Raw genomic sequence first — 72,089 nt, forward strand, 5'->3', positions numbered from 1 at the left:
GAGCTTGGGAGGGTTAGGAAGGAGGGTCCTGTGTATGGCTTGTCTGGAGCCTTGCTAGCACAGGACAACTTGGGTTCACCACTCTCCCCGGCCAATTTGGTCTGAAGACAAAAACTAGGGAAAGATATTTTGAACTCTTTTTGAAAAGATTTTTTCTGCTGCTAGACTGCTCCTTTTTTTCTGTTTTAACAATGAGTTTTAATGAAAAACACATTGCAATCAATTAGATGTGGACTGTAAGCTCTCCCAGACAAGGGCTGTTCTTTTTGTGTATACATACAGGGTGAGATATGCTGCTGTTAATTTCAACTATCTAGGAGTTGTGTCTTGTCCAAAGCAGTTGTCCAGGCTTCCGCTGAAATCCTCACAGAAAGCCCTTCAAATAAATCTACCCCATCTATCTTTGGTGATGTATATCTTAGGGCTATGGAAAAGTTTTGTACTGACTCATATTTATACATGGCCTCATACAAGCAAAAGAGCTGTTTTAACCCTGTCTCCTTGTCTTGCCATCCACCCACCCTCTGTTCCTGGTCACTAATCACCTCAGCAGGCAGAAGGAAGATCTCTTCTGTCAGGATGGCATTTATACATTACTGCTACCACCCTGCTTGGTTAAAATCAGTCCACCTGGGGGAACAGAGCCACTGGGATGCCCAAGAAAGAGGCTGAGCTGGTGAGGTAGAGCGTTGATCTCCAGGGGCCAACCCCAAGCAGAAGCACAAGTCATCCAAAGCAAGGGAGTTGCAGATGGTAGCAGTCAAACGAGCAGCTCAAAAAGGGAGGCTGGACCTGGAAAGAAAGGTGACATCCCTAGAGCTTCATCTTCAGGCAGGTCAGATTTTCATTTCTGTCAAATCCTTCTGCCAGCATGTCTACAGCCATTCCCAGCCCCCAATTAATGAGTGCTCTTTCTACTCTGTCACACACAAATCACTAATGAAAATACCAAGTACCACCCAAAACAGAAGAGAGCCCTTTGATACCAATTTCCAGCTCAGCAGTTACTCACTGAAAATAATCCTGTTTCCAACCAACTGCATACCTAAAGGGTTAGATCTTCTCCTGTCTTCCTTTTCAAGGTGTGTCAAAATAGTCTACAACAAACATTTTGTTGAAATGTAGGACAAAATCAGATCATGCAGAAAGCCCACAGAAAAAATCATGGCTAAAAGAAAGGCATTTGGTAGTTAAAGTTTCACAAATGGGATCATCACTCAGATTTCTGCATATGCATTTATGCCTTTTTTGTGCCCATTCTGTGATAGAAGTGGGCAGCAGCTATTTTAACCACCACGACAGTGCTTCATTCCCAGAAGTCTCCACTGAAAAAAAAATGTCAATTGAGTTCCAAAGGCACGAATGTGTGAAAGATGCTGAGAAAACAATATTAAATACCAACAGCTTTTTTCACTCAATATCCTGAATTTGGTTAAAACATACAAGTTCTCTGGACTGTTACTTTTTTTCCTAAAGGGATAATCATAAATCTAAGATATGTTTCTTTCTATTTTTTATAGGATGCTGTGTAATTTTTAGCTCACTGTAAAATATTCCTTCAGGGACAAACTCACAGTAGATAGGCTTGATACTTGCCTCTGATTTTCTGTAAAAAGAGCAAGCAACTCCTTCAGGTAATGGGGTGATAGAACCATTTTCTAAACAAGTATCTAGTTAATCTGCTAAATTAGAAAACAAAGAACAAAAACGTAAAACTGGAAGTTAGTCACATGGTAGGCATGTTGTTTTTATGAGAACATACGTGTATATTTGCAATAAATGAAGGACAAGGGTTTTCTCTCAAAGATATTTACTTTCCAGTAAAAGGAAGAGAGGGAAGAAGTAATCTAAGGGATTATCTGAACCAGATAAAAGCGCTTGGATGAACTCCCATGCCTATTAACAGCTCATCTCCAAGAAAACATAGTGGAGCCCATGGACAGGGCAAAAATGGATATTTACCTCATATAAAATGTTCTCCCAGGCTCTTCCAATATGAGGAGTAGGAGTAGATGGGGAAATCTGTGGGAAAGAGGTCTGCAGGGCAGTCCATCTCCCACTCTAAACCACCATGCTTCCTCCCCCGAGCTCTGCAAGCCCACATGGTGTTCTCCCCATTTGTGCTTTGCTTTATGTAAAAGAGGGGGGGAAAACATGAGCTCATGATGGCTTTACAGAATCATAAAATGGCTGGTATCGGAAGGGACATTAATGATCACCTAATTCCAACCCCCTGCCATGGGCAGGGACACCTCCCACCAGACCAGGTTGCCCAAAGCCCCATCCAGCCTGGCGTTGAGCACCTCCAGGGATGGGGCAGCCACAGCTTCTCTGGGCAACCTGCGCCAGTGCCTCACCACCCTCCAAGTGAAGAATTTCCTCCTAACTTCTAATCTAAAATTCCCCTCTTTTAGTTTAAAGCCATTTCACCACTATCACTACACTCCCTGACAAGCAGTCCCTCTCCCTGTCCATGGCAGGGGGTTGGAACTAGGTGATCCTTATGGGGCCGTTCCAAGCCAAACCATTCCATGATTGCTAATTGCACTGCAAAACTCTGAGAAGATGCCACTTTATCACAGCCTGAGCTCATGGCTGACTCCACACATGCTGACCACTTTTGTGTATGGAGTTTGTGAGGCTCCACCTCCCAAATATTCCCCTCAGCACCAGTAAAGAAAGGTGAGGGAGAGGAATTGCAGCATATGTAAATTTGATGCAAGATGAGCAGGATTGCAACAGATCATTGGCAATTTGTGAGGCAAAAGAAAATGAGTCCTAACAGACTCTCAAGAGAGAATTTCTCCGTGAGTCCTCACAAGTGCATTCCCCTCTTCCAAGTATGTTAATGAAAAGTAGGACAGTAAGAAGCCACATGCATAAAACTTAGCCACAAGGCACTTTCCTCACTGCACCTATTACTGTGCTGGGTGGGCATCTGTGGAGTCAAGAAGCATAGGAAAAAATGCTTATAGCTAAACACACTTAGAAGGACAGAAACTCAGCTGGGATAAATCAGCATGGCTTCAACAAAATATGTGGGTCTGGTTGTAGCAGTTTACTTGCTAACACCACAGCTCAGGCTTTGGGACAGAGATGCACTACCCCACTGCCCTGTCCCACACTGCGTCCGGGCAAGCTGCAGTAATCAAGCATTTGGTTATTTCACACTTGAGTATATACCTAGACATGACAGAAATTTCTTATTTTGTTTTAGGGTTGATTCACGTTACTTTTATAGCAGGTTTACAGAACAAGCTTTCTTTTATTTTTTTCTCTGTTCCCCAGCTGCCTCGAATCAAAAGCCCTCACTTCAAATGAAAGGGGAGGATTTGTCTCCTGTTTATGTAGAATCAGTTTACATGGGAGCCCTCAATATTGACTCTAGGACTAAGCTGAAATAATTCCTATGAGTAGAAGGAAATAATGCCTATGCATGCAAGTACCAGTCCTTGATCTGTTTGGACTGGTCTCTCTTCCAAATCAGGGTCTATTCCTCCTGAAATTTTGTTCAATGTGATCAAGTAAATATCAGTTCTGTCAAAGCTATCAAAGCTTTCATGTAGATCTATCAAGAGTCCTGTTTTTGTTCAAAGACTTAAGGATTCTGCACAGGTACAAGAGAAAAATAAAAGCACTTCCAGGACAAGTATAAATTATGATATAGAAACACATGTAACTCTTAAACAATAGATTATATAGAATTAATTACACTGTTCTTTGATGAAAATGGAAAAGTTTGAGGAGTTTGCTGAGGCAATTCATGTTTTCTGTGTTCATCTCCAGTGAATACAGTCTTAATTAATACAGAAAACCATGCAATTTATTGGCCAGACATGTAAGTCATATTGACAGCAGACAATAAAACTAGATACATTCAAATCAGAGTAGATAAATCCAAAATCCAAATCACAGTACCGCTTTGTCTGATGAGGCTTCAGGCTGAAGCTCATCTCCCCCATTGCTTTCATGGTCTGCTCTCAGACTTTATTGTAACCTCAACATTTCCAGAGAGCAAAAGGGAAAAATATTACATTTCTAGCCAGTTACTCGATTGCCAGTATAGTAGGACTTTATATTGATTTTCTGTCCTCAGCTGCTAATGTGGTGCACTTCTCTCTAGTTTTCTCCTCACAGGTCACTAAGATTTATGGCTGACCTGGAGGAGTTGAAACCAGAAATCATGCTGCTGAATTGCTCTGCTGGAAGCCACCTGCTGCTGACCAACAACAGGTCGCATGCATCTCCTGAATGCCTGAGGCCATCCAAGACTCTACTGGACACTTTGCTCCTCGTGGAGGACAACTTGACTTATTCATGCCATATTTATTTGCTGGCTAGTTCTATTAATTCTGACTCTAACCAATTTTCATCTTAGTTGTTAGATTAAATGTGATGTAACCAAACAAAAAATCTGCTTTAGAAAAGTTAGGGTCTCCACCAAGACACAGATTAGCGAGGCCCCACTTGTTTAGCAAGGTGTCTCCAAACTGGGTACCACTGATTGCTTTTTTGTTTTTTCATTATACTTTCCTGGGGGAAAAAAAAAAGAAAAAAAAAAAAAAAAAATAGAAGGCACCAGTATATTTCAATGGGATTTCATGAAATCTCACTAAATAAACCAACTTTAGGTTAGGTGAATGTGAAGGGAATTATAAAATCCACATCCATGGTCTGGGGAAAAGGGGAGGGAGTGTAAGGGATGCACAAAAGAAAGGAAGAGCCGAGGTTAATGAAGTCCCTGGCCTATGGGACAATTTAGGGTTAGGGTTCCTAGTGAGAAAGCCATCAGCAACAGTATTGGAGCATCTGCAGATGAATCTCCAAAATAAAATGAAGGGCTCACACTGGCATTCTCCTCTGACTTAGTGGAGTACGGTCCTAGCTTGTGAAACAACCCAGAATTAGGGTTGGAGCTCACAGAAAGTCCAGGTCTGCAGGACCTGAGCTGGAAGGTGCTACCAGAGGAAGCCAAGGGTAGCCAAAGCAACTGCCCCTTGAGGACCCCGCAGAGAGGGAGAGACTGGGCTGTCCAAAATGAAACCAAACTTTTGGGTGAGCGTTTGAAAGACTAAAAGAGAAGGCCCATGAGCACTACTCCAGGAAGACTTGGAAGGATTCTCCAAAGAGAACTAAATACTGCAAGTTGCCACAGGGTATGATGAACCTGTGGCTGGGGTGGAGACACTAGCCAAGGAGTTAGTTTATGGCTAAGGTTAACGTCAAGGGTAAGAGAGAGAAATCCCAGAGCTACAGTTTGAGTTGGGCTGGAAGGGGGCTACCAAAGGAAAATGAAGGCTGCAAAATGATTTGTCCTCTGAGAGCAATGTTCCACACAATTTTACTACAAGGATCCAGTATACGATTTCCAATAAGATTATAGAAAATCCTTAGCAACAGGACTCAATATTCTAATGCCTTGTTTTTCCCTGTCTGGCCTCAGTCCTTCTTATAGAGAATGGCAACCAAGGTAGATTTATCACCTTGAACTATGGAAAGAACCTCTCCTGGAAATTATTATGAAGCTATAATAGCTTCATCCTCACATATACCGAAAAAAATAATATCACCACTGATTACTATATGCACAGAAATATGAGCCAACTTTAAAAAAAATAAATAAATAAATAAAAAGCAAGTCGTAATAGTTGGAATCTGGATAGAATTTCGAAGAAGTGTCAGTCTTTCCATACTAAAAATCATGTCCAGATGAGAGGATGGAAATGGGTCCCCTGGTTACCAGACCAGCCCCCACACCCACTTGTCTCCCTGTGCTGTGGATGGCCCAGGGCAGTAAGAAACGGAGGTCAGCCAGAAAGTCCCCATGACTTGTTGGGGCCACAGACTGCAAGGGAGAAGGCAAGGGGGTGTAAAATGGTATGGAGAAAAACACAGCTGAACCTCAGTGAAGTTTTTAAGGAACTGGAAGATGGCCTGTCACCATTGCCCTTGAATTACAGACACAGGTGGGTCTCCCTCTTGGCACATGAATCAGGGAGCTACATTACTGCGCCACGAGGACACCTCTGGGTGTAACACACCTGCATTTATTTGTTCACACCTGCGCACAGGACTGGGGTAGGATGCACCTGCAGCTCTTTTCCCCTTGTATGTATGCCCCATGCTTGACCTGCGTTCAGAGAGGAGGCAAAGGAGGTGCTACACCCAACTTCCTCTTCTGGTTTGTCTTGGGGTCAGGGTACTCAAGCCATTTTTCTGGCCAGGAGCTTCCCAAACACACAAACCTCAGACTGCTGCATCTGTCTCAGTCTTACCACTCTCAGATCCTCCTACCACATCCCCAGCACCACAACAACAAAATGAATGGAGAAGTCTCTGAGCTCCTGCATGGCAGTGCTGTCCCAAATCCTCTGCTGGCAGCCTGGCTTTCCTATGCTCTAGCAACCAAGGGAAAGAAACAGGGAGACTGCAAGTAAAGAACCTTTAAGGCTTTACTGCTGGGGAAGTATTGCCAATGAACCCATGCAATTTGGTTCTGTTCAGATGTTTTGAACCCATTATAGCTGAACGGGTCGTAAATGTCCCCAAACACATTCCCATTATCCCTAATTTAATTAGTTTATTGAGATCATCAATGAAAAACATTATACAATTAAAACATTTGCACTCAATCAATTTTAATTGTATTCACTACAATTGCCTGTGCCAAACCAGATGCCTTCTAGTCCTGAGATAAGTGAAGGGAAAGCAATTTTCAAAACTCTCATTTAGTCGAGTTTGATCCCATCGCGTAACACGAGAGCTGTTTTCCCTGGGAAAACCTGGCAGATGCCCCCTTCCCCTTCCCCTGCACCCTCACCCCAACACCGGCCCAGATGGGCCCCCAGATTTGCTCGGAGAGGTCCCCGGGCAGCGGCGGGACCTCCGCCTGTGTGTTAGCACCACCTAGTGCTGTTGGCAGCAAAATGTCAGCAACCGGCAGGGAAATGCCACCATCCTGCTGCTACAGAGAGATGCCTTAGGCTCCTTGGTGAGTTGGAGCCGTTCCCAGCACACTCCTGCAGTTTGGCTTGCCCCTCCTTAGAGGCTCCCACCCGCAGCTCCGGAGCGCCTGGAGCATCAGGCGTTGTACTGGCCCTGTGCTGGCTGCTGATGGGGAAGTTGCAAGTGGTTTTAAGAGCACAGGGGATATCAAAGCAGGGATGTTACACCATGACGGTCTATGAAAAGACATAGCAGAAGCCAGGTGCCAAAACAGCACATCTGAAATGCACCTTCACCCTCCCGGAGCATCTATCCTGGCTCTTTCCCAGATTATCTCACACCACTTGAGCTGAGGTCATGGATCAAAGGTGGTTGCAGAGCCCATCTCAAGCGACAGGTCAGACATCCATTACCTTTAACCTCCATCAGTGAGACTTAAGCCAGACTGCTTGTCCTACACTTCCCTTGGGCTTAGCACTTCAGCACGGCTCAAGACATACTGTAACTCACTCTTCTGCCTGAAATCCCCAGGGGAAGGGCAGCTTGGCTTCCCCCACCCCAACTCTGAGAAACAGTGGATGCCTTTTTCCCTCTGCCCACTTGCAGCCCATGTCATGGCCTTCTCTCAGAGCACAACCATCAGGGAGGTGGCAGCAAGGTGTCTGGTTTTCATCCAGCACTTGTTTAACGAAAGGAGTCCTCAGCAGTCAGCACAGGGCAGGATTAAGTCTCTGACCACTAGGTCATGGCCCTGCTTTCCCTCCAGTTCAGTGGGGGTGCTCTTCTGCACTCCAAAAGCAGGGGACAACAGACCCTAGAAACCTTACGAGCTGCAGGTTATAACCTTCTCCTTACGCATGGATCTGAATTGAGCAGAAAAAGCTGGTGAGGGTCCTGCTGCCTGGGGTGTGGGGGAGGAGGAACATGCCAGCAGGCTGGAGCCTTATCACCAGACAGACCAGCCAGCAAAGCTGAAAAAAAGCTTTTTCACACCTATCACACAGGCACTGACTCTCAGGGAACACTGCCAGGCTGGGAAGCCAGAGTGGAAAGCAGCCCTGAGTTAAAAATCTCTGACCTCCTGCTACTCAGCTGAATGCTTCACTGCTAGCTTCAATAAGACCAGGTTCTTTTGAAAGACAATAAACTATAAGTAGCCTTCCCTGATTAGGTGTATGCATGGGGGAAAAAAATAATTTTCATGTTCTGTTAAGGCTGGGGTTGTTCCTAGCTACCAGACTGATGTGCACTTGCACATGTCCAGAAGCAATTTTCAAATATCTGCAAACTTCTGCATTAAAACCTGTGGCTCTTACAGATTTTCAGTACCTTCAAATTAGAGCAGAAGCAGTCAGGAGTCTGCATGTGGAAGTACTGGAGTCCTCTTTCATACCTAAGTGTCTAAGCAGAGCCTGCCTAAGTCAAACCTGGGGTAGGACACAAATGCTAGCTCCCCTGCTCATACTATAGAGTTGCAAGGTCAGCTCTAAATCTGAGATCTTTGGGCTCGTTTTATATTAACATCCAATCTCTTTCTAAATATGAATGCTAATTTACCCACAAGCTACGTTCTCCCATTTGTGGTTGAAGATCTCTAATCTCCTTTGCTCCTGTCTCCAAAACCTTTCCATTGAACTGATGGCTACAAATAGCAGTAATTGATAGCAGGTGTTTGAGACGTGTTTACTGCTCTGTGGCACCGCTTGCCTCATATCTTGCCATATCACTCTCTATTCCAACATCATGAACTTATATTCACTGATCCTTAACAGCTGTACAAGAAGATTGATTTAGAGATGGATTAGTTTGCAAGTATTCACTGCTTCTCTTAATAATCGAAGGACTCAATGGATGTGAGCATTGAGGAAGCCAATACTAATATAATTTTTCTGCTAGAGTTCAGAGCAAGGTTTTTCTTTCCTTTCAATAAATTCTAAGGATTATGGTGTTTCAATTTCTAATTCTCTTCCCATGCTCTGAACAAAACCATACATATTGCAAAATAAAACAATAGCCCAAATGTACTAAAATCAGTTGTAGATTGTCCAAATTATTCCATAATATATAAGCTGTCTTGCTGTTCAGCAGGCTCTGTGCTGCACCCCTCTATGCTTAGGGAAAAATAAAGCATACAACAAGAAAAGACTGAGAACCTCCAGGAAATGCATCAAGTCAGAAACTGGAGGAATTTGAGTTGGATGGACATGAAGCAGGAGGAGTCTGGGGAGAGGAATTAGGTCTCCCTCCAGAAGCCCTGTGCAGCAAGTTCAAGATGGTGTAAGACGTAATTCCTATTCATTTTGACCTTCTGCTAGTTAACAATCCAAGCACCTACAGGGGGATGCTTTCAAATTTGCCCAAAAGCATTTACAGCATTCTGGTAGGACACATGGTGGGCAAGGTTCCTTCCTGTATACCACACGTTCCTCTAAAAATATTGCAGACAACACCATCCAGGTCACAAGCATGCCCTACTTCAGAGTGAAATTGTTCCATATTCATAAAATCTAATCTGGGTTACACAGCTCTATACCTGTTCTTCACTGAGCATGCAAACACCATCTTTCTTTTGTCCCCTGAACTGTGTTCAAGCTCATGTGCAACTCCAAATCCTGTATGTGTTGGTCTTTCCCTGCTCAGCATCTCTCTTATTTGCAGTGACAAACACAGGAATACTTTCCCCATGAAGAGAAATACAATTTATCTTAACAGGAAGGGAAAAATACAAAGAGATTTTGTGAAAATTGCCAAATAATTATGCTAACTGACAATGTCCTCCTTTAGAAAGCCACAACCCAAGTCATCAGAGAACCATAACATGGAATATTTCCATGTAAGTCACAGACTGCTGCAAGGCTGGTCCCCAGTCTCTTTCCGGTGAATATACCACAAGCCTCTACATACCAGGCTGTTTTAAAGGGTTGCTCTCTTCACGGTTATCATCCAGAGACACAACAGACTAACACACAGGGGAACCAGGTTTCTCTCAGGATGAATCCCATGGCAGTAGAAACATTTCCACCAGTTGGTAGCATTTTAGACTAAAAGTCATCTGAGTTGATCTTTGGATCTTATTTTAAAGTAAACATGACTCTGGTAAAAAAAAAAATACTGCAGAGGAACAGATCTGGATATTATTGTTACATCTGGGACAGCATAAGACTGATCAAAGCAATTTTAGTCTTTTGAGAAAAAGATTTGATGCTTCAGGGTTTTTGATGTTTGCCTTTATAGACTGAGAAGAGAAAAAAAAAAAAAAAACATTCGCTGATATGAAATTTGTTTTCCAGTTTGCTCCATTTCTTTGTTATTCCCCTTTTCCTGAAATACATGAGTCAGGTGCCAAAGATGAGATCCTCATAGCAGTAAGCAACCCCACTACCCTTTTAATTTGTTTTCAGATTAATTCAGATAATTTCAGGTGAGGCAGTGGGGGGGAGGGAAAAACACTTCCCAGGGAGGCTGGCAGGATGTAGAGGGTGCAGTGTGCCTCTCCCATGTAACATGGCTCATGATCTCCTCCAAAGGCCATGAAAGTCTATATTTCCTATACTAATTGCATTGGGTACGCAATGCTCTTAGCCTCTGCTACCTGTTCATGAAGATGTTGGGTTTTATAGCAACCACTGAAGAAGCTTGTTGCAAGGTGTTTTTTGTCAGGTTGGGCAGAGTGGAGATTCCTCAGACTTGACCTCTACTCCACAATTGTTAATGTAACAGAGACATGGATGGAGGAAAAAACCTTTCCCTCTGCAGACCTGACAGAACCTGTTTAAAATCTGTTTGGAAAACAGGTTTGTTTCCAAACCCTGTCCAGTCCAGAATCTTATGGGTCAGGATTAAAGAGAGGAGAGGGACAGGTAACATTACAGCTAGGGTCTGCTACAGGCTATCTGATCAGGAAGACCCAGTATATGAGGCCCTCTTTAGATGGAAAGAAGCAATCTCATTTTCACAAGCCCTGGTCCTCATGGGGGACTTTAACCACCCTGATATCTGTTGTAGGGACAGCACAGCAGGGCAGAGGCAATCCAGGAGGTTCCTGGAAAGTGTTGATGATAAAGTCCTTCTCCAATTGATAGAGAAAACAACAAGGAGATGTGCTATGCTGGAACTCATTCTCACCAACAAGGAAGGGCTGGTGGGGAAAGTGAAGTTCAAGAGCAGCTTTAGCTGTAGTGACCACAAAGTTATGGCATTCAAGACCCTTAGGGCAACAAGGAGGGCACCCAGCAAATTCACCATCCTGGACTTTAGAAGAGAAAACTTTGGCCTCTTCAGGGATCTGCTTGGTAGTGTACAATGGGATAAAGCCCTGGAGGGAAGTGGGACCCAAGAAAGATGGTTAATATTCAAGGATCACCTCCTCCAAACACAGGAGTGATACATCCCAACAAAGAAGTCAGGAAAAAACACCAAGAGGCCTGAATGGATGAACAAGGAGCTCCTAGAAAATTTTAAGCAGAAAAAGGAAGCTTACTGAAGGTGGAAGCAAAGACAAATAGCCTGGGAAGAATACAGAGAAATTGTCTGAGCAGCCAGGGATAAAGTTAGGAAGGCTAAAGCCCTGATAGAATTAAACCTGTCCAGAGATACCAAGGGCAACAACAAAAGGTTCTACATAAGGGATAAAAGGAAGACTAAGGAAATTGTAAGCCTTCTGTAGAAGGAAACAAGAAATCTGGGCACAAAGATATGGAGAAAGTTGAGGTACTCAACAGCTTTTTTTCTTCAGCCTTTACTAGAAAATATTCTAAACACACCACACAAGTTGCAGAAGGCAAAAGAAGGGACTGTGAGAATGATGAACCAGCCACTGTAGGAAAAGATTAGGTTCTAGACCATCTAAGGAACCTGAAAGTGCACAAGTCCATGGGACCTGATGAGATGCACCCACGGGTCCTGAGGGAACTGGAAGATGAAGTTAGCAAGTCACTATTAATCATATTTGAGAAGTTGTAACAGTCCAGTGAAGTTTCCACTAACTGGAAAAATGGAAATATAACCTACAGAAACGTAATTTCTAAAAAGGAAAGACCTGGGGAACTACAGGCCAGTCAGTCTCAGCTCTGTGCCCAGAAAGATCATAGAGCAGATCCTTCTGGAAGCTATGCTATAGCACGTGGAAAATAAGGCGATTGGTGACAGACAACATGGTTTTACTAAGGGCAAATTGTGTCTGACAAATTGGATGGCCTCCTAAAACAGGGTTACAGCACTTGTGGATAGGGAAAGAGCAACTGACTGACATCATCTACCTGGATTTGTGCAAAGCATTTGTCACTGTCCCCCATGACATCCTTTTTTCTAAATTGGAGAGATGTGGATGTGACAGAAGGACCACTCAGTGGGTGAGGAGCTGTCTGGATGATTGCACTAAAAGAGTTGTTGTCAACAGCTCAATGTCCAGGTGGAGATCAGTGACGAGTGGTGTTCCTTAGGGGAAGTTATCAACAACACCAAGCTGTGTGGTGCCGTCAACACACTGGAGGGAAGGAATGCCATCCAGAGGGACCTGAATAGGCCTGTGTGAACCTCATGAAGTTCAACAAGAGTAAGTACAAGGTCCTGCACCTGGGTCAAGGCAATGCCAAGCCAAATACAAGCTAGGTAAAATACGGATTGAGAGCAGCCTGAGGAGAGGGACCCGGAGGCATTGGTTGATGAGAAGCTCAGTAAGAGTCAGCAAGGTGTGCTTGCAGCCCATAAAGCCAACCGCATCCTGCACTGCATCAAACAAAGCGTGACCAACAGGTCAAGGGAGGCAATTCTCTCCCTTTACTCCACTCTTGTGAGACCCCACCTGGAGTGCTGTGTTCACTACTGAGGTTCCCCTGCACAAGAAGGACATGGACCTGTTGAAACTTGTCCAGAGGAGGGTCACAAAGATAATAAAAGGGCTGGAGCACTTGTCCTGTGAAGACAGGCTTAGAGAGTTGGGGTTCTTCAACCTAAAGAAGAGAAGGGTCTGGGGAGACCTTATAGTGGTCTTCCAGTACCTAAAGAGAGCCTACAGAAAAGCTAGAATGGGCCTCTTTATCATGGAGGGTAGTGATAGGACAAGGACTAATGGCTTTAAGGTAAAAAAGAGTAGATTTAGATTAGACATTAGGAAGAAATTCTTTACTATGAAGGTAGTGAGGCACTGGCATAGGCTGCCGGAGAAGCTGTGGATGTCCCATCCCTGGAAGCGTTCAAGGCCAGGTTGGATGGAGCTTTGGACAACCTGGTCTGGTGGGAGCAGCATAGTCCCTGTCCATGGCAGGATGGGTTGGAATGCCATGAGATTTAAGGTCTCTTCTAACTCAAACCATTCTATGATTCTGCAATTTTGCAGAGACTTTTCTCTTAAAAAGTCTCTGAAAAAAGGGACTTTTCTCTGCTTCTGATTTTCATCAGAAATAACTGACATGCCCTGGGCATAATAAATACATCAGACCACCACTACAGTCGTTAATTACTACCAGCATCAGGCATATGATTTAGAACTGTTGTTCTCACACCAAGCTGTGTCAGTAACAAGCCCTGTGAAAGCAGACCACTGAAATATTTGCTGTTTTCCTTGTGGGTCATCTAGGATGGCAAGGACAACAAATTCAGAAATTCAAACTCAGTTATCTTCTAGCCAAGCCCTGTGTGACCCCCCATTTAGGTCATCCATATTCTTCAAGTTACTTGGAAAACAAACCCAGATAAACTCACAGGAGCTATACCTTCTTATGTTTCATGTCATCTACTGACTCATATACACTATAACAAGAGACACCTTCTCCATTCCCCTGCCCCAGAATTACCCCTGTGGTGATATGACCACAGATGTTACAGCAAAGTTACACCAGTCACTTATAGTGCAATCATAGGTCTGGGGAAATTACTAGATTTCTCGAGATCTGCCATAAGCGACGTACTATTTAGGCAGTGGTGACTGAGGTTGAGGCAGTATGGGTTGGCTCATGTCCTTTTCTACCACTGTGTGACAACTGGAAATTTACTTTTAAGCACGCTATTAAATAACCTTGAAATAACAGAGCTGAGACACCACTACTGAAATCCATCTGTGCCTGAGAACTGAAATATTTTTGAGAAACCCTTGCAGTATTTCTTTCTTTCTTCCTCAGAGCACGATAGGAAAAAATCCTCAATTCCTCCCTCCAGTATTGCCAGTTCTCCATTCCCTTCTTCAGAACAGGAAAACTACACATTGACTTAAGCACCAATAAAGTACATAGGGGTGCCTGTATTTAAAACCAAGCTACAAACTGTTTGTGGCTGGCATCAGGTATTGGGTAACACTATAACCTAGTAAAAAATACCTTGGTGTCCAGCCTGAAATAAGGAAAGCCCTGGTTCAGCTGGAGCTCAATTCATTTCCAAAGTATCTGCTCTGTAGCAGATTTCCAGCTATCATCTCCACAGAATTACAGATTCTGAAGAATTTTGATTAGGAAATATCAAAACAAAGTGTTGCAATATTTTTCAATTAATAAAATAAACATTTGACTTTCAAATGTTGATTTTTCCGCTGTTTCAAAATGACAATCAAAACTGTCATACTTGAAGTCTTCCCTTTCAAAAGAAAACCTGAATAAATAGTCAAAGCTAACATTTGCTGATGAAGAAAAAATATTCCAGCTAGCCTAAGAGATGGGACCTTGTATAGCCAAAATATTTCAACAACTCTTTCCTCTACAGCCGGAAACTGGAACCACCTTCCCTCAGTCCTACTGAGCCTGAAAGCACCAGGCAAAAACACATTAATTCACCCTTTTGCCAGTGGGGGAAGGAAAATGGGAAAAAGCAACACACTTGTTAAGGAGTAGGAGGTCTGTCAACAGAGCTAAGCAATGCTCCCTGTGTTCACTCCTAACAGAGATCTGCCTGAATGTGGGCACAGGTGCCTTTGCTGCAAGGTGCCTGGCCATGAATGCCAGTGATGCCTGGCAGCTGGTCCTGTCCCTTAGCAACCTTGTTCCCCTCCATAGCAAACCCCACCCACCAGAGAAGAGCTGTAACAGAGGGAGCAAAATGCTCCAGAGGCTACCTGCCATTACAAATCTTTTTTGTAATTACTGCTTTAAAATATCAATCTGGCAAATCTGCCTGTTTGAGCAACCTGGTTACACAGAACATCCTGACTACATACCCAATAGCTTTACTTTAACCTCCCCTTCTAAAAGGGAAAGAAAAAAGAAAAAAAAGTCCAAGAAAAATGTTTTCTTTATGAAGCCATCCAAACTTTTCATTATCTTTCTTTTCAAGGGAAAACTAATAACGGGAAACCACAGAAAGATACACTACATGGTCTCGTCCTCCCCGATGTTACTGAGAGCAGAGGAACATGAAACTAAATAAAGATGTTTACTGACAGACTAATAAACAAATGGGCCCATTTTGATGTAACCTTGATGAATGGAGCATCCAGGTGTTTTCAATAATGGCAATAAGCACTACAACTGAAAGTATTTCTGATTCAAGTATAATGCATTATTAGGCCATTAGAGGCTGAGTATAGAGGGCCATTTGTGCTCAGCCCTATCAATAATGCTCCTTCCCAGCCTACATTTAGGCCAGGGGAATTAGTCATACAGATATTCTATTTAATAAAAACCTAAAGAAGACGCATCAAGAATCGCATTACATTTTAACAGGGTTACAGTAGTCCAGGAGGACCACAAGTTTAATTTTCATAAGAGCATTCATTCCTCAATTATGTCAAACATGAAAATGTAAATGGCAAATTTAATGCTAACAATATCCCTCAAAGCACATTGGCAGGTAGCAACCATTATGTTGAGTGAATGCCGGCTGCATAACAAGCAACCCCAAACTAGATGGCAGGGGATTAAAATTGCCAAGCTGAGTTCTGTTGATTACAGCTGCACATGGCTGAAAATATCTTTTGTAATATGCATGTGGACTAAGGGCGGCTTCTATCCTCCCAAAGAATTCGCTGACCACGCAGGAGTTGCTATTAGCATTGGCCGAAAGCAGTAGTTGCAAGATGCAATAGGAGCTACCCTTTGGGTCCTTGGAAGCAAGTGCAATGAGCCAAATTCATCCCCGGATGCAGTTCCACCAAAGAGGAGGGAGGTGAGCACACAGTGCTGCCGCACTGGCTGCTTCTTGCACAAATAGGAGTGCCTGCATGGGGAAGAGAAAGAGATGGTGGAGGCTGGGCACTGGAATCGTGCTTCAGTCTCCTAAATGGCACAAGGTGAAAAAGCAATTTGGATGGTCACACTAATTCTTGAAGGTACCTCCCCAATATCAGCCATCCAAACCACAGAGTGAAACACAAACAAAAGGGATAAAATTGCAGATTATGCCCTATACCTCCCGAGTACAGACCAAACCTCTTCCTCTGCAAGTGTTTGACTTCCCTGTCATGCCAGGAGCAATCTGGGACTCCAGCGCTGTTCCACGTAAAATAATGGAAACAGGAGTCAGACGTGCAGCGCACAAAGCACCAAGCCCCTGCCAGAGCCCTACAAGGAAGATGCATTACTTAATGTACACCGTGCTATTAGGCAGAACCACTGAACAAATGGAGCCAGGGTATCTTGGTGACATTCACAGTTCAAACCAGCGAGCTGCATTAGTTCCTGCTGGTTTCCATCTCTGCTGGCAGAGCAGAAAGTATCGCTGCTGCTGCAGTTCCCAAAGAGTTCACTCAGCACACCCAGCTTCATCCCTCTTACTGAAGTCATGGGAAGTACGTTTCTGCATTAAAGCCACTTCTACATATGCTTCTGTGTACCCCCTTTTAGATGTATTAATAAGATGACATAAATGCATAAATGTGTGCACATTAGCAGATTTAATGAAAATATTAACAGACATTTTCCATTACAGACCCATTAGTACAGGCTTGTTGTGTAGCAAGGAAATTTGTTTTTTCAAGATTTGCAAAACAAAACATTAATTCTGGATGGATATCCATTCTGTTTTCTGATGTAGGAAATGCCACACAGGCACATCATCTTCCTGACATCTCCAAAGCTATTCACAAAGCCAAGTTCTTCTGAAACTAAACAAGAATGGGATGCTTAACAATATTGTGTTTTTCAGTAGCTTTTTAAGAACAAGCATGAATTAATAAGTAGTGTTTTATTTCGGTAATATTTTTGGGTTTTTTCTTTGTGGAAATATCTAAAACACATACATAAAGAGATCTGAAGATCACAGTTGTATTTTCTCAGAGATATGCCACAAAAACCTCCAAATGCAGCAATACTTTAGCCTAAGTGGGAAATTATCTCACTGCCATTCATGCTGCCTAGTTTATACCTAGATTTGTACAACCAGAAATTGCATCAGGTGTCACTGCTTTGAACCATGCAGCTGCTGCTACATCTGTAACAAGAACCAAAGAACACTTATACAACCTACAGCTGAGAGCTAAGGAAAATTGTTGCATTGTTTTATTAATTTATAGTCAGAAGTAAATTCTGATCACGTGTTTCAGTTCAGTCTCCAGGTGAAGATAAGGAAGTTGGGTGAAGAAACTCAAAGCAACTGTCCCACGGCTGTTTCTACCACAAAAATGATGGATTTTATGCAACTAGAAACCACAAGACAAGGTGTCAGAATATATTACAATAGGTCAGCACTTCAGATTAGCTGACCCTGTGACTTCCACTGTAGCTCTGTGTGGGACAGGATGGTAAAGGAGAGGAGCCCATCCACCTCGCTGGGACATGCACTTGTCTTGAGCTGCAGTGGACATAGATCTCTTGCACTGGTGTCCACAGACCGCCAGGAAAAGAAGCAGTTTGTGCACAAGCCTGGTCCTTCAGATGATCTGAATGAGTAAGGCAGTGCTGAACAGCTTCCCCAGCAAAGGAAGGATAAGCGATTGGCAAATAGCTTGAGGGAGAACAAGCAGGAGTTAGCATTAAGGTTCTTTATTCTGGTAAAGAGGATCTGGGGTACTCTGATTTACACCAGTACTATGGCCCCTATCTCCAAGCTAATCTCCTTGTCTTGAGGCACCATCCACCACACGGCTTCCCACCATCAGACAGCACCAAGGACAGCCTGGTGATGTTGGCCAAGTGGCCTGTCTCAGCCCACATCAGACAATTATTCAGGAACAAGTCCTGTGCTGCACCACCTGGCGTATCCCAGGGACTACCAGGTACCCCCAGCACCACCCATGGCAGAACAGGGTCCAAAAGCACTGAGAAAGCCTGGATTCTGCATACCCTGAAGATCTTTAGATACTGCTTTCTGCTTGTCTTTATCTGTCCCCATGCTCTCATTTTCTTCCTTTTGCTCAGACAACACTAATTAAATCTCTGTCCCTTCCATAGGCCTTTCTTTCACCTCCTTTTTGTCATCCCCCAGTCCCTCCAAGTCAGCTGGTTGACCGCAGACTCCTGCCATTGGCAGAGCCTCCGCTGCCCTCTGTCACCTGGTCAGAGTCACTCTTCACCTGCCCTTCCTCCTGCCACCGCTCACTCTTCCACCTCGCCCCTGTTTGGCACTGCACCTCTACCGTACCAAGCCAATTCTTACCCAAACCAAAATCTTGGCATCATCAAATTCATATTTTTGGAATATCAAAAGATCAAAAGCCATTTAAATCCCACAACTGATACTGCAACTCAAACCTGTCTTTTTTTGTTTCTTGTTCATTTGTTTTTCCAACTATCCCAAACCTAGCAATTCATTCCTTAACAGATAAAGCATACATGTGTTACCAACTGGCTTGGTACACCCAGGAACCAGCCCTGACTCCCATTATACAAAATAAAGATTCTGATGCCAAATTGTCCTATGTGCTAATTACTTCTAATGTTTATGCTGCACAAGAGAGAAATTTGCAATAAGCAAGCTACAAGTGGGATTTTACCATCTGTCAATTTATCCTTTCGACAAGTTGGCAATGACAAAGAATGAGGCATAATAGCATAAGCAAGATTTTGGAGATGCTAAAAATGCACAAAGATTTAACTTTCTTATCTCTTGAATGCCTTCCTGGTAACAGGAGAAATGATTCTGCATCTTGGCCAGTAGCAGTGACAACATTTTGCTTTGGAATTGACCAGCTCAGAAGGCAATTTCCAACATGACCTGCCACTGGCTAACCTAACAAGCAATCATTCAGAAAATGCTGAAGATAAAAGACCACAGAATGGCTGATGTTGGAAGAGACCTCTGGAAGCCCTCTAGTCCAACCCCTCTGCTCAAGCAGGGTAACCTAGATCTGGTAGCACAGGACCATGTCCAGTTGGCTTTTGAATTTCTCCAAGGAGAAAGAGATCAATCAGAGATTAGAAGCAAAGAGGACAAAAAAAAAAAAAAAAAAATAGTTATGAAAAGTTAGTGAATGGAAAACATGTAGAAACAATTTTTTTGTGAAAATCCAGTCATACGCAGCTAAGTTGTTTTGCATGAGCATTTTGGTAGGAGTGAATCACGTTTTTGGAGACTGCTCCTCAAATTTCTGAAGACACAGAGAAATACACCACGACCTTATTTTTTTCTTGGTGTAACTGAAAACTTCAAGGGAGCTTGGTTTTCCAGCATTGTAGAAGGGTTTGAGCTTTCTTTAAGAGCTTGTAATAGCAGTCACACACTCCAAACCCAGCAGATGTGCTTTTGTGATGATGGGTTCTTGTTATTTCAGTCTCTGTGGCCCAGCTTTCCTCCAAGAACCACTGTGGGGACTAGCCCAGAATAAGTGCTGCATGAGAGCTGCAGCATGAGAGCCGCTCTGGCCAGATGCAACCGTGTCATCACCTGCTTTCACTAGCCCCAGGTGAGGGTTGGTTCTCACACCGGTTCTGGATTTCAGCAAAAAAATGGGTTGTTTTATGGTGGCTTCACAGAACCCTGAAGTCACCTGTTCCAAAGTAGCATATGGACATGTCCGCAAGCCCAGATGCTGAACCAGCACCACCAAAAGTAGGGTTTCCTGGTGGGTTAACACCTTGACCTTGACTCCTAACCCAGCCAAGGAGGGGACCCAAGCTCTGACCTCCAAGCTCAGCTGCCACTTACCAGGAACCCTTCATGTGGAGGTGGCTGTGTTTTCTTTTCTGAGGTGGGTTATTTTAAGCCCATGTCAGATGCTGTCAGTCACCAGGCTGACAGAACTGCTTGGACCCCGGGCTTTTCTTTCTGTGTCCCACGGGGAGCTTCACAAGCAGCCCACAGCCATATTGGCATATGGCTATCACCACTCCGCTCCCCAGACGTCTTAGACTCATAAACCAGTAATTGAAAGGCAAGTTCAGTGCTGCTGTTTGCAGAGAGCCATGACCGGTGAATGATTACCCCAGCAGGCAGTGCTACAGAGGTGGTGAAAGAGTCTATTAGACTGCTTAGTCTAAGGCAGCACGGAGTGTTAATGCAAGCTCTCTGCAAACAAATACTCCATGCAGACAACCCAAGAGCAGCAGCTGGGGGGCTCCTTTCTCCACTGTCACCTCTGGGGGTGTCATCACAAGTGCAGCACTCACCCAAGGCATGCACAGAGCTAAGTGACAAGGACTGGGAGCACAGGCAGGGAAGGAGCAGTCCTCACACCCTGGTTTTAGCTCTTGTGAATGGGGAAAAGCAGAGGAAGGGGAAGATTGCTGTTGCTTGCTAGCCAAGAGCTGCCCCCATCCTGTAAGACGGCGTGCCTCCAGGACTCATTCCCACTAACCAACAGATACCCATGAACACAGGCAACGCTCAGGAAGAGGTGAACATCACCCCATTCAGGGATCAGGGAAATGAGCAGGACCAGGTCCAGCCTAAGTCCCCCACCAGCACCCCTATGGGATGCCTGCTCAGACCCTTTCTCACCAGCCACAAAGTTCGTGGAAAGTGTTCTCCAGCTGAGCAAGGCGGGGGGGAGCTGAAAACCCCAGCACCTATCCTCACCCCATGGCGCAGTGCTCATACCTGCTGGGGTCCCACAGACAGCCCTGGAAGCCGCACAATGCAGGAAGAAAAGGAGAAAGGCATGGGATGTATTTCACGCCCACCTTCTCAGTAATCAACATTCAAAAAAAGCTGTTTGCCATCAATGGATGCATTACTTTATATCTCCAACAACTTGTGAATAATCGTGACACAGAAAGACTCCAGGCTCCTTTGAACGGCCAGCAGAGCAGACTTGCTGCAGTGCAAATGTCCTGCCATGGAAAAATCCTTATAGATAACTTTCATCCTTCTACAAATATTTAGTCGTCTAGCAATATTCTGTATAATACATGAGAAGAATTTTAAATATTTTTATATTATTGTATGAGATGCTTTACCATATCCAGGTCGGTGCCTTCAAGTGGACTCTTCTCTCACCTCATCCTTTTTCTCATCAAGAGGCTGATCTGACGACATTTGCAAGTTTGGAATTAACCTTGTTTCTATTTTATCAGCTCTGCTGTTACCATGGCTCTGGAAAAGAGTTCAGGTCACCTCGTTCCCGGTTGTTTTGACACAAAAGCAACAAGACACCAAATGCTGTTTTGGGAAGAAAAAGAAAAAAAAAAAAAGGGGGGGGGGGGGGGGAAAGAACCTTGGAAGTAAAATCTTACAAAATAGAAAATAGTGCAAAAGTAATCCTTGGGATCTGAAGGAAGAGATTTCACCAAAATTATACCTCAGGTTAAGATTTTAGTTGGACAAATCAGTTACTCAAAGGAAAAGTCTTGTTTAGGGAAAGCTGGAGTTGAAGTCAGACTGTTTCATCCAGTGTCCCTCAGTGCAGAGAAACCTGTGTAACCCAGTCCAAGTCAGATCTGACAAATTCATGGACTATCCCTCATTATTTCTCCTGCTCCAACACTATCCATGCAAACTAACAGAGATGCCAGCTGGCACCATAGGAAAACCTGGCCCTAAAGGCACAATTGAGAGGCAACAAAAGCGGGTGCTACCCTTTAGGCCTTTAGGAGCTGTAGGCTGGCCATGCAAGTGGAGGGGCTGAGCAGCTGGTGGGACACCTGGAGGTGGTGGTCCCTACCCAGGGCTGGAGCTGCCCATGAGGAACCAGCATCATCTCTGCATTTCTGCAGAGAACAAACCGCCACAAGGGAGCCAGGTTGCTCAGACTCCACTCCTGAGCATGGGACCCATCTCAGTCTCCCCCAAGACTGGAGGCCCTAATTGCCGCAGAAACCCCCAGCAGCATGATGGTGTGGCTCAGGAGCTGTTTCTCCAAGGTGAGACCCCCTGCTGTTGTCAGCCCACGTTACGGTCCGACAGATCCTGCCTTGTGATTCTGCCCAGCGAGGATGCCCTGTGGCATAAGCTCATCATATGACTGCACGCTGTGCACATCGGGGTAACCATGTGGAAGAGCTAATTACAAGACAGGAAAATAGAGCACGAGCTCAGAGGAAGCAAACTTTCAGCACACAGCAAAACCAATCATGCACTCTTTAGCAACTGTGCCTTTAGCAAGAAAATTAGCTGTTGCAGCAGCACCTGGATTAAAAATCTCTCTCTTCTCCTCTCAACTTCTGCTACTGCTGCAGCACAGCTCAGTGGAAGTCCAAGCAACTCTAAGTAGAAGCCTCCCTCATTAACAGTTCAGGACACTCAAGCACATGCTTCAATTCAGGCATACAGGTAACCTTACTGTCTTCATCAGGATGGCTTGCATGTTTTTTATTAGGCGTATAAGTGTGAACCTTGCTGTGTCAGATCCAAAAATTCATACTTTCTTCAAGATCAAAGGTAGCATGCTAGCTCCTACCACCAAATACACACGGCTGCAGTTTATTTGCTTTACACTGACTACATTTGAGTGGGTTGAAGTCTAGTCTGCTAGCCAAACTAAGCTCCCTCCCTCCTGTGATTTTTTTTTTTTGAGTATGCCAGCAGAACAAATTGCCTTTTGACAGTGCAGATTTGCAGATGAAATGCTGGAATAGTTTGCAAATTGCTGTCATTTCAGTATTTTAGTACTACAATCTGAAATAGGGCTAAGTGAGATGTTAAGTGAGTTAGAATAATGTTTTCATTGGCACCAAGACACCTTATGATCCCCCGCCCTGAGGTTTAGCAAGATGGAAGAACGAACTGCCAGACGGTGATTCTTTTTGACTTGGGAGTCTACTTTTAGTACTACTGTTTGCTTTGAAATCTCTACACCGGGAAAACTGAAGAACAAAACACCTCTGAAATATCTTCCCCTTCTGACCTGCCCCCCATCCAAATTATCACTGAAGCTGCAAGCGTCACCCTTCCTAGCTAATAGAGAAGCTTGAACAACAGCGTCACAGTCACATGAAAATGGGCTTAGGCATAGATGTCTGCAAATAATAAAAGCTTGCTTTTGGCCTGCTAGCTTTGCAAACACAGCTCCAGGTCAAGGGTGAAAACATGTAGAGCTGTCAGATCATGTTGGGATCTCAGTGGATCAGCTGCGACTTGGGGAGAGGATCAAAGCACCCACAGCCTGCTACCTACTGCTGGGCTGAGCAGCAAATATGCATAGAACAACTCAACGGGATAAACCTCTAGGAAAGGCAGAGAAGCAGCTACAGGCAGCTCACAGGCAAGACCTGATCTCCCAGAAGCTGTACAAGGGACCTGAAAGCTGAGATGTCACACGTATGGCAGCAGCACTTGGGAAATGATCCTCTGGTATCCACCATCAGTGGGGTGGCTGTACTCAGACTGAGGACTGGGGATCAGATGAGGACAGTACAATATCTAGCAATGCAGATCTGCTTTGTGAAGTGCGCTGGCAGCACTCATGCAAATAGAAATGCACGCCTATATGCACACATACCTGTCTATTCTTATATTAAATTCTAGTGCTTTTTGGTGCAGGTTGAAAAATAGGCAGCAGTCAGGTACAAGTGACATTCCAGAAGATTTATGAGACATAAATGATGGTCTTGCTCAGAAATGTGATTAAGGAAGAAGAAATTCCTTGAGGGATTCTTGCCATCTCAGCAATTCCCAGTTGAAATTGCCTTACTTAACATGCACCAGCCTTTGCATCCAGATTTCTTACGATGCATACTGCAAAGTGAAGCTTGAATGCAGAAGCCAAACTCGTGTTTCCAATGAACATGTCATCCATTGGCAACCAAAAAGCCTCAAATGCTTCAAAGCAGACCCAAGATCACTGTCAGCTGAAGACAACAGTTTAATACTGCAAGAGCACAAACTGAGGCAGAATGTGGTTTTATGTCAGTCCTTGCTAACTTGCTCCACTGTGGGTGCCAGAAGCATTGCAGGACCCAGATAATCCCTAAACATAACCAGAAAGGAAAGCCAAGCCATGCGTTTTGGATAAACTATCAACAAGGATCATGTTTGTCAAGTAAAAGGTTGTTGCGCATTTTCAGTGCTATTTCACTTTAACCTTTATCACCCATGTTTGCTCAGATTGAATAACCAGAACCAGAGAAAGTTTTCCACTAACACACCCATAAATGTATCTTTTTTTGGGAGCAATGGAAAACTTTTAAGGCACTTAGATGCCATGAGGATGAGCATGGCATTAAAAAATGTAGATAGATAAGATAAGGCAGAGAGGATCGTCTGGCAGAAGTCAGCAGCTGTAATTTGACATGATAATTCCCCTTGTGAAGGCTGGGGCAGGGGCAATGTGGCTCTCACATCTTCCATTAGCAGGGTAACAAATACAAAATACTCATCAAAGAGTCCTGTAAAAATCACTCTTTCTCACTAGCCAATGTCTAGAGCTGCCAATAGAGTCTAATACTCTTAAAGGGAGGCTGCAGAGTGGACAAGGACAGCATCAAGCACTGACAGCTCATCAAAGCTCAGACACTAAGTGAAAGCAGGGTCAGTGATTGAATTAGGACATTGGTGGTAAAAACACAGCGGGGAGGAAAAGACGAGATCATTAAGCACACAAACGTTACAGAGCGGTAAAGTAAAAATGAGCTTTGTTTGTATGCCACCTTCCTTGCCTCTAGCTATGAGATCTCAGAGGAAAGAGAAGTCATCCTAATGTCATCTCCTGAACACAAGGGACCAGGCCCACCTGTATCACACAGGTGAGGCAAGGAACCATCCTGCCCCAGCCCTGCATACCTCATCAGCTCCAGTGGGGTATATACAGAAATATCTCCCAGAAAAAGAAGTGTCCTGAGGAGAGGAAGAAAACACAAAGGCAAGTCTTGTCATGTGTTTTTTTAAAGAAACAACTCCAGAAGAACCATTTCTCCACATGTTTCAGAAAATGTGGACTCATTTAATTTTTGTAGGGTTTCTTTGCTCACCGAAGGAACGACACCTCTGCAGCCACAGCCACAATCCAAGCAGGAATGCAGTTCAGGTAATTTAAACCAGGAAAACCTCACCCCTCAATACAGAAGTTTGAGTACAAAGGGATAACCTTCCTAGAGCTCATAGAGAGAGAGAGAGCAAGAAAGCTATTTTGACTTTTCTATGCAATTACTGGCTGGACTCATTCCTGTAGAAAGTTTGTATAAAGGAAAAAAAGAAAGCATACAGTATTATTTTGATTTGTAAAGGTCTTGAATAAATTTCAAGAGCTATTCCTAGAGCTCAAGTGCACAAAGCTAACCACGACCTCTAAGATAGCCTAGGACAATGAAATACCTTTGGCTCAAAGCTAACCACGACTTCTAAGATAGCCTAGGACCTTTGGCTCAGGCTGAGATGCCTGGAGGTCCTCCAAGGCAAACGGGCTTGCACAGTCCTTCCCTCAACTCCCTCCCAGCTCCGTTGTCTTGCTCAGACAAGGATCTTCACTGCTTACAAAGTGAACTGACCGAACTCACCTCCACCTAAGGCTCAACAAGGTTTGTTTCTCTTTCAGGAGCATCTTGTTTCAGGTGGGTTGGCAGCACAGCAGAACAGCCCAGTGTTGCCTCCAAGGAGCCCAGGCTCCTCTCATCCATAAACCTTCAGTCGTGTCTCTCCACCCACATTTAGACCTGAGCTCCTTGCTGGTCTGCAGAAGGTGTGAAATGCCAGGAGACCGCAGCCACGAGACACGCAGAGGGAAGTGGGAAGGGCAGGCACAGATCCAGCTGTTGCTCAGGTACGTTGGTTGCCAGAAGCAAAGCAGAGGCTCCAAACCACACTGTAATACCATCTTGACAGAGCAACCCCATTTCTCCAGCCTACACCAACAACCGCTTGGCCTGCCTCCTTCCCCACAGCTAGTGCTCAGCTTCCAAGGGAAAGCCCAGGTGCTGCCCCTTAGGAGCACTGGAGGTCAGGCAGCCATGCAGGTACCAACACCCTCCTCACTGGGATGAGATAAATGAGCCGGAAATAAACCGGCTTTCCTGCCCCAGTCAGTCTTGATCAATAGGATCAGGGATACTTCTGCAAATGTAGTGTTAGCCCTTCGAGTTGGACACTGCTCCCCACTGGGCAGCGATGTCTGGATCCTTGTATTTCCAGGTGCTTAGTCAATGCTGCACCCCATGCATCCTGATGCGCTGGGAAGTACCTGTGGTGCTTTGCCCAGCATCAGCACCCATCCCCCTGTCTGGGGCAGCCATACACAGCTTAATAGTTAAAAGTGTGCTCAGCTGAACAGTCTTAAAATAAAAGACCATCATTCCACAGATTCCCCCCTGGCTGCCATTGGCACCCTAGTGCACAACAGATGCTGTTCAAAGCTCCAAATTAATTTCTGCAGAAGTAAACACAGATATAAAATATAAATCCTTCCACAAGAAAACTGAGATGTAATTTACAGTAGAGGCACAACAAAATGCTACAAGAAAAAGGGTTTTATTTGTATTTGTATATATTTTATCTATTTTATATATATGTATGTATGTATATGAGTGTTTTACATTAGCAAGAGGTTTTACTATAGAAAAAAAAAAAAAGTCCTATCTTACTGGGGTAGAAAGGTCAAGGTATTTTAAACTAATTTTTCCACAATTTGTGTCTGACAGAAACTGATGCTGTCTAGGTAAGTACCACTATCTTGGGATGAGCTCAGGGCCAGCAAAACAAGGTGATAAGGCAGGGACATCATCTCAAAACCAATAAATCTCCTTCCCAGATGGCATTTTTATCTGAGAGTGCCAAAAGAAGCTAGACAGGAAATTTGTGGACCTATATCACAGTAAACTCATTAAGAGTAAGTGAGTTTCTGAAAGACTAAAAGCGAGTTAATCTGGTGCCTCTGATTAAAAAAGGACCTCAGCACTTCAGTTCCACCAGCCTAAGGTTTAATGTATAAAATAATTCAATCCAAAAGTATTGAGTCTCACAAATATCTACGAAGAAGATAGCATAACTAGCTTGCATTTTAAAGAGGTCCTGAAACAATGTGCTAAAATGAACGAGCACAGCAGTACAGGCATCAAAGCTTTCCTGGCTGGACTGAGAGGACTCCTGCTCAAAGTATCTCTGAATAACCCCCCAGAGTTTAATTATAAGGCAAAACCATGAAAGCACAGGGTGAAGTGGGAGCACTATAGCACCAGAGCTTTTCTCTGAAGCAGTCCAGTCCTTCCACTGTGTTTCAAGAGGTGAGATGCTGTAACCCCAGCTAGAGATGTGGTCCGTGATCCAAATGGAGTGAAACAAAGGGCACCAGGAATCCACGTATAGCAACAGAGCCCTACTGACCACATCAGCTATTGGCCCAGCTTTGACGCCAAAATTGGGGCCACTTGGCCTACAGTGGGCCATCACCCTACTCTCATCTCACTCGCTGCTTGGCTGTGGACATCAGTGACAGGGGAATGGGTGAGCTTTCCTTGCTCCAACATCAGCTCCTCAGACAGTGCCACTAAGACCACTGGAGTCCGAGTTGACCAGACTGTAGCCATAGGTCACACGACTGAAAGGTATAAGAAATTAGGATCTCACCTTTTTGTTCTCACAGAAAGGCTACATCAAGCATTGTTCAAAATTTCCTAGTATTATTATTGGATGGATTCAAGCAGCCATCATGACCACTTTTCAAACTTGCAATGCTGATCTTCCTCAGCAATAGGAGAGAGCAAGCAAATATTTACCTTGCTATATTTTCTGAAGACAATAAAAGCCTTTCTCATGTACTTTTGCAATTGTAGCCATAAAGCATTTGTACAAGAAGCACACAGTTGGCAGAGGAAGCCTATTTTGTTCTTAAAACTGATATTTAACTAATGCTCAGAAATGCATTTATGTAGTCTGGTGCTCTGTTACACTGATGTATTAATAATGAAATTGCAGCTCTCCAAGAAAGTAATGAACATTAACAATGGAAGTGGAATCAGAATCCTATAATGCAAGAAATACTGCTGGGTCAGCTGGACGTAGAAGGTGCATCAGTGATTTCAGTAAGAACATGAAAGGACCATAACGATAATGACTCATGCTGCATTTACATTGTTAGTGCCCTTCAGCCAGAAAGTGCTCTCTGGACTTTATAAACTTCCAGGCCAGGAGATACTAAACTCCAGCATAAGGATGCTGTTGAGAGACTTCTCTAAACAGGGAGTTAATCAGGTGGAGGAGGCTCTGTAAGGCTCATGTTTAGGATGTGGGTATGACATCGCAGAAAATCTTTCTCGCAGAAAGAGCTTTTTGAGGCTTTTGGCTCCTGTGAAACACCCTCACTGCTCAGCAGCTGCAGCCAGATTTTGCATCAATATACCTCTAAGCATAGGTGAACTTGGTAGCCAAAAGAAAGCCAGTTTGAATCATACATCTTTAATAATTTAGACAATAAATGCATAAATCCATTTTAAAAAACATATATCCCATGAAGTCTTATGTGCACAGTTGTATTGCTGCTTGTAGGTTTATAGACTAGGGAGCTTCCTTGTATTTGCAATATTGTGACTGAGAGCATTGTCAACCAAAGAAAGGTATGTTGGAATTGCATCCTTCCCCAGTTTGAAGGGAATCTGTAGTCCCAAATAACTACAGGTCAAGAAACATCAACACTTCTATTAACCGCTACTGACTTAGAATTCAAATCATGACACCCAAATACAGATATTTCTAGTTTCATGCTACAAGAGATGAGTGGACTTTATGTCACAGAACAATAGCAGACCATGAATCTTCCTATCCTACACAGGCTGTCTTGAGTTTACTGGTAGTCTGGAGGCTTTTTTTTTTCTCCTGTCTGTCTCTAAACAGATCCTAATCTTCTTTGATTTTCCATGCATGAGTGGTTAGGCTGAATGAGCAGATCTGTTATCAGCTGCAAGGAGTCTGGGCTTACAGCTGTTGACTGATAACTCTCTCTGCAAAACCCCCACACAGTGCACCAGTCTTGCTTTTTGCTTATCTTCCTGCAGGATCCCAGGCCAAAGTTTAGCATGAAGGAGCCTCTGCCTTGGTGCTTGTTCCTCTCAAAAGCTTTCCCATGCCTGCCCACCAGACCTGAGGTGTGATAATATACCAAGCACTGAGCTGCAGTGCTGCATTTTGCTGAAGACACACAAGAGTTTTGTGTCCCAGGGTGCAAATATAGTAAGTTAGTTGCTGATAAACAGTATCCCATAATTTCGATTCTTGTGCCTTTTTTTGGTGAGAAGAGCACCAGATACATGTACATGCAACTAGTAAAGCAAATGAGTGAGCAAGAATACAGTTTACACTGCTGCACTCTACCAAAAAAAAAAAAAAAAAAAAAAGATTGTGTTCCAGATGTACAGCCTGTGACTTGAGACAACACACTGCCCTGGTGGTTTAATTTCCCAGATTCAAAAAAATCAGTATTTCCAGAACAAAGACCAACCAAGTGACACCCTGGGAGTACAGTGGTAGGAAGACTCCGCACACACATGCACAAAGCCAAACCATTTTTTTTTGTCAAGGCATAATTGTCAGCCAAGATCCTAGAGCTGGTAAATTGAATTGTCTGTTCTGCATATACTAATGAGAACTCAAATGTTAAGTCAAATAATGCCCTGAGACAATGCAATGTTGAAAAGCCTGTTATTAAGAAGGAGAGGGGCTAAGGGTGCTTCTCCATTTGGAGCGTGCTTCTGCATTTTCCTTCCAGACTCAGAGGATTAGGGTGATAAAGGGATAGGATTTGCTAGGAGTATTTTAGCTGACTAACTCATGGAAACAATGCAGATTGCTTGCATCCTGTTTGCAGATAAATCATTATGGTTTCTCTTTTGTTTGCCTGCGGGTGGGAACTGTGCCATTAAAGAAAACTATCATTTTCCCAGAACTGCAGTTACCTCTATAAACTTTGTGCCCAATTTCCACATAGGAGAAAGAAGAATAAATCCTCATCTGCCTTCACCATACTTGAAAACTTAATATTTCCATGCAGCTATTTTAACCACTTTTGTTAACAGTCAGAGTGACTGTAAAAACTGAAGTTGCAAACTCACACAGTCTTTCCTCCTGTAGGGCAGGAAATCTTAGCATAGCCATGCATATCTTTCAGAATACTTCTTAGAAGAAAAGAAGTGAATGTGGAAAGCCTAAGAAATAAGGATATTTAAAAAATATTAAATGAAGCATTAAAGGTAAAATTCTTCCACTGTAAAAATGATTTTTTTGGTCATGGTCCTATGGAATCTAGCAAAAATTTCATAAGATTCAGTAGAAATGGAAGGGCTTGCTTAGCTTTTTCCTCTGGATATTTGATTGTCTTCTATCAGTGGATGTGAGCTGAAGATTTGCACTTCGTTTCTCCCTAGTTTCAGGTACCAGGCTCTGAAGCACATGGACACCACTGCTTGATTGGAGATTAATCATTTCCTTCCTAAGAAAGAACACACCAATCATCCAGAATGGAAATGTAGTCAGTCTTGCAAAAGCCTATTCATCCTGCAAACAGCATAGGTGAAAAATATCTAAGTACTGGTATGATGTATATTTGTACAAGGTTGGTTTTGATGATGGTGCATACTTTCACATTTTTGTGAATGCATACTTGTGTTTACAGAGCGTATGTGGATATACTGTAAAGATTTTACTTTTCCAAAGCTAAGCAGAGTCTCCAAGCCAGGGTGTTGACCTATAAAGCCCCAGTCCTGTGTGCAAGCTCTGTCTACTCACCCTTTGCCTATTTGTGATTCAACTACACATTTCTACATGTCTTCTACATGTCTTTGCCATTTAAAATAGAATAGTCCAAAGAACAGGTCCTGCTGAGAAAGCAGCCACAGCAGGACATCTAGATTTCACCCTTTCCCTTCAGTGCATCAGTGTAAGACGAGAGCAGGAACACAGCAGATACTAGTTGAAACCCTTAAGAGGGGATGGGGAACGGAGGCATCACTGGTGCAGCACATCCCTTTTTCTTCAGTGCCCAAGAGGCCTTTGAGTGGTGCCACAGGAGAGCAGCTCTGATGGATGTTCCTACAGAGACAAGGAAGGACAAACAAGGTCCTGCAACATGGTGGACATGGCCTGGTGCCACGGGGCTGGGAAACACAAACGCATCCCAAGCTACAGTCAGGACGCCTCACCACCAAATATCCACACTTTGTTACTTGGAAGATTATGCACCTAGGAAAGCTTTCCCACTGGTTTAGCAGAAATTTTGAGCCACTCTCCCAACATAAATCCCCAATTTGCTTGTCAGGAGGTTGAAGGCAACTGGAGTCAGAGGAACAGTAAGAGTTTCAGACCACCTACCCAGAGATCAACTATCCTTGCATGATCCAGGAAGACAAACACCGCTGAGGCCCTAACCAGGAGCTCATATTAGCAAGGAAGTTTCCTGATTTATAGCCTTTATCTCCATGCTGGAGCTCAGCCAACAGTCATCTTGTTGGAAGCTTTTTCTTCTAGCCAGGTGTTCATCTCACAGCTCTCCTCTACTCAAGAGCTGTCTAGCTCAGGTTGGCAACATTGACTGTGCCTTTTTGTTGTTGTTGTTATAGGTAAGGCTTTTCAGTCCAGCAGTATTTACATCATGATCATTCTGCTTTTCCATCTACAGCCTTGTGCATAATTCTTTCACAGCATCTGCAAGGCATTGATATCCAGAGCTTTGTATAGGAAAGGTTTCTCATGTTACATCTGTCTCTTGGGTGCTATCTTGTTCCACTTGAGCTCAATGGGGCCTTAGCTGGTAACATCAGCTACTCTACAAGCAGAACTTCAGACAGCAAGAGATTAACACATCACAGTCCAGAGGGCAGCTCCCTTTTAGTTCACACTTAGGCCAGGGATGGTTTTCATGAAAAAAAATGTTCTTTCTGAAATGCAGAAGCTGCTCCAGTTTCCCCTACTGTGTTCAGATCTGTGACAGCTTTCCACCTGCCCACCTCTGATGGCCATTTTGGGCTGATCAGAGGATGCCAGGTGACATATACTCAAAGAGCAGGAAGGCTTCTTGTTTTAGCTGTCCTCCCCCCACCCTTGTTCCTCACTAAAAGGGTAGAAGCAACAAGTGTCTAATCAACTACACAAGCTAGAAGCAATACCGCAGATAGTAAGAGAGCACTGTTAGCAAATAAGATATTCAATATATTGAACCTCACAGTGCTACAGCTAGATTCCATAAGTGAGCCACCTAAAAGCAATTTCCTTAGCTTTGTTCTAGTTCCTATGTAAGGCCTGTTTCCTTTTTGCTTTGTAAAAATTGGGTTGATTAAACAGTGGTCAAAGTAAGGTATTACAAATTTTATTAAAAAAAAAAAAACAAAAAAACATACATACTGCACAGGTATAAGTAAAAACATATGGGGCTGGGAAGTCAAGCCCTTCGATTTTATCTGCTCTTAGAAAATCTCTTCTTCATGCCTCAGACTGTCCAAACAACTCCCCAGTCTCCCCTATCCGTGCATCTTGCAGGTGCTGCATAATGACAGCTGGACAGTCATCACAGGCATTTCTCACAGCAGTGGTCAGCACTGCTCCTAACATTTTCTACAGAGGACTGCTGATGACTGCAAGCCGTGATTTAAAGACAACCAAGAACTATGATAGTCCCCTTTGCATCCTCCAGCCTTAAGAAACCTCTCTGGTAAGAGCCCAAAAAAGGGAAGGTCTTTGGGAAAGCCTTAAAACCTTCTGTCTGTGAAGGTTTAAGAAAGCAATGGTCTCTCCTCCAAAGGGAAGCATGAGCATGTATCTGGCTGAAGCCTGTTTTAAGGCCTATGTGGTATCACTGTCTCCCAAAACATTGCCACAGATCAGTCAGCATTTCCATTCCCTGCAAAGGCTGACATTTCAGTAGTGTTTACTTCCTCCAGTGTAAAAACTAACCACTTTGATATAGCATGTCAAAAGGAAAATCCTGCTAATTTTTCATTATTTTTCTCTCAGAGCTGCTTTTGGCCAGGCTTGCACCCACATAGGTGCTACCAGCAAGGTAGTAAGTTTTCATTTCAGTAGTAGATCAAACAGTGGGAAACCTTTGTGACTTCTTTAAAGATATGTCAGCAAAGGTGGGACTTAGCAGATACCCAGTCTATCGGGTCTTAAGTAAAGGTGTGAGCTGCATGTTATTTTAATTCTATGGAAAATCAGGAGACTTTTCACATGACACATTTAAAGGCCTTCTTTTTAAAACTTATTTTTGATACCTGCTGGTAAGTATCCTTGCAACTCTCATCAATCACAGTGACCATGCCACCAGAGTAAGCATTGGTAGACTTGGCTTGATCTTCATTGACTACTCTGTGCTGATGTTTTCCTCCTGTTAATTTGATTACCTTGTTCTTTATACCAGGAATGATGTATTATTACAACACTGAGAGTATCATAGAATCATTAAGGTTGGAAAACGCCTCCAAAATCATCTGGTCCAAACATCCCCTTAGTAGGTAACCAAGGTTACCTACTAAAGTACTACCCTTACAGTGACTATAAATCCAATGGGACTTCGTTGGAGGATGCAATGCTTTCACTTGACAATGCAAAGGGCAAGATGACAGGACGAGGGGGAACGAGCTAAAGTTGCGCCAGGGGAGTTTTAGGTTAGATGTTAGGAAGAGCTTCTTTACTGAAAGGGTTGTGAGGCATTGGAACAGGCTGCCCAGGGAGGTGGTGGAGTCACCATCCCTGAAAGTCTTCAAAAGCCGTTTAGATGTAGAGCTTAGGGATATGGTTTAGTGGGGACTGTTAGTGTTAGGTTAGAGGTTGGACTCGATCTTGAGGTCTCTTCCAACCTAGAAATTCTGTGATTCTGTGATTACACTTACAAAAGTGCTGGGGAATACATGTTTTTAGGCAGGGAGGAGGGGCCAGGAAACTGATTTTCTTGAATACATCAAGAAACTACACATCTCCCAGCACGAACAGACTGCAGAGAAGCTAGGAGCAGCATGCTGCAGCACTGAGACGTTGCTACCATACCCCAGATAGCTCTGTATGCACCTTGCATGTGGAGTCATTTTGAGGTGCTCTTTGCTCCTGTTTTTACCAAGTGCTTCTGAGGGCGGTATGACATTTTACCATGGATCCCAACAAAAATCACACCAGCATCTTCACATGACATACACAGCAAAGGACCCTGCTACTCCTCTGCTACATAAAAAGCAAAGTGATTTAGAAGGCACAGAAGACCACCTTGCAGTTATACTGGTCCTCATTACAACTTCAGAAGGATGCTTCAGATACCACCTTACTCTTGGTGAAAGGACTAACAGGCTGCAGAAAAACATCATCTCAAGAATATGATTCTTTAACTTAAATGCCCAAGCTCTACTTGTAGGCATAAAGTCTATGCATATTAAAAAATTAGACTAGCCTCTAGTTACATCATAACAATATAAAAAAAAAAAAAAGTTTCAAAAGAAGAAAGGAAGGAAAATGCAGCCCAGAAGTAAATATGCTCTGTGAAAATTGCCACAAAATGCCATGCTATATCTTTCATAGCACTAATCAGAAGTCTTTAAGCCTTCAGATGCCAGCTTATCCAACATACTACTTTTCTGTTCAGGATATGTGAGGATACCCATAGAATGCAACACAGATGTTTTTGCTCTTTTCAGATTTAAGCATGAAACACTAAACTGGTGAGATGAGTAGATTTTTTTCAGCCACCAGACTTAATTACAAAGCAGATGAGCTTGTCTGGCTGAGTTGGGAGAAGGGAGGAAGCAACTGCTTGCGCTAATGAATACTGAAACAGATTTGGCAAGTAAGCATACTTCAAGAATATTTTTCTCTTACGCTAGATTTTAAAATTGGATCATAGTCCTCCATCTTCCCATCCAGGGAAGTCTTACTCTAAAGTTAATTTCAGGAAGGTAATTTCTGCTGCAGCTCCTGACTCGTGTGGTCCATAGCAAAACCACAATTTATATCAGCTATTGGAGCCAACCCGTTGCTAGAGGGCTGCTGAGAAGGTGGTTAATCTGAAATTCAAATTCCAACACATTTTCTAGGTCTGACTTGTCTCCAGGCTCACAGATGTGGGGATGCCAATAAAAAGAAAGAGCAAGTGAAAATAATTACTGTCATTATTTCTTGGCAACCGCTTTCCTGGGTATATCACTTAGTATATTTTTGTATTTTACACGTCTACATATAGCTTTAAAGGTATTATGGGTGTTTGACATGTGGAAGCAAAACAGATGCTTTGGCTTGGTACCAATTTCAGGTTTTTCACTAGTTTCCCACTTCCAGTAAAGACTGTGACCAAACAGATGTTTGCGATTGCACTACAGCAAGAGAAGTGGACTACACTCCAAAATGCAGGACACCATCCTTAGGATGATGTTCTCCATTGATTAAAGGTATATGGGGGTTCTCCTCAGCACTGCTTCCCTCCTCACCCCCCAACAGGATCAAACCATGGGCACGGGAGCAGAAACATCTCTGAGCACAGACCCTTCCCCTTTTCCTTCAGGTGGATGCAATGTAGCTGAGGTCATACAGTTTTGAACTGGGAGTACAGACACTCACTTTTTAGTGCTAAGTTGATCTTCAGACTACTGAACAACACAAGCACCCACATTGTTGCTCTATGCCCCAGTTTTCCTTTCCAGCTTCCATCTGTGCCCTCTATTACACCAAAAGCCTCAAGCGAACATGGTTTCTGCCAGAGGCTCTGGTTGTTTTGGTGATGCAAAAAACAATTAGTAAACCACAGAACAAGTCAGGAGTTTTACTCCATTGCCTTTGATACTGCCCTTTGGGTAAACAAAATCCTCACTATGCTAGGCTGATGTTGCATAGCAAGGTAACTTCTTCACTCACAGTACAAAGATTAACACATGTAATTACTGCATACTGGGATAGGCTTTTTTCCTGCAATGGCTAAATCCACATCAGTTTCCCCTCCTCCTCCCCCTTTCTTTTTTCCTAAGAGTCACAGTAATAAGAGCACAGCTCATAAAATACTGAATTGGCATTTCTAAAGCCTCTTGGCTGTGCCGCTTTTCTCTAGAGCAGCTATCTTTTTGGCACTACCCTACGGAGACATGGTATGCGTTGCATCACATGCTAATAGCCAGAAGAGCAACATTTATACTACTTTGTATGAATGAGACACGAAGAAAAATAAAGTGTCTTATGGATAACTCAACAAGCTATTCATCTAACTGGTACTTAATTTATTTGATCTATAATAACAAAATATTTCCTCCTTTAATTTCATTATTTAAATTCAACAGATGACAGGAGAATATTGTAAGCAGAAATTCTGTACTTGAAACCACATTCCAGTGGTATTGAGAAATCACTTTCTTGTGGTGCAGCTAGAAGCCTGCTCTTGGAGATGCAAAGATTTCTTTTTCTCTGCAATAGTTTTCAGCATGGTTGAGATGTAGCGTACACTACAGAATAGACCTTATTTTAGATTCCAGTGAACTTCATGGGCAGTAAATCTTTTTTCTTAAGCAATTAAATTTCTGGCTTTAATCTTTCATTCCCTTGATAGAAGTGGTTTCCTGGATCAGGCTGAAAGCCAGAAAATAATCTGCAAAACAAAGGTTCCTCCCAGTTCCAAACTACATTCAATATTTCTCTTTCACTGCAATCATCCCTACTGATTTCTTTTTAAATCTCTTTTTTTCTCCACTATACTGTAAGAGCTCATAGCTAGGAAAAATGAGCAAGTTTTGGGGCATGCCATTTTAAGAGATGCAAAGTATTTTTACACCCCAAATTTTGCCCCTTCAATTATTACTCATTAGGGAAAGTGCTAAAACCAGAAGGGATATTCACAGCCTTCATGCCTTGCTCTCACCTTCAGCATCTCACTTACAACAACTTTAGTCTAGAAGGACCACATCCACGTCTGGTTTTCCTGTCTAATCTCTCCTTTCACATACAGGTAGAGAAACACCACTAAAACCTGATGTAGTAGTTGTTCCCTCATTTTGTAAATGAAAGAGTGCTGTTATATACCCACTGACCTCCCTCCCTACTCCCTATCTCCCTCCCACCCCCAAAAAAAAGCATTATCCCATGCAAGACAGCATAGGATTATTTAAATATTCCTCTTAGTTTAAAAAGTTCTCACTCCATTACAATTTTAAAACTGTCTAGAACATTCTGGAACTTGACTTTAGGAGACAAGTTTTCATCAGAAAACAGTATTTGAGATATGACAGCTCTCACACCACATGGCTGTTCTCAGACTTCTAGACTTTGCATTGTGGTTTCTACTCATCTTTATACAGTTGGTTTCTGTTTGTTTTTGTTTTTTTTTTTTGTTTGCTTTTTCCCAGGTGTGATTCAGCAAGCTGCTGTTTCCCCTCACCCCTTTTCTGCTTTCACAGTACAATAACTTCAGCAAGATTAGTAGGTATTCATCACAGCAAGTCTGATCCCAGACACCTTTAAGTTGTTGTATGAGCATTTTACTCTTGGGATGTTAAAGTAGGATGCCATATAAGCTACCTGCATTTCCTCTTCATAGCCCCTTGTTCAGTTGCACAAAATGAGACCATATTCCTACAAGCATAATAGAAAGACTTAAAAGATTGTTAGACTGCAGAGGATGAATGACTGTCTAAGATGCTACAACATACTTCTTACCAGTTGGAGTTTAAAACTCTTCAGTGTCCTTTCCAGGCTCTCTCTCTCCAGCATCAGCTGCAGCCTCAAAGTCTCTCCCTTCCAAGCACTGATTCACCCAAAACATTTATATGAAGGAAAACAACTAGGAGGATGCTGAAGTCATTTCCTAAATCATAGCCAAAGAACATCCCACTACACTTGTTTAAAGCCAGTGAAGGTACCTGCAACACTGCTGACTGGATTTACTATTAAAGGAGGTGATACAATTAGATAAGTAACTTTTATTATCAGGAGGAAAAGCCTACTGACTTCAAGAAGCTCAGACACTGACAGTAGGATAATTGCCTTATTTGTTTAACAATTTCAAGAAAATAAATAGTTGTCCTGAGTACTCTAGGATCTGAGAAACTGAGGGAGCATGAGTAGCCATCAATTAGAGGAGCTCCAACACACACAGCACCTTGCGCATTGCCATGCTCCCACAAACACGAGACTGAAGAGAAGCGATACTCCAGTTTATCTATTGATTTGCTAAACACAGAAGATGCTGAGAGGACAGTCAGAACTGCAGACCATGTGCTTTTTTTTTTTTTTTTTTTTTTTTTTTAAGGAAAGCATGGCTCTAAAGAGGTCAAAAAAGTAATTGGGCAGTAATACAATTGTGTGAGATTATATTAAAGCCTACAGTTATTCAGTTTATTACATTTTGCTGTAAGCCAGTGAACTGATGATCTATCTAGCTTGAGTTTTATTTGGTTAAGTTTAGAAATATACAGAAAATGAACACTGTAGTGCTGTCTTTGGCTTCTCTTAGCCAGGGCAGAGTTCAGGATACTCTAGGCTAGATTTCCAAGCTATTGAGCCTGCAGAACAGAGTAGGCAAATAGGTGCCCAGAAAGCCTAAAGTTATTCCAGTGTTAGATGCTAGCTTAAATATAGACTCTTTCTACACATCCCTAAAAGGACTATTGTTTTTACAAAAGCACGCTGCTCTCTCAGGGAGCTACTCTGCTGTGCTGCAGCAAGACCCAAGCCTGCCAGGAGATGTTCAGCCACCAGTGCTACCAAAGAACTGGCCACATGCCACTGGCATTCCAGGCTCTGCCTTATTCTGTCAGCCACTGGCAAAACATGGATTTACTCAGAAAATACTTGCTTCAGATGACACCATTGCAATGAGGAGAAAGAAAAAAAAAAAAAGAAAAAAAAAGATGGACAAGATAAGCTAAGACAATGATTGAGGAGCAGAAATATTTTCCACATTTTTTTTCTCCTCAGCCAAAACAAAGCTAAGCCTTATTTACAGGGAGGCCTTCGTTTTATTCCCCTCAGCCTTCACAAACCCTCTTCTCTAAAACCTGCATACATGCAGATTAGGCAATAAGCTCAATTATATCAAACAGCAGGCATTTAATGTTAACTACCAACTTAACCTACCTTTTCTTACAACACAGTATTTTGTGGTCTTCTTGAGGGGACTTCGGAAGAGAAATAAAAGCAATTGAACACATACCAACTAGAAAAAAAAAATAACACAACCCTAAAAGGGAAAAACAGACAAGTCTGCAGAACCTACATTCAACTCAGAGCATCTCAAGAGAGATGTTTTGCCATTCAGAGGCATTTTACCTGCCTGGAAGAAGCACAGCAGTAACTATTTGCTGGCTTCCATATGTATGGCTCCTGGCTACTCTTGACTACGTAGGTTTTTCTTTTAAGTCATTATGCTGAAGGCCAGTACCTTGGCATTGAGCTGTGGTTCAGTATGCCAGACCTCAAGAACCATGGTCAACTCAGAGTGGGTTTTACAAGGCAGGATTGTTTTCTTCTTTGAGGATGTTGTCTAGAATTTGGGAGCAGTTATGCTGTCCATCAGTCATCAACAAGATAGTCTAAAATAGCAAGTAAGTGGAAAGTAGCTACTGGAAGTTACATGCTAGAATTAGACCCAGAAGCTCCTCTATCATCTCTAACAAGGTGGGATAATTCTGGGAAAATCTGAAAAAAAAAAAAAGTCTCTACTCGCTATACATCTTCTCTTTTAATTCAGTATTAATCTTTTTTCTATGTGAAAGGTTAAAAACAAAAAAAAAAAAAAAAAAACACACTCTGCAGGAGTCTGAGGGAGGTGTTATGCATAGTAATGAAAGTATTGTCACTTTCTCCCAATCATCCTATTCCTTTTTCTCCATCCTCACACAAAGAGCCATGTATTAGCAAGTAACCCATTCATCTGCAGATGTTACCTTTCCCACCCCAATGTTTTGCCCGGAACATAAGTAATCAGGAATCGTTGCTGCTCTGAACGAAGGGTATAAAGTCCCACAAACTACTGCTTTCTGGCTGGCATAGATGCAATATTGTTTAGGACATAAAGGCTGAAGAACATGCTCAGCACATTCATAGGCACACAGTCTACCAACATGCACGCACACAAAAAAAAAAAAAAAAAGTAAACCAAACATCTCTGTGATGTCCTCTCTCATCACTCAAGAGAGGGATGTGAAAACTCCACTCGCAATCTTTGCCACAATGATGACAAGAGCATTCACCTTCTGTTCCTGACCAGTGGTGATTTACAAGCCCAGAGCGACCGTCCTATTTACCACACACAGAGACAGGCTCAGCATTTAGATTTGTGCCAGGCTCAGCTCCAGGACCCCAAGAGGGCTCTCAGTTCCCTGCACAATGGGAGGTCAAATAACAAACCAAAGGTGTCCCCTAGCAAGATACCACTGAGCCACATGGGAGAAATAGGTTAAAAATTCTATATATCAAGAGGGTTCTTGGTGTTTTCAAACCAGCATTTCAAATATGCTGTTCTTTGAATTTGGAGGTCAACCTGAAACAGAAGTGCATGCTGAGCAACACTATGCAAATAGCCTCAGGCTTCACAACCCAAGCCACCCCTGTCACTGATCCATCAAAATTAAAGCCCTGGGAATAAAAGCCAGGCGAGAGTCATGCAGCATGAGCCCTGCCCCACTTGTCTGATGGCTTAAAGGCAACAAGAAGCAAACATAAGTAAGCTTCCTGAACTCCAGTGTTGTTACACAGAAGTGCAAAATTGGTGAAGTTTTTACACATGCAATTCAGAAGCAAATTGTGCTGCATACACACTACTAACAAAAAATAACAGTGTGTCTCTGGAAAGGGCTGTTGCTAAGGTAAGGGCTTTTCTCTGAGACCAGTCCTTCATTCTTCTCTCCCTAAACAGCAGAGTCAGCCAACTGTTTGGTGTGAAAACAAATTCTCCCAGTGTGGCCACAAGCTGAGCTAACACAAGAAACATTTCCTCTTGCCCAACTTCTGCAGATGATGGGACTTGGTCCCAGGGCATTGTATTTAGTTTCAGTCTAGAGCTGCAGATCAGCCCAAGGCTGGGAATCCCACCCTCACCCTGGTATGAAGGAAACAGTGTTGAAAGGAAAGCATTTGGCTCCAAGAGGGAAGATTATTTTTAAGGACTAAACATTTAGCTGTTCAGGGTATAAACCGTGTAGAGGAATTTAACCAAAACGATGTATTTAACTAGAGGAATAACATAATTTCCCTCATTATATTGTAATTACTTTTGTTAACAAAGTTAAAGAAGAGTAGCAATTTAGTAGCATTTCAAAAAAAAAAAAAAAAAAAAAAAGGCCCATATTTTAACAGAGCAATTCAGATCTGATGAAGTGTATATGCATTTGTTTACTTTTGCCTTGGTACACAACTCAAATCTATCCAAGTAGCCATCCTTCTGGATAGCAGTTCTGCTGTGGAACAGACATGCACAAGTCTGTGCTGAATTACAAAACAGGCACCAGATTTTGTAAAGATATGGGACATACTCAAAGAGGTCTGGTTTAATGCCCTTACTACAAAACAAAGATAGCATTCAGTGCTCAGATAAGATCGCCCACATGCAATATATGGCACCTCCGCATCATTGCAACACAGAGGCACATTCACGTAACCTTGTGGCTACCCATGGCTGCACAACCCTATCTGACCACCATGACAAAAGTCATAGCAGCTAGAAGAGCATTTAGTGTTCTTCCTTCACATACAGGATGTTTTTGCATGTGTCCCAGTTACCAGGGAAAAAAAAAAAAACAAAAACAAAAACACTAGAACACAGAAGACAGCCTCAAAGTACCCATTCCTCCTACCTTTGGGGACCACCTAGCAGGAAAGCAGCTCTGCAGGAGAGGACCTAGCAGCCCTGGAAGACACCAAATTGAACACGGTCAGCAACATGCCCTCAACTGCTAAGAAGGCTAACAACAGTGTTGGCTGCGTTAGACAAAGCATCAGCAGCAGGTCAAGAGAAGTGATCTTTCACCTCTACTTAGGGTTGGAGAGGTCACACCTGGAGTGATGGGTCCTATTATGGCACCCCCAGAAAAAGAGTTGGACCACATGACCCTCAGACGCTCCTTCCCACCTTAACCTTTCTGTGATACACAGGCTTTTCACTTTAGGAGAACACACAGTGAATTTAAAGACTTACAACTATTTTAAAACTTTTGGGGGAATTTAAAGCGCCACAGCTGTAACACAAAGAGCACCCAGACAACTTAAAACCAGAACTTGGAGAGTATTAGGTGCCTAATGGGATATTGGGGAATGTCTAATTGTGTTATGCCTATACTACAGTCACTACCATAATTGCAGCAGTACTCTAATTCAGAATTCAGCTCAGTAACAGGATTTCAGCATTCAGTCTTTGCTGAGCTCAGACCTAATTCCTGCAGGTACCTGGGTAGGCAGTTTACAGTTCAAGCACAGCCATAGCGTACTTGAAATGCAGCAACAATTATAAGAACATTATAAATGGGTCTCAACTTCCAGTTCCTATAAAGCTTTGTGGCCCTGCTTAGAGATCCAACTGGGAGAGGAGCTGGCTCCAAGAGGGAGGATTACTCCTCAGCACTAAGCATTTAGCTGCTAAGAATATGTACTGTACAGCAATCCAGACAGCTGTACGCACTAAACTAGGAGAATAACATCCAATGTTAGGAAGTACCATACAACTTAGGTGTCTATCTGTTAGCAAAGCATTAAAAGACCAATAAGGAACGCTTATTTTCAATAAGGGGAATTTGTTCCCAGTAAGGGGAATTCACATTTATAGTTTTTGAGAATCAGGCACCAAACTGAATAGCTCTTAGTTTTCCCTGGTGTTAACTGAGCTAAGCAAACAAAGGGCTGGACAAAAAATAAGCTCATGTTTTCGTTAAATCTACATGTTTTCCCCCCCTCACCTTCAAATAGGGAAGATTTCTGTTCCCGGTGTTCCAGAACATGTGATGGGAGAAACAGGACAAGTCATTTTATGTATGTACAAGGCTGCCACCTTATCCAGCATCCACATACAGAGGCTCACTGGACCAAAAGGAGAGGCCCTGCTGACACTAAGACTTGCAGGCAAAAGCCTTCATCACTCATTCTCCTGGCACCAGCCAGGAGCCTAGGGTCCTCAAAAGTTTATTATTGCTGCTTCCCAGTACACGGTGTCTCACCAATGTATTTAAACAACCTCCAGTTCAAAAAGAAAGCAGCCACATGCTTATCACTGCAGGGGTGTGATGTCAAACTAACACCAGCCAGTTCTGGGGGAAAGTCCAAGCCTGCAAACACCAAGGGGAAGGAGCAAGGGAGGAACCATGCAACAAGTCCAGCACAAGCAACACAACTCCCAGGGGAGGAGACAGCCAAGACAGAGCTCGCTAGAGGCATTTTTTTTAGCAGCCAGCTCTGCTGAACTAAACTGAATCGCCTCCAGCACAGCTTTGTCAGCTGTCCCTTTTCACTTCAGCTCTGTTCAAGTCTGAATTACTGAAACATTTCCTAGCTACTGAAGGCATCATGGTGAGATGGGAGCTAGACATCCAGGTGCCTTTGAGAAGTCCTAGCAAATGACTTCAGGCTTCATTTTACTGATTTACTTCCTTGTGCTTTGTATTTCCCAGCTCTGTCTCAAAATTGTTAGATGCCCAATATTTTTACCCCCCCTCCTTTTCAGGAAAGCATTTGCTCCCCTCTCTTACCAGTCTCCACCAGAGCCAGTCAGTTTTCCACTTACCTCATAGCCCCAGATGGCTTTGCACAGTCATGCCAGTCTGCCCTAACAAAGGAATGACATCCATCAGAAGATAGCACCTAACTCTTCTCACCTATATATATTTTTTTCTTTTACAAACTTTCTAGAGCTGCCATTTCTGCTTACACCCACATACAACATTTTGCCCCTAGTCCAGAGAGCTCTAACACCCCAAAAGTTGTACCTATCAGCACAGCCCTCAAGGCCTAGAAGCTTCCTAGCACTAACCGAAGCCAATCTGGCCCAACCAACCCCACCACCCACCACCCCTTGCAGACCCAGCAGCATTAAATCCTCTCCTGCCAGCTGCATAAAACCCACAGCCCCCTGGCTCCTAGCCTTCCTATAGGCTTCCTATAGGCTCCTGCCAGGGCAGTGCTAATTCATATCAACTGTAGCTGGGAACCAGCTTTCTCCCAGCTGATGCTTTTTTCAAGTCATCTCATCCTGAGATAACAGAGCTTAGGAGATGACATTAGCACTTCTGACTAATATGTTTCTTCTTATGAGGGAAAACATATGGTGTCATCCTTCTTTAGGATTTTCTCTGGTTTACTATCCTGTATTGGGGCCCTTAAAGGAACCAAAGCAAGCACTAATTCCTGTCCTAAGACTACACCACAGTCCTCCATATTACCCTGAGAGGGGAACTACTGCTCCTCCTTACAAAGAACAGAGAAAGACTCCAAAATCTCTCCTCTTCCCAAAAGGACTTGCTAAATAAATACTCCAAGGTCAGGACGTATCAACACCCACCACAACTGAGGAAAACTGTTAATCTCACACAAAGGAGATACTCGTTCTCACTGAAGTCAACAGGATCAAAGTGCACGAGTATCTCTGAAGCAGAGCATTGAGCAGACTGAGCCCACAAACACAAACCTTTGCATACCCAGTGGCAGAATTTGGACCTGTGTTTACATACTTGCACAGTCCTGTTTCAGCCAGGCTGCTGTCTGGCTACTAAAACACTGCTCTAACAACATGAAGAGGGGTTTTGATAAAACTTGGATAAAAATTGGGTCGGAGCTGAAGGAAATCCTCAGAAGTGTTGCTTTGAAAGGGTCTGGATGACTGAGATTTTATAGTGGATGATTAGAAAAACAACACAGCACTTCAACAGCTAAAATAGTGCCATTAGATTCCCAGGAAGAGTAATTCAGTTCTGTGTGAGCCGGTACCAAAGAAAAACCATTTTTGTGAGTTAAGGATCATCCAGTCAACTTTCATGTACAGGATTAAGCTTTACATTTGCCATGACAGACCACGAGTGATAAAAGAGTTGTTCTGTGCTAGGATCACCATGCAGAGAAGTTACTTTTCACCTATATTTCTTAAATTATTGTGTTTACCCAAGGTCATTAATGGGAAAAAAAGAATGTTTAGTCAAATACATTACTTAGCTGCAAAAATAATAGGGAATTTTGAAAAAGTGAGAAATGGAAGTACTGGGACTCAAATTTATTTGACTTGAATTTTCTCCTCATATGGGAAAATAAATGAGTATTTACATATTGTAAAGTCAAGTGTCTAGCCACCAAAATAATGTCATCAAAAAGTCATCAGGAGAAATTGTTTTATTATTTGGATAGATTTTTTTTTCTTTTTGTGGTTCTTTCTTCTTGAAACCTAAATAAACACTGAGACTGCAACCACATTCCATCTATTAGAAGCTAGGGGAGGTTGTAAGCCCACATATTTAAAGTACCAAAGTTTTTGTTCTGGTGTGCACCAGGAGCAGGGCCCCAGGAAAGATTTCAGGGCCCCAGAGAATCACCTTTTCAGGCTGATTAAGATGGGACACTGTGGGAAGACAATCCCAAATCTCCCTGGCTGGAGCTGGAGAAAAATAAGCAGTGTCAAGTACACCACCAGAAGGAAGAGGAACATCCATCCCCTGCCCTTGTGTGATGTACACCATTAAAAGCATGGCTGGACTGCAGCAACAGCAAGATGCCCAAGATACCACCTGGGAGATGCCACTTGCAAGTCCCAGCTTCAGCAAATCATCAGGAACTGCTGCTTTTTCTTCTGACTAAAGATTGACCCAGGTGACACCAATCACACCAGCCAAACCTTGCAGTGACCCTGCTTATCGTCCAGGTGAGAATGAGCTTTGCAGCTTGCGGGCTGCTGTAGATTTTCATGTAAGACAAGGCAAATGGCAATTGTCTTACTGAAACATCTTCTTAATTAGAAAATTTCAATAGGATTTTTCCCTACTAGTGTCAGCTAGATATAAATATTGCAAAACAAACCCTTCCAGACATCAAAGCGAGAGTGATTGTTTCTCAGTTTCAGGCAAGGCAAGGCCTGAAACTGGATCCAGACCAGTAGTTAGACACATATTCTTTCATTTTTAAGAGCCATTGCCCAATGTAATTTCTCAAGGCCTCAAATCTAGGTTCACATGAGTTTTGTCCCCCATGTTCCTCTCAGTGGCCAGTGCATTGTTTGTGAATGTCTCCAGTAAGCTGTTGTAAATAATTTACACAACCCTCAGCCAAACACAGCAGAGAGGGTACCACCACAGCCATGTGAAGAGCCATCTCAAGTTATAGCTGGGTTACTTCGCACATGATATGAAATGAAAAATAAAGCCATGTGCATTCCAGCCATACCAAGTGCTCTCCCGACAGCACTTTTAAACAAATCTCCACTGTTCAGAGGACAGAACAGAACTGGAGTCTGTCTGCTTCGATTTAAATCTGTCCCTGAATGATGTCCATGAGTTAACAGGGAGAATTACAAGGAAAGGAACAAATAAACATTATGAAAAGAAAAAGAAAACCAGATTTTTTGAACACTCAGAGGCCTGGACAGTTCCCAGGCTAGTGTCCATGTGTTTAAAAAAAAAAACAACTCAGCAGCACTGAAGTGTTAGTTAGCTGTCTAGTCTGTGAATCAGGTATAAATTTACCAGGATAGCAGAGAAGGGTAAACCCTGCCACATGCCCATCCCCTGTGCTTTGTGTTATCAGGTGACAGGACACTGCTCCCTGTGGGCACACGAGCCCTCCTGCTGGGGCTGGCATAGTGCTTGTTCTCTCCAGGGAAGGGAGAAGATGTCTAGGAAAGAGCTTTTGTCTGTCAGTAGGAGCAGTAGACATGGTGGTTTAGTCAAATACAAAGAGCTTGCGCTACTGTACGTGAAGGAGAGGTCTATCCACTACTGGTTTCTAGAAACAGTTCTGCCCTTCCTTTCTACTAAGGCAAAGATGCAATGAACTTGGTTCTGTACGTGCCTAACCTAAAGCCTTTCTGGTTTTAGGGGAACAGCCCCATGGTTCTGTTTGTGACTAGACTTAAGCTACTGCAAGACAAGAAGGCAGGCTCTACAGTCCCAGATTCCACAACAGGAGACATTAGGAATTGAAGTTCAGAAACAGAAAGAGCCACTGCTCACTGGTTGATATTAATGTGCAGTGCTGAAACACAGCAGTGACCAGTAGGCCACTTAAAGGGTGTCTAGCTGGTTCCACGAAAAGCCATCTAGTTTCCAGTTTGGCCCAGATCTTGTATTTACGTGGTTCAAATTTATGCCCATATTTAACGCAGGAATTTTAGAGCTCGAGTACAATTTGTTTGTATTTCTAATAGCTCTCTAGAAAATGTTAGACAAAGCCAATAAAATGAAAAGCTTTGCTCTCTCTCCTGAAACTCCTCTTCAGCTTAACCCAATTTTCCAAGTCACTTAGAGGCCTTTAAATAAAATGAAATCCTAATGATGTCGCTGCCATGAATAATTAATTGTACTAGTACAATCTCTCAAACGAAATCCATTCTCATTAGATTAGAGGTTTTCTCAAGACACACAAGTTCATTATACCATGTTTACATCCTTCCTGTCTCTAACATTTCTTTGTCTTTCTTTATCTGTGCCTTTTCTTTTTTGTGTCTGAGACCCAAGACTCCATCACCTCAGTAGCCTCCAAACCAATGTGCCAATGACCAGGGGAGAGGTCTCCTGTACAGCCACAGGCACACAGCGGCAGAACTGGGACAGCAATTGTGACTGTGGCTTACAGGCAGCCTAGTGAGGTAGGCAGTTCACTGGGCACTCCGCTTCCCAGAGTTCAAGAACTCAAGCTTTACCCTCTGCTAATAGCTCTTGCCTTGAATAGTTTAAGGAGCACATTTCAAGTTTTGTTCAAAATCTTTGTTAAAATAATTTTCCATGTTTTAAGTGATAGGAGGTTAAAGAGCATTGCCATATTGATATTAATAACAGAATCACACAGAATTTCTAGGTTGGAAGAGACCTCAAGATCATCGAGTCCAACCTCTAACCTAACACTAACAGTCCCCACTAAACCATATCCCTAAGCTCTACATCTAAACGTCTTTTAAAGACTTCCAGGGATGGTGACTCCACCACCTCCCTGGGCAGCCTGTTCCAATGCCTCACAACCCTTTCAGTAAAGAAGCTCTTCCTAACATCTAACCTAAAACTCCCCTGGTGCAACTTTAGCCCATTCCCCCTCGCCCTGTCACCAGGCATGTGGGAGAACAGGCCAACCCCCACCTCTCTACAGCCTCCTTTAAGGTATCTGTAGAGAGCAATAAGGTCGCCCCTGAGCCTCCTCTTCTCCAGGCTGAACAAGCCCAGCTCCCTCAGCCGCTCCTCGTAGGACTTGTTCTCCAGGCCCCTCACCAGCTTCGTCGCCCTTCTCTGGACCCGCTCAAGCACCTTGATGTCCTTCTTGTAGCGAGGGGCCCAAAACTGAACACAGTACTCGAGGTGCGGCCTCACCAGAGCCGAGTACAGGGGGACCATCACCTCCCTAGCCCTGCTGGTTACGCTGTTTCTGATACAAGCCAGGATGCCGTTGGCCTTCTTGGCCACCTGAGCACACTGCTGGCTCATATTCAGCCGACTGTCCACCATCACTCCCAGGTCCTTCTCTGCCTGGCAGCTCTCCAACCACTCATCTCCCAGCCTGTAGCTCTGCTTGGGGTTATTGCGCCCCAGGTGCAGGACCCGGCACTTGGCCTTGTTGAACTTCATGCAGTTGACCTCAGCCCATCGGTGCAGCCTATCCAGATCCTGCTGCAGAGCCTTCCTACCCTCGAGCAGATCGACACACGCACCTAACTTGGTGTCATCTGTGAACTTACTGAGGGTGCACTCAATGCCCTCGTCCAGATCATTGATGAAGATGTTAAAGAGGACCGGCCCCAGCACCGAGCCCTGGGGGACGCCACTAGTGACTGGCCTCCAACTGGACTCGACTCCATTTACCACAACTCTTTGGGCCCGGCTATCCAGCCAGTTTCTAACCCAACGAAGCGTGCGCCAGTCCAAGCCAAGAGCAGCCAGTTTCTTGAGGAGAATGCTGTGGGAGACGGTGTCAAAAGCCTTGCTGAAGTCAAGGTAGACCACATCCACAGCCTTTCCCTCGTCCACCCAGTGTGTCACTTTGTCATAGAAGGAGATCAGGTTCGTCAAGCAGGACCTGCCTTCCATAAACCCATGCTGACTGGGCCTGATCGCCTGCTTGCCCTTCAAGTGCCGCATGATGACTCCCAAGAGGATCTGCTCCATGAGCTTCCCTGGTACTGAGGTCAAACTGACAGGCCTGTAGTTCCCCGGGTCAGCCCTCCGGCCCTTCTTGTAGATGGGCGTCACATTCGCTAGCCGCCAGTCAGCTGGGACCTCCCCTGGTAGCCAGGACTGCTGATAAATGATGGATAAGGGCTTGGCCAGCTCCTCTGCCAGTTCTCTCAGTACCCTTGGGTGGATCCCATCCGGCCCCATCGACTTGTGCACATCCAAGTGCCGTAGCAGGTCACCAACCAGTTCTTCGTGGATGGTGAGGGCCACATCCTGCTCCCCATCCCCTTCCACCAGCTCAGGGTTCTGGGTATCCAGAGAACAACCGGTATTGCCGCTAAAGACTGAGGCAAAGAAGGCATTGAGCACCTCCACCTTTTCCTCATCTCTTGTAACTAAGTTTCCCCCCGCATCCAGTAAAGGATGGAGATTCTCCTTAGTCCTCCTTTTTGTGTTGATGTATTTATAAAAGCGTTTTTTGTTATCTTTAACGGCAGTAGCCAGATTGAGCTCCAGATGAGCTTTGGCCTTCCTAATTTTGTCCCTGCACAGCCTCGCTACATCCTTATAGTCCTCCCTAGTGGCCTGCCCACTTTTCCAAAGATTATAAACCCTCTTTTTTCTCCTAAGCTCAAGCCACAGTTCTCTGTTCAGCCAGGCTGGTCTTCTTCCCAGCTGGCTCATCTTTGGGCACATGGGAACAGACCGCTCCTGCGCCATTAGGATTTCCCTCTTGAAGAGCGCCCAGCCTTCCTGGACCCCTCTGCCCTTCAGAACCGCCTCCCAAGGGATTCCACCAACTAGTGTCCTGAGCAGCCCAAAGTCAGCTCTCCGAAAGTCCAATACAGTGGTTTTACTGGTTCCCTTCCTGGCCTCGCCAAGAATAGTGAACTCTACCATTTCGCGGTCACTCTGCCCAAGACAGCTCCCGACAATCACATCCTCCACCAGTCCTTCTCTGTTTGTGAAGAGAAGGTCTAGCGGGGCACCACCCCTTGTAGGTTCACTAATCAGCTGCGTCAGGAAGCTATCTTCCACTTTCTCCAGAAACCTCCTAGACTGCTTTCTCTGGGCTGTGTTGTGCTTCCAGGAAATGTCAGGGAAGTTGAAGTCCCCCACGAGTACAAGCGCTGAAGATTTCGCAACTTCTGTCAGCTGCCTGTAAATAACCATGTATCTTTTTTTTTTTTAAGCCAGCATTTTAAGCCTCAGAGTAAAAAGGCTAACAAGCTGAGCTAAGGATAGAGGGTCAAATCTACTGCACATAGGAACTGATTTGTCTAACATCATTTCAGCAGGCAGAATTTCAAAGACACTCAGAGCTTCATTTATCCAGAAATGAAAAACTGTTTTAAAGAGCAGTCATTCACAGTATCATTAATAATAGACTTTGTTACATGCAAAAAAAAAAAATCCATGTAAATACAATCCAACTTAAACTGCTGGCACCTAATAATTTTTTTCTCGAGTCTTCAACAGTCCAGAAAAATCAAGTGCCAGCCCAAAATATTTTTTGATAGGGACAATAGGAATGAAAGCTCCCTGAAGTCCCCAAAGCAATTATTATTAGTCTTTTGGAAGATGCATAAAAATAAAATAGAGAAAATTGAGCTTCTTCAGGACTCTAATTGGATTTTTCATAGAAGTCTTACTTACTTTTGGTACTGAGGATAGATTCCAAGTCTGACACTTCACCTCTCACATGAAATATGTGACATATCAGTGGGATATGGTATCACTGGTATGATTCGTCACAAACTGCAAACTCTGTAAGCACACACTTGTAACGGGGCACCAGACCAGAGAACTGAAAGGGACTTTGCTCTGTCACAGGATTTCTCAAGAATAATGCTAAATGTACCTGTAACCTTCGTCCCCATCACTCTTTTTGGGATGACACCACTTTCATAGTTAAGAATCATCTTCTGGCTCAAATTTTCATCTTCGAGCTTATATCCATTTCTCTTCATGACAGGTTTGCCCTTTACACTACAGGCTGTTTTCCCTGCTGGAGTTTACTCCTTTGATGTATTCACAGGCAACAACTGTGTCATTTCTCAACATCCATATTAGATGATTTAAACTCCTTAAGTCTCTCACGGTTAGTTCTCAAAATTCTCCTGGTCATCCAAGTGCCCCATCCTAAGTCTCATTCCAGTTTTGAGATCACCTATGGTGAAAGTGGGTTATGGGAACTGTATGCACTGCAAATTAACATCAAATTAATAGTGATGTTAATAATTCCTGACCTTCTGTCAGTATTTCATCTCAGGTATCTAAAACATCAGGACCACTGAAACTTTTTTCATGGTTACTTCACACCTATGTTCCTTGCAAGCCTCTGATCACCTAACATGCCCAGCATTTTTTGATGGTTCCAAGCTGATACACTTTCTGTTTGTAACAGCAATTCTTGAAATTATCGACTCAATTCTTCACTTAACTCTTGGCATTGCTGCATTTCATCCCCTGTTCTCTAGCCCAGTCCTCACTAAAGAGTATCATCGGCTTTTTCATGTTGCTGATGCCTCGTAACATCATGTCAGGAGCAAGTTTCATTGGCACTCAAGCCTGGCCACAGGCATGTTCTGGCTAGGACAACCCTAACCACAGCATACAACCTAGTACTAGAAAAGGGAAGGAGACATTACCCCATTATCCTCTGACTGCCCATGTTAATCTGTCCTTAAAGACACTGCTAGTTTTTATGCAAGATCATGAATTGAACTATTCAATATGATTTTATTCCTCAAGGCTATGTTTCAAAACATGTCTCCAGCCTTGTAATCCCCCTGTCAACAAAACTTCCTGTTATCTCTTCTTTATCTAGCTTTTGTGTTCATCCGTATCTTATCCATCTAAACCAATAAATTCTCTCAAAGCACCATAAAATCCACTCTGCCAGACATGACATTTCATGTTCCAGCTGTCTCTGCAACACTTCCCTATAAAGCTCTTTTCTTCAAAGTCAAGAGAGGTTCTGCACTTCTGATGTCAAGTTTCAGTACTCCTCTACAGCCAAGTCCTTGAGCTCAGTACTCCCCCTGGCTCAACTTGTTACTATCCATCATCTCACAAGGTTTGCTTTCCTGAAATGAAACAAATCAGCTTTCTTTAATTGCCGTTTTATCTAAAGGAGCCCTACTGGCATCCAATCAATCAATCCCACCAGTTTGGTTTGGTTTTGATAACCAGTTCTTTGGCAACATACTTGCTGCTGAGCATGAGCAAGTCTGCAATACTACTGACTCTTACTAGGCCAATGCCTAATGAGGGAAGAAATCTGTCACTTAGAGGACACAAGAGCACCTAGATCTAACTAATTCTAGCTGCTGTCTTTTCCCTTCCTATACTTCCTGCTCAAATTTAGTTATAGAAATCTACCAATTTCTAAATCTTAGCCTAGTCTAACATTACACCAGTAGATTTTTTTTTAAAACCATCCTTTTCATACATATTTAATGCAAAGTGAGTCTACTTGGCCAGTGTTACGCTTTTTTGCTTCACCTGTCATACCATGAACATAGAATTATCAATACCTTCAGTTTTATTGATCTTTTGTGAACAGTACTCCTCTTCAAATACCTGTTTTTCTTTTATAATCTGCTCCCAAAATGTAATTGCAATCCCACCAAGATCATTCACAAATAATTCAAGACTCCATCACAATAATGTTTATTATGTTTGTGTTAGTAACCCCTTGCCTCAACAAAAGTAATTGTATTTTTTTAAAAAATGAAGTGATTCTGTAATCATATACATGCCTTGTTCCTTAACTGAGATAGGCTTTCTTATTTCCTCCAGTAATCTGTGTCACATCCCTGACTCTGCTCTCACCAAAATTAGCATTTGCAGACATGCATCCTTCAGCCCTGCTATTCCTGTACCTACTACTGTATCCTGCATCTCTCTTCTCTTTGTGTGCAGACACCTCCAAGCCTCCTACAGTCTGCACTCACTGGTTCAGTTCTACTGCTCACTAGCATCTCCTCCAGCCAGCTACACTCTGCCCCTCAGAGAAGCATCCCGTGTGGAAGAGAAGTGCAGTGGTCATCACTCAAAGAGCCTATGAAAGCTCCCCCATGGTCAAATACCCCTGCCCACACTGTGTGCCGTTGGGCTACCAGTAGCATCACTAACTTGCTTTGCTTACCCATCCCCCCTGCCGTGTCACACAGAGCCCCTGCAGAACCCTAGTGCTTTAATTCATTACCATTTTCCCATACTCCAGAAGTCACCTTGGTCCATTCTGCTGGGGAATGGGCATGAAATGGAACCTGCAAATTTTGAGTGCCCACCAATTCATCCAATCCATGCCTGAACTATACCTGTATACCATGAATTATCTAGAATGTCAAGCAATATTTAACAGACAAACAACATAAGGATAATAAAGACACCACAGGTTTAGTGTCCAGTCACCCTCATACAAAATTCATGACTCTGGTTGCTGGGCCCCCCCTAATCTGGAATAACTTGTCTTTACGGTTTTTGTGCCAAAGTCAGCTTCATATCTTCATTGAAACCAAGCAACTGATTGCTCACTTACTGTAATTAAAGGCTAAAAAAAAAACCAAAAAACTCAGTGTAGGCCCCTACAAAAAGTCGCAGCAGATTCTGCTGATGTATGCGAGTAGACTATACCGAACTGAACAGTAGCTGCTTCGATGTATGTGCAACTCACTGTGAGCGTATGTGACTGTACAGAGTCTCTTATCCCTACAAGGAAGGTCACCATAGCTATTAAATTACAATGGAGAAAAACATTAATGTAGCCATTAAAAATCAAAACCAAATTGATTTTTAGAGATGATCGTTATCCATATTTGCAATTACAATTTTTCCTCTTAAAAATGGAAAATCCCATACAGACAGAAACATAGTGCAGTAAACTGGAATTTTTCTGTTAAACTTAAAAACAGGAAAACACCATTAATGCTCCTTGACCTAATTTCTTTGTCTTTTAGCATCACAAGAGCCAGAGAATATTAAGCTGCAGCATCTCCTATTAAGAAAGGCTGAGAGGTGGGGCTGTTCAGCCTAAAGACTCCAGGGTGACCTCATTGCAGCTTTTCAGTACTTGAAGGGAGCTTATAAAAGAAATGGAGAGCAACTTTTTCCTCAGTCAGATAACGTCAGGGCAAGGGGGGATGATTTTAAACTAAGAGACAGAAGATTTAGATTAGAGGTTAGGAAGAAATTCTTTACTGTAGAAAGATGGTGAGGCACTGGCACAGGTTGCTCGAAGAAGCTGTGGCTGCCCCATCCCTGGAGGTAATCAAGGCCAGGTTGGATGGAGCTTTGAGCAACCTGGTCTGGTGGGAGGTGTCCCTGCCCATGGCAGGGGGTTGAAACTAGGGGACCTCTAAGGTCCCTTCCAACCCAAACCATTCCATGATCTTTGATGTGTACACTAAAGAAGCAAGCTCTCAGATTAAGGACAAAATACATTCCATGGTACTTCTATGGAGTCAATAAAGACCTACAAACTTGTTTCAATGATGCTACTACTTGCTCTCAGACACCTGATTTAAAAATAAAATTAATTGCATCTATGACCTTGTTATTCTTGGTACTGTTGACACATTTCAGATACTCAGTGATGGGCAATTATACCATATGAACTGGAATACCCTCACCAAGAAACATAGAAATGGAATAGAAATGGAATTTAACCTGGTATCTTATGGGAGGTGCTTTCACAATCTCCCTCTCAATCAGTGGTATTTCATATTGCCAAACCCTTCACAATAGCCCTGATACAATTTAAAATCACTGGCAAGCCCAGTTCTTGAACTGACACAGAATTGCTGGGAGAGAAGTGGAGAGCAGAGAGAAAAGCACAGATTTTTCAAAGAGATCATTCAGTGCTTTCATACGTCACAAGAGCCAACTCCCAACTTTTCAACAACAGCTCTGAACACACAAAAGAGGCCAGGATCTTTGTCCACAGTAACAGAGGCCCCAACAGCAGTATGAAACACTGTGCTAGCCAAAGAGAAATCACCCTGGATACATGCAACGGAATGGAAATGCAAAGACAGCTATTGATTATTTTCTCTATCACACACACAAAAAAATAACTACCATTAAGCCTACTTTTTTTTTTCCACAAGTTCTTCAGTTTGTTGTTTTCCTTCAATAAATATTGCAGTTCTGCTTCAAAACAAAGATCTCTAAACACAGCAAAAAGGAAAATACCCTCCCAAGAAACAGCTCCTCCTCACTATTCCCTAATATTCCCTAAGCATTGAAATCTGAAACAGTTTTTCCACAGCTGCCCATGTTCAAGCTGCACCAGACTAACAAAAATTAAAAAAAAATAATAAATAAAGGACAAGAAAAACAAACCTCAACTGTATAGTTATCACTGCAATCTATGCTTCCCATTTTACACACAGAAGGTCCTTAACCTGCAGTCACAAAAACGGAAACTAGGCCAGTAGAGGGTGGCAGAAGAAAATTTCCCGTTTCCCATCTTTTGGGTGCTTGTAGTCACCTGTAAGAGGACATAAAGCCCAACTCTAGACACAAGCAGTCCAAGGCAGAGAGAAACCAAAGGATATAATATTTCCTGTATATACAAAGTTATGTACGTGTCTCATGCTTAGACTGTATTAGTTCATCTAAGCTTAACATTTGGGGGCCAGATATTTGCACAGTGCAAGCAAGCCCAAATCCACATAGCTTATTAATTGGCATCATATAATGCACACCCACCAGATGAAGAGGGCAAACAGTATCAGGATTCTGCCTACAGTTTACTTACACATATTTCATTTGAAATGCAAAACTAAGATGTTGTCTACACCAGTTTAGTGCCTTAAAAATGCACTTTCCTTGTTCCTGAACTGGACTTTGGAACAATGGTTAGTTTCATAAAACAGCATCTTTGACAGCAACATCATCTGAAGATGTTTCTGCTGCTGAGCAGTGCTGATGCCATGACATGCTGCCCACCTCCATTGGATCAGAAGATCTGCTCACATGCCCAAGCTGGGAATTCCCCCTGCACTCGGCTCTGGTGAGGCCACACCTCCAGTGCTGTGTTCAGTTTTGGGCCCCTCACAACAAGAAGGGCATCGAGGTGCTCAAGCGAGTTCCAGGCAGTGAAGCTGGTGAGGGGTCTGGAGAGCAAGTCCTATGAGGAGCAGCTGAGGGAGCTGGGCTTGTTCAGCCTGGAGAAGAGGCTCAGGGGCGACTTTATTGCCCTCTGCAGGTACCTTAAAGGAGGCTGTAGCAAGGTGGGGGTTGGTCTGTTCTCCCATATGCCTGGTGACAGGACGAGGGGGAATGGGCTAGAGTTGCGCCAGGGGAAGTTTAGATTGGATGTTATGAAGAACTTCTTTACTGAGGGGGTTGTTAGGCTTGGAATGGGCTGCCCAGGGAAGTGGTGGAGTCACCATCCCTGAGGTCTTTAAAAGACGTTTAGATGTAGAGCTTAGGGATATGGTTTAGTGAGGACTGTTAGTGTTAGGTCAGAGGTTGGACTCTGTGATCTTGGAGGTCTCTTCCAACCTAGATGATTCTGTGAATCAGACCAAGTAATTGTCACAGCCTTTGTAAACACCATAAAAATGACAGCCTCTACAGATCTCCATCCCTGCCTGGTGTCATGTTGTAGCACTGAATAATGTTACCAGTAATGTTAGCAGTAGCACAGCACCAGATCTCTGGAGATACTGTCACCTCACTCTGCAATGGTCCTCAAGCATTTGATTTGAATTCCAGCTCTCAAAGAAATGCAGTTAGCAAAATAACATTAAAAAGGTAACTGGTGTCATCCATCAGCCACCACTTTTAGTGGATGACTTGGATGACTTAAAATGAATCTTTGCTTCAGCAATTAAAAATAGTTGTTCTCAAGAGCAGTGTGCTAGGAAAACTGGTGCCATCTTTGGCATTATAATTAAGATGTAGGAAGACTAACTTAAGGCACATCAAGATCAAGTCAACCATGCTAATTAATATTAATTCTATAACTTGTTACTATAACTTGCGTCTAACATCCTACTTCTGTGTGACAAAAAAAAATAAAAATCAGCATTAAAAGAATAGCATACAGCCCAATAAACTGATGATTCTACATTTTCCAGAGACAGCTCTATGTCACAATCAGGAGGATGGTTTTTTTCAGCCATATGAAGACAGCAGGGTGTCTAACTTGCTACAGCAATACTTCACCAAGCAGGAGCATTACAACATGCATCTGAATGTGAGAACCCAGCTACTCAGAAACAGACAAGCTAGAAACTGTTCAGAAACAGCCTTGAATATGAAGCCCTTAAGCCAGAAAAGAGATACAACAATGGAGCAGTTTCACAGTTCCCTTGCAATACTTTATCCACTTATTTCAAGCAGGACTTGCATCTTTCGACTGTGGAGGAATGGTCAGCCTTCATCTCACTTAAAATAATTCACTTCTGCTGACAGAACCCCAGAAGGGTTTGGTTGGCAGTTGTTCTTTTTTGTTGCTGCTGGTTTTTGTTTTGGAGGAAAGGAAAGCCACACAGCCCTCCATTACGTACCAGCTATCTCACAAAGATGAGTGCTATGCCCACTGCTAGCTAAAATACTTGGTAGAAGTGACAAAAAGTATTTTGAAACACACGATGTCCACCCAGTATGTTTACTAACATCAGCGCCTCACTGATGCAGGAGGAATAGCCCTTACCAGGCTTTCCTTCTATAAAAGGATGCAGTCACACTGAACCTGGCACATGGATTTGTACAAAGAACGTGTGCTCCTGGCATAAACTACCAAAGCCTTTGATATCAAAATACAAACTTCTCCCTGGGCAAGTTCCACCTTCTGCAATGCATTATACCAGTACGACTCTGTATCAGTTTGCTCCAGAACATCACACTCTCTACACACATTAGAACCACTCTTGCTGTCTGCCATCCAAGGCCAGATTCAGCTGCCATGCCATACCTTCCTGCTGGCAGGAAGGGTGCTTGCACAGGCTAAATTTTTTTGTTTTGTTTTGTTTTGTTTTCCCAAGAGTCAAGAAATCGTGATAAAAATGCTTTCTAAGGAGCATGCTTATTTGGTACCACACAGTCTGAAGTCAGGCAGCTGCAGCAACAGGGGCTGTATTGTGCCACCATCTAGTGGGGTATTTGAGAAGTGCTCTTGCCTGGCTGTCCTCAATCGGTGAGCACAGTTTACCATCCCAGCCAGGTTTCTGTTCTGGTTGTATCCAGCATACCCTTGAAGAACGGGGTGACCTTAACACTTCCCTCAGGAAAGGCTCCTGAGAATTATCCTATCATATGTTACAGGTTTTCTTATTTTGTCTATTATTCATTTCCTTCATTATCTTTGGTTAACAAATTAGAGTATCAAGTTCTCACCAGCTAGACAAATTGCTCATTTATTTTTACAGCAGTGTATTTCCACATCACTGTGGTTATTTTATCACTACAATTTAACCTTGCATCAGGTTACTAACCAAAACACTTCAAAAAAGCCACCCAAACATGCTAACTTTAACACAAATACCAGGTTCTGGCTTTCCTTTCTAACCAGCAGTGAAGGTCAGTACAGTCTTTCTGAAGAAAAAGAAAACACACACACAAACCCCAGCTTTTATAAATGAACATACCCACAACTCTGTTTACTTCTGTCCCTAACCCCTCAATGTATATTCTCCCTCAAAGGATTTCTATGAGGCTAAGAAAAATCACCACTGGTCTTTCTGGATATTTTCTCCTACTCACATACTTACACCTAGCCACTGTGAGATTTAAACTACAGATTGCAGCTGCCCTGGTGTAAGCTGCCTACTCCAAAAATGACTAGTAGTTGTGCATTATTTTTTTTCCCCCAGGGCAGCTAAACTATATAAGGACAAAAAAAAAAAAAAAAAAAAAAAAAACAATTATCAGTAATTGTTTTTTTTTTACATGAAAAAAAATGTTTAAAAAAAATCATAGGAATATAATCCCTCTTTCCCTGCCACAGCACTGAGAAGTTTTATTACAGGAGGGCCTGCAGACCAAAACATCAAGTGAAAGGTTACACAAAGATCAGCAGAATGACCACGGTCTTCAGCTTCCCTATCCCAGACCCTAACAATAATCCTAGCAGTGAAATTACATCAGTATCATGGATACAGTTTCTTTACCAAAAAAAAAAAAAAAAGAAAAAACAAACTGTTATACAGCAACACTTCTCTATGTTGTTTAAACAAACCATAAAGCTTCAAAACAAGTACAAATTAAGTGTCTTGGTAAACAAAGTGAAAATATGTAGTTGGGACATTCTCCCACAGGATGCTACTTGCCTCTTTAAATTTTAAGGGGGAAAAAATAGTTTACCAGTTCCAGCCTTTTTTTGGTACAGTTCTTCCAGATCCAGTATATGCTTCCCTCCTCCCCAACCAGCTGAACAGGCACTTTAGAGGCCCACACTCACGCAAGACCACTGCCATGCAGAACAGCTGAATCCTGGGTTTGGAATGGGACACATAAGATGTTTTTATTACCTGTTATCTTGTTACTCAAATGAGCAGCAGCTTTGAAACAAACAAGGGTTGTGATAAAGTAACTTGTGGCCCAGTTTGCATCATCATGCCAATACTTACACTGCAATCTGAAAGAAATCATCCATATGTAGGGCTATACAGACATTAATTTGCAGTTAATTCTCAAATAAAGCATCAAAAGTTACCCAACAGAAGTAATATAGCACCAGCCTGGATACTTTGGCACCTAGCTTACACCAGAATAAATACAGTCCTGCAACTTAATGAACAAGGGCACATCTAGTTTGCTGCAATTGTACCTCTGATTGCCCATCCGAACATACCTAGAGAAGTACCCTGAGTTCGCAATCATTATGCTGGGGTAATTTTGAAGTTCCTTGCAGTATCAAAGGCTGATAAACAAAAGGCTTGTGCTAGAAAGCTTTTAGATTGTACAGAAACATGATTATTCATACCATACGAGAGAACTAAGTGATTCCACATCACCTGCTACCATTACCAATCTCATAGGCAATGATATATTTTCCCTCTTCTGCAGCAATGGTAAGAAGGCAGTGGAGTACATCTGAAACAGGAGCCACCTCTTCCTAAAGAGCTGCTCTGTGTGTTATATGAACCTAAGAGCCACAGGGAGCACTGGAATACCTGCCCATAAAGGTCTCCAAAACAACGTATGAGTAGCATGAGAGGAGCTTACAAGCTCATAATTAAGTTAACAGGAGAAAAAGGATCTTTAGCCATTATTTTACACCCAAAATTACCCTAGTTTATGCTATATTCGTTTGCTATACAGTGGCATTGCTAAATACCATGTAAATTGTGATCAAGAAGTTATTGCAAGAATGTAGACACACATCAGTTGCAAAGTACTTTTAGAGGAAGCACAATTCCAAGATCCCAAGAAATCATGCAGAAGAACAGCCGTTAATGTGTGTTCTTTTCACACACCTCCTGCATTAGTACTAGTGATCTTATCTGCCTCTTCACAGCATTAACAAGTGTTATGGATGGAATATATCTTTGATCTAGTGCTTCTCTCTCTACCTTAACACATTGTGAAGATATTGAATATGCTGGCATAGACATGCTAGTAGATGCACAGACGTGTTCTAAATGTTGAGTATCTGACATTTCATGTCTTTCTGTAAAGTGAAGGAAAGAATGAATTTCAGTCACTTTCTGTATTCCAAGATGGTGGGTGGTGCACAGGCATGTTACAGAACCATTAATACTAAGGCACATCCTGTGCTGCCCAAATCCTCCTGCCTCGTTTCATCCCATGCTACAGATTCGCAACCATTCAACATCTTGCTTTGCCTGTGCCATGCACTATGTAATTATTTTGTTTTACGCTATAGGACTTTCTAAAAGGCTATATAGATATAACTGTTTTCCTAGGGTTTTCTTCTCTACCACGATTTATTACATATTCAATGCTGTTCAACTCTACGCCTAAATCACTCAAAAACCCATAAACACAAAGCCCCGAGCCAACCAATTTTCATCAAGCTCTTTTGTTTTCTGAGAAGAAAAAAGTACCTCTTACCTCAGCCTGCTCTTTAATGTTTGTGAATAATTATTCACAATCACATCCTCCCTCCTCTGCTTTCAACTTCCACTACTTTCTGCTAATGCTTCATCTCTTTTTCTCATTTCTTACTCGTTTCTCTCAGTAACCATCTTCTCACTTTTCCTCACTTAGATCTCAGTAAGAGTCTGGAAGCATAGAAGTGCAATGACGTTAAGATGTTCTCACTGAAATCAGGCTTCTTTACGTCATCACTCCAGCACCACAATCTGGTTAAATCACTCAGACCAACCTCCCTCAATACCTAACCAACTATCAGGATTTGCCATTTCACTGTCTCAATTTTGTGTAACCTATAATCAACTCCCTCCTTGCCTCAAGACAACCAAACAATAACCATTTTGCTCTTTTTAAGCAAGTTGGGGTTGGCAGTGTAAGAGCCACTTTCTTAATCTAGTCTGCTAATAATAGAAGCTTACTGACAGAGCATGGAAAGCGAACAGATACCTGAACAATTACAATGACAGCAAGAAGCAGCTAACACCCATTAGTAGCTGGACACCAGTAGGTCATAACTGCACAGGTTATACAGACACTAACTGCAAGACGAGACAAAAACCAAGCTTTTGGGAAAAGTAGTAGGAAGAACCCATATACCAAATAGACAAAAGCTTGTCAACGCATTCCAGAAATAGCAGGTATTATGACATCCTGGAGTGTCACTGTGTGCCATCCCTTTAAAAACTTAAGTTTTTATAATAGTTCTAAAATACTGGTCAAGTTAGAACCATCCCAGTTAAAAGGATGAAAGAACCTAAATTGAGAGCAGCTCCCCACAGACACAGGGGAATAAAACATATCAAACATGATTTATTCATCATTTCTGCCTATTCAACAAATAAAATGCTTTAAAAACATCTCTATTTTTCCTTTTGAAAGATTTCAGTAGAATTGTTTTCTGAGGTACAATATATTCTCTTTAAACTGTCTAAAATCATTGTTCAAGTTTGTTTTTTCCAGCTTAAATTCAGCTCTCAATGAGGCCTGGAAATCCTGACAAATATTTCAGAGTATAAAACTAAAAGGGTTACTTTAAGTTTAAATCTTCATTGCACAGCTTCAGCAGTTCGTCACGAAAGCAGAAAACAAAACCTTATTTGTCAGCTATTCAGACCTATTTAAGAGCCTCGCCTTGTACCTGAAAATTAAAAAACTGCTTAGGTTTTCTATTGGTAAGTTTAACCATATCTTTGCAGGTATTTTGAAGTTCGGTAGGACACAGTCTCTTCAGAACTAGGGACAAAAAAATAAGTGAAACTTCTTGACTGATTACAATTTAAAAATAGCAATTGAAAACTGACAGAAGCACTATACTATTCTCACATACAATTCTTTTTTTTTTTTTTTAAGTCTTATTTTATAAGTAACAGAAAAGTACGAAAACAGATATCCTGATGTTGAGATTCTTCCTACTCATAATTGCATATGCACTGCTACAAACATAACACTGTAGTCAATATTAGTAATGCCACCATGATTAACTTTATTCCACTCTCAATCATATCCTCATCCTTCACAATGCACTATTTGTTTGCATTCAGATATGCATATAAACATCCAAAAGTTACCATAACAGTTTTTATTAAAAAAACTAATTTACATGTTTTCCCCCAGTACATCTATGTGTTTTTTTAAAAAAGTACTGTATGTATCAAACATTTAAGGTTTATCCCATCACTTCTGATTCTCTTTGAAGAGCTGTCAACCATCTCGAAGTTTAATAAACTTCAGTATAGCCTCAAGACAAAGCTTTTAGCTTTCTAAAGATATGAGAAGAGGCTTAGTATTTTGTGGCATGAAGACAACATGCCATTAGCAAGTAATCCTGCTGTTTACAGCATTCTTTTGGGAATGATATAAACTCCAAATCCCAAATGATAAGTCATACCCTGCATAAAACTAACACAAGATACACTGAAGTTATTCAGATGAATAGACAGCATTTGGAAAAGTCTGTCAACATTCATACTTTTAACAGCTCTTTAAAGAGGTAATGGTGCAGACTAAGTACAAGGTTTTTGCCTCAGCGTAACACACATCTGAAATTAAAAACAAAACATGGAAGACCAATATCTTTACATTTCATTCTTCAGAAAAAGAAGAATCTTAAGGATAGTATTTAGTAGTCCACTTGTGCTTAAAATATGCAATGCATGAGAAAGCCAAAAGAAAAAAATACACATTTTTGTACACCATGATCAAAAAGATAACAATATAAATTTTCTGAAATTGCACTGTATTTAAAACCGTCTACAATCTGCTCCACGTCTGCATATGGCTACTGAGACTGCCTGACAGTTCCTTTTCCGTTTCAATTGCCAACCTGCGGAGGCCCTTCAGGGATGAGTGACGTGAAGAAAGTTGTAATAAAGGACCAAGCAGAAGCCATGAATCCAGGCTGGTGCTCTATATTGGCATCTTCACCTGCATCTTCTCCACTGTCTTCATCAATCCCATCATCCATAAGTCGTTCCTTTAAAAACAGAAATTGAACAACTCAACTGCTTCTTTTCAGAGCTCTGACAGGAGTTAAGAGCAGAATTGCCCTACATTAAATTTTCTCAAAATAGTCTCCTGAAGTCTCCTGAATAACTAGCACAGAGAATGTGTGATTGACAGTTAGTGATCGTCTCTACTTCACACTGGAAAGATACCAAATTTAAGCAGCCTGCATAGCAGAGGATAACACTGAAAGCTTTCTGGTTGAACCAGCTGTATTTCACAAAGCAGTCTTTCAGTCCAGACATCAATACTCAACTATTACGAGGAAAAAAAATGAAATAACATTTTCCAGCTTAATTTACTAATTCGAGATTTGTGCTACAGGTAGTTACATATACTTTACAATATAATACACAGAAGTCTTAAAAAGATACGTCTGCTCTTACCATCTCTTCAAGATCAGGATTATTTGCATTTTGCGCATCACGGTTCCCTTCCACATTATTGGCTGCCTGTTGCTGGCCTCCCTCTTGCCTAAAGGGGAACCATCCAGCCTGGTGTCTACATAAGAAAATGGAACAGCTGAAAAACCTTTCTTTTGAAAGGAAGAGTCAAGTGCTTGTAAATGGATGAAGCTCCTTGCATTTTTCCAAAAGTTTAACTTCTAGATAGAATGGATATTCGTTGATACCTGGGTTAAGAAAAGTTTTGCTAGGTTTCAGCAGCACTGTTTGTAGCACCCTGTGCCAGAGATGCATAGTCTACCACAATTAGCTGATGAAATGTTTAGAATACTGGGGGCTCCTCTTCCCCATTTTGAAGTATTTATGTTTTATTATTTTTAAAGGTAGCTTTAATTTTCATAGTTCAAAGCTGATTTTCAATTTAAACTTGAGCTAAGGCTTGAACCACATTACCATTTTAAACTAAGTAAGACTCTCCTACATATTCAGATGTCTGTATTTGAGTTTCAACTACCATTCCTGCATCAGAAACAGAACAATCCATGCAAGTATGCTCTTAAAGTCACAAAGATCAGACTACACATAAGTAAACTGTCAATGAATGACAATAGTCCAAAACATCACATTACTGTCAGTTTTCACTTTTTACATCATTAAAGTATTTTGTTTCACTAAATAGTGAAACAAAACCTGGTTTAGTGGAGGACTTGTTAGTGTTAGGTCAGAGGTTGGACTTGATTATCTTGAGGTCTCTTCCAACCTAGACAATTCTGTAATTCTGTAAAAGGAACTGATGACTACAGTACTGATACATCTTAATAAAATGGTCTTCATGATACATCATTAACTTTTTTTTTTTAAGATGCCCTTGCAATTCTGCCAGATATGACATCCACTGTTAAAGTAACCTTATCTCTGCCTAACACAATTTACTGCAAAATTCTATACATTTAATGTATAAATGAGTAACAGCTCTGCAGTTTTCCCTGCATATTCAAGTTTGTGTTTTGTTTTGTTTTTTTTTTTTTTTAAGTTCACACAAGCATACACTTCAGTTATTACATGAAATTCCCTCCTCATCCCAACATCCTTAATTTTCATCCCTAAATTCTACATTTCTACAATACTGACCTGTAAATATCACCAATATTTAAGCACACTGTGTTTTAGGTGGTAACCAAGTTACTGTAGAAAGTTCCAAGAATGCGTTTTTTAAAAAAAAAAAAATTGCTTCTCTGCTCATTTGAAATCCAAATTTGTACACACCATACAAGAGAAGCAGAGCCTAAACTTTAACATTTAAAACATTTTTCAAAGTTTAAAAGAGATTATACGCTAGCTGTATAACCCATGTATCTGCTCTGCAGCTGTACTTAACTGTTGTACTCACAAATAAACCAGTAGCATGGCTCCCATTACCATGACAAACCGACTGAAGGAAGAATAGAAGTATACAATGCTCAGAAGAATAGCCGCTCTAGAGAACGTGTACATCCAGTCCAGCCAGTCCCGGTTGAAGTCCTCCTCATTAACTACTGGGCCTCCCTGTGCATTCATCTGAACATTTGGGTTCACAGGCCTGTTCTCTCGGACAGCTACATTTGGCACTGCTGCAGGCTCATTTGCAGGAGCATGTTGTGAATTTACAGCCTGAGCAACTGAAGATCTCACCGATTCAGTGCTGGAAGTCACTTGGGCTGAAACAGCAGCTTGACTAAAAAAAAAAATCAAAAAACTTTTGTCAAAAAACATGCACCAAAATGTCTAAACCTATTCTTGCCTTCTTTCCTACACTACTGAAAAGAAAGTTTCAGACAATACAAATCCAAACAAAAAGCACTTTTTTTTCCTTAAATCTTTACTTCATACAGCTATTTAATTCCAATTCAAAACTGGATTTTGTATTTTGTTGCACAAAATTTATCACTATAAAAACAGTACATCCAGAGAAGCACAAATACTTTGATGCTGCAAACAATATTTAATATTTTCCGTAGTGTAACTCACACTACCTAACATAATGCAAACTTACTATTGCATGTAGTACTGACGTGCATACATTTGTTGCCACCATATCATCTGTAAGGGACTGAATGCAGGATACATAGGTAATCCTCCAGCAGGTACACCTTGGCCTGGAAACTGGTTGCCTATATTGCTGTAAAAGGAGTAAAAGAGATATTCAGTTCAATATTGCCATACTCTAAAATGCACTTAATGCTAGAAGTAGCATTCTTAATTTTTCCCCCTAAAATGACACACTGAAATAACACAAACATGTATCAAGATCATCCAACCCATTCCAAAAGAGCATGGAATAAATTAGTAAGTGAAGTTATTTCTATAGAAAGACGACTTATGATTTTGTACTTAGATGTCTTGTCACTAGCTGCGTCTCTGGGATAAACAACATGTTAACAACAGAAATGTATTCATTTAATTCCTTTTAAGTTCAGGTCAGCCTTACAGGAACTGTAAATACAAAACTTACTATCCCTATAGCTTTCTTTTATAAATGAAACCTGAAATATCACTGATCACAGACACAAAGAACTACACAAAAGCAAAGACAGCAGAACTAATTTTCCAGATATAGCATCTGAAGACCACAACGAAGAGAACACCATAAATAACTCTTACCTCTTAATACTTTAATTATAAGAGATTCTCCTACAGGCTTTTAATTATGTTTTACATGCAAGAGATACAAAGGTCCTATACATCAATTTTAGGTTTGGTTTTGTCTGCTTTTAAACTTCTTAGCCTCTCTTACCTCCTAGAGCATATAGCATGTTTTGGCAAGATTTCCAACTCTTTCCCCAAAGATTTTGATGTAGTAAACTGTAGTATACCAGGACATCTTTCAGGACAGCATGAGAGTACAAAGCATGAAGAAAAGTTTATTCAGACTGCAGGTAGCAAAAGCTGAGACTGCTGTAATTGTACTGCGGACTATACCTGTTCCCTAAGTAAGGCACTCCCTGCAAAGATATCACCGAAAGATTTCATTAGTCTACCAGGCATTCAGATATACAAGACATGCCCAGAAAGAAAGGTGGGGGGAAGACATTAAAATATTTTTCCATCTTATACATGAAAGAATATTTCACTAATTCTGGACAAGAGCCTGCTATGCAACTCCATGCATGATCTCTGCTAAAAGGGTTTGTTATTTTTGAATTCAGCCACTGCTTGTTTTGACAGTAGTTTGGAAAAAAAGAAGTAGTGATAAAGCAAAAGCTATGCTCCTGATACTACAGAGATATATACAGTACTCTGCTTCTTTGAGCAACTGAAAGGGTGAACTGGTAGCCCTATTCATGAGGAGTTTCTGAAAAATTCATGTAATATAACAGCAGAGCTTTCAAGCTCCTATACAAAAAAAAAAATCATACTTTTGTCTTTATGGTTGCAAAATTTAAGAATGTTTTGCTAACCCTTGAATTGACAAGCACTTTGATAATCAAGATTCCTCCAAAATTCAGGAAATAACGACTCTCAAAATGTAACAATAGTCTTCTGCATGGGTATCCTAAGTTCTGCGTCATGACAAATCACAGAGCAATATCTCCATTACAAGCAGGAAGAATTCCGTATGGGGATGAAAGCAAGAAGAACCACTGTGTGACCACACTTATCTCCCTAGCTCAGTCACCAAAAAACAGTGCTACCTCAGAACTCAGCAGTAAGTTCTGCAGGAATTCACCTTCCCCTCCCCGCTCCCAGGAGTTCTCTTGTTCTCTTTAAACATACTGAATGGAGCTCAACAGAAGTTGTGAGGTCTTAAATTAATAGCTCCAAACAAACGTGTTTTAGGAATACAGAATTTGAGCCTCTATTTTCTTCCAAACTTTCTCAAGTTGCTCTCTCAGTATCTTAAAGCTTAAGAAGAGGTTGCAAAAGAAAGAAGGTAGCCAAGCAAGACAAACCACAGAAGACTCCAGTAATGTTCTTTCCTCCCTCATTAATGTATTTTAGCATTTTGGTGGTTTTTGTTTGTTTTTGTTGTTTTGTTTTTTTAAGATTGCTCTTCTAGAAGATGTGGCTTTTTGAGAAGCATGCCAACTTTTCAAGTTCTGATAACATTAATGTGAAGAAGTAACAGCAATATTCAAAAACTGGTTTCTGCATCAAAAAAACAAAGGCAGATTTTGTCAGTAATCTAGCTATTACAACTGGCAGACTATCAAGTTAATTTAAGAAATTAAGGAAAACTCCAAACACAATGCAGAGTATTCCAGTGAGAAGAACGTCTCCAAAGGAAGATGCTCTTCCCAGCCAAGCAAGCTGGCTAGCTGTTAGAAGAAAAATGGAAGTAGCACATGCTTTCTGCTCATCTTCTTCTGAAAGGAGGAGAAAAATGCAGTATTTCAGGAGATTGGCAACAACAGCACAAGAGCAGGGAAGCAAAATTGCATAGGCACAGATGTTTCAAAAATATATGTAACAGCAGACTGCAGAAGAATAGTTAGGTATGTCAAAAAAACAGGTTTTCGATTCAAATGCAGAAGTAGCTTCAGAACATTCTGAAGAGGCATACTGCTCTTTAAGTGACTATAAAGCCCAGAATTACCACTTTTTGGTATTTGGAAGAAAACTAAAATGATCTAATTGGGATATATTTAAAGGTAATGTTTCAGAACACATTAACATTTTGCAGTTACTTAGCTGGTGTCATCATGAAGCTATTGCTCACCACCAGTGGAAAAAAAATATAACTGGAAGTTATAACTTCAAACTTAGAAGCTCAGTCTTTATCATCTTGCACCACTGACAATAACCGCATTTGTTTAACATCCTTTAACCCACAAAGATGCCTCATTTACTATCAGCCTCACATGAGGTTGAGTATCAACTTCACGTGCTATTTCAATATCCTCCACTGTATATTTGCTACTTTTAGAAAATACAGAGTGAGCAAGTGCTACTGAAAGCTGGCATTTGTGTGCTGGAACATTTTGTATGCTGTCAGTATGTCATTTTGTTGTCTGCTTTCAAACATTATTATGTAAACAATATGAAAATGTTTTATTAGGTGGGCTACTCAATTTGACAAACAATTCCTGTCTTCATGTTTCTTATCTGTTTATTGCTTCCAAGTACTCCCTAATCTGAAATGCAAGCCGTTTCACGACTGAGTCTATCTGTTCAGATTGTAACTGCACAGAACAGTAGGGCCTTGAACTAAGTCCATAGGAGCAAACAACACCATGCTTACTCTCCACAGCACAAAACTGACTTGGTATAGACTACATGTTCAGTCCCATCTCAAATGTAGATGTTTAGAAAATACCATTTACAGAAACTTTAAAACAACAGTACATTTTAAAAATCTGATTTAGCTGTTTTCTCAAAGGGTATTCAACTTAGACACTGAAGTCTTGCACCAGAAACTAAGAAACATCAAAACCATCACTTAGCTACCCTAAGATTATATTTCTTATTTGTATTAGCTACTTTACTAATGAAAGTGTTGCAAGACACCCAAGGAATTGGACTCTCACATACATCTTCCAGTGTCTGGAGACACTTTCCCATCCATCAGAAGAGTCTATAATTCATCACACAGCTAGAATAAAACTGTGTTTGGTCATGAAACCAAAAAAAATCCGTTAGGCAATGCAAGTTTCAGCTACAGATCTTCATTGTTCTTAACAAGCCTCAGTCTGTGTATAAATTACATTAATACTGAATTTCATTGCCCCAAATCATGTTTAAGAGTGGCTGAAAAAACAGAAGGCATTTCTTGTTGCTGGAATACAGGTAGTAGCAAGCTGAAGCAAGAACAGATGCATCTATCTGAGAAGACTACTGACAGCACTAAAGAGGACATTTCAAAAAGACAGTGGACTACAACAGGTTCTAGCCCAGACTTAGGTGTTTAGGGTAGAGCCAGTGCCCAGTAGTCCAAAGCAAGGATATACCTCAGAGTCTGGTACTATTCCACTAAGTTGCTTTTACAAAAAAAAAAAAAAAAAACACACACTAAGATTATTTAGGGTGCATCTCCTCTGGCATTTCTGATTTCTGTTCAGATCAGGTCTGTGCTCTTGAAACTAGTCTCCCAGTCATTTCCTCTCACTAATTTTTTTGGTTGCACCACAGAACACTCTAAGATCACCACCTGGATTCCTTTTAAATTACACTAAGTTGAAAGATATGATTCAGACATCCCACAAATGCACTTCAACAACAAGCATGCAACTGTGTCAGTGATCAAATTAGACCTAGTCCAAGTAAGACAGAAAGCCCTGAAATACACACAGTGCTGTTGTCAGGTTCTCTGCACCTCCTTCAATCTACAGAGACACTCCTCTTAGTCCACATCACTTGTGAGAGACATAGCCTTAGAATAACTTAATAAATAAATATGCCCTTTTAAACAGTCACGTCTTCTAAACTGATTCCTCCTCTGTGTATTTGACTGAGTTACTCCAGCTAAAAGGCTGAACAACAGTTCTGTTGTCTTTCTCAAGCCCAAAGGCTATCCAGCTCGCCATGAATACTTAAACAAAAAACTCATGCTCAGGGTACATTTTTGTGAAAAGCTAATTAAAAAAATTAAACCTCCTTAGAGATGAATAATGTGATATGCACAAAAATTGCTTCCAGAATTAATTTACAGTACACGGAACTGCAGTCAACTTAGCATCACCCAGGCTTGTCACAAAGGTAAGCATAACTACTTCTGCAAAGATTAATGTGGTCAGAATAATAGAGTACCCCACCCATTGCAAAAGCACTATCTTCCCAGCAGAATACATGAAAACTAGTAGTAAGACTAGTAAAATCTACACAAATTCTAACAGGAGAGTAACTGAAAATGCATTTAACTTCAGTTAAATTAACAGTTCTTAACATGTTTTCTTCCCAGTGACAGAAACAATTGCTACTGTTAGTAGATTCATAGATTGTCTTTGTGGGTGTCCTCTGCCACATTCTTCAAAATCCCTGGAAAATAAACAGCACTATAGTAGAACGCCTTGTGAGAAGAAAGTCTTGAGTTCCCTGAGGAAATGAAAATTATCATATCAGAACACACTATCCTCCCTAGGAAGAAAAATCTTTAAAGGGGGTTGTAAAGCTGTACAGGTCATGCAGGCTAACAGAACCTTAAAAACTATCAAAAGTGGGGAAAGAAAAAAAAAAGAATTTTGAAAGTTAAATACCAGATCTAATCAAGAAGTATACACACTGGTTATATATGAAAATATTTTAACTTTGTACATTCACAAGCACTTGCAGGTACTCAAAATACCTCTAAAAATAACTGAATCCAAAATGGACAAGTGAAGAATTGCATCCCATTAAAAAGTCAAAAAATAAGAACCATCACATTTGGTAACATTTTAGTCTTGATTATTACAATAGAGGACTAGAAAAAGCAACCAGACAATCATTTGATCACTTACATTGCTAAGTACATCCACTAGATAAACATTAAAACTGCCCTCATCAACAGAAAGTTGAAAGCAGAAAGCATGAAGTGAAAGAACAGTTTGAAGGAGAGCACCAAGAACACTTACTCTTTGAATGACTTCTGTCTTAAGAAATTTCTATGAATAGTAATGTTTAAGTGTGACTTATGCTTCAAGATGAAGTAGCCAAATCATTTTGCAGAGTATGCAGGAATCAGTTGTAACAGAACATTTAAAAAGAGTACAGAAAAGATAAGGATTGTTTTAATCTCACTTACCCTTGCATTAAATAA

At 42.0% G+C, this 72,089-nt stretch overlaps 1 protein-coding gene and 2 long non-coding RNA genes across 8 annotated transcripts in view; 1 reads left to right on the plus strand and 2 right to left on the minus strand.

Moving 5' to 3' along the window:
• Window positions 1–15,590: 15,590 nt before the first annotated feature.
• On the minus strand, window positions 15,591–44,121 carry LOC137850460 (uncharacterized). The gene is made up of 4 exons (XR_011092542.1): window positions 44,025–44,121; window positions 43,823–43,864; window positions 41,907–41,959; window positions 15,591–16,086 (listed from the first exon to the last, which is right to left on the minus strand). It is a non-coding gene; the product is annotated as an uncharacterized lncRNA (long non-coding RNA).
• On the plus strand, window positions 25,132–26,014 carry LOC137851721 (uncharacterized). The gene is made up of 3 exons (XR_011093396.1): window positions 25,132–25,204; window positions 25,712–25,727; window positions 25,828–26,014. It is a non-coding gene; the product is annotated as an uncharacterized lncRNA (long non-coding RNA).
• An 18,937-nt stretch (window positions 44,122–63,058) lies between the features above and the next one.
• Window positions 63,059–72,089, minus strand: part of HERPUD2 (HERPUD family member 2) — a 20,279-nt gene continuing 11,248 nt past the window's right edge. For all 6 annotated transcript variants that reach the window (XM_068670420.1, XM_068670416.1, XM_068670419.1 and 3 more), the window contains 5 exons: window positions 72,075–72,089; window positions 66,411–66,536; window positions 65,769–66,092; window positions 64,361–64,475; window positions 63,059–63,945 (listed from right to left, as the gene is read on the minus strand). The exon at window positions 72,075–72,089 is cut by the window's right edge and continues 140 nt beyond it. In XM_068670420.1, coding sequence (XP_068526521.1) covers window positions 63,784–63,945; window positions 64,361–64,475; window positions 65,769–66,092; window positions 66,411–66,536; window positions 72,075–72,089 — 742 coding nt within the window. In that variant the 3' untranslated portion in view covers window positions 63,059–63,783. The remainder of the gene's footprint in view (window positions 63,946–64,360; window positions 64,476–65,768; window positions 66,093–66,410; window positions 66,537–72,074) is intronic.

This window comes from Anas acuta, chromosome 2, assembly GCF_963932015.1.
Source record: "Anas acuta chromosome 2, bAnaAcu1.1, whole genome shotgun sequence".
Lineage (NCBI taxonomy): Eukaryota > Metazoa > Chordata > Aves > Anseriformes > Anatidae > Anas > Anas acuta.